Below are 72,089 nucleotides of genomic sequence, written 5' to 3'. Positions count from 1 at the left end.
CGCGTCGCTTTTCTTTGGTATCTGTCACATACGTGGATTTTTGTCTGTGGATGGAGATTTGTGGTGATGTACGTTCTCAGTCTCTCTTTTCTTTTCGAAAAGGAAGCGGGAAAAGAATTAGAAATACCCATGTTTCTCTATTATCTACATATGCCATTATTAAACAATTATCCTCCACAGCCCGTTAAGTAAAAGTTAATAAAAATACACATATACCCTATTTCTCTATTACCTACTGATGCATGCCAAGCCAACCATCTCATGCACTTAAGTGTTTACAGTTGACCTAGAAAATATTCATAGTTGCAATTTATTTATTTGTGTCAAACATAGTCGAAAAATGAAAAATAGCTCAACAAACGTTTGAAAATAAAGATTAAAAAAAGCTTCTTGATCAGACAAGGGTTTGAAGCATTGCAAGGTATGGTTCCAGGATTGCCACCACACACCCGCAGGTTTGCATTGCAAACCAGCTTGCACATCATGTAAACTTTTAATACCAAAATTATTACAGGCACATACATGACAACGGTAACATAATTCTTCAGAGTTCTTAAAAAAACATAAATTCTTCAGAGAACGGATACAATTTGTGTGAAAACAACACTCCAATATATATGTTCCATAAAAAAATAGCGAGAAATGAAACAAAGCAAAGCACATACATACATGGATACATGCGACAACAAGAGATACACTAGTGTCTCGTGCCGAAGCATGCATGGAACAGTGCAAAGGGTTTACCTGTCATAATTTAGTGGCTACATCTCTGGACAAGTGTTCTCAATTTCGGAAAGGAGCGGCCTGACGGTCTTCCTGAGCCCGAAATCAGTCCCAATGAAAAGCATGCAGCTTTCAAGTTCAGACATGGTTTTCGAAGCTTCATAGTGAACTCTTAAATCCCTTGTTTCTAAAGATTTCCGCATACTGTTCGCAGCGCATCACTGATTTAGCAATCTGACTGCAAAGCTTCACAATTCTCAGACTGTATGCTGTTGGATTACGCATTGCCGCACTTGCTGTAACATCACAGATCAGAAAGACACCACACAATATGTGATGCATATAAAGATATACATTCTACACAGCATATGATACATATAAAGATATACATTCTAGCACAATTATATCACAAGCGACAACATAGATTAATATATGTCCATATCCTACACATATATAAAGTACTTAAGTAGTATTATTACATAAATAGAGTTTCTAATGGACTCTCAAACTCTCACATAACGAAGACTACTCTAAACGGATACGAACATGACTCTAGCTGCAGCAACCTTCTCTCCATGGTGTCCAATCTCCATGGAGTCAAAAAAGTTGTTGACCTCTCTCTAATTTATCCCCCTTTGGCATAAAGCACCAAAAAGAGAAGAAAAGAAGAAAGACCAACACTCACTCCTCATCTTCTTGGATGGTGTCCCAATCGACATCATCCCCACCAACAGCTCCACTAGCACCTGCAACGTCCTCCTCTCCACCATTATCATCATCGTCGTCGGAGGAGGAGGAGGAGGAAGAAGACACCACAGCTCTCCCTTGGCGATGAGTGGTCGAAGTGTGGTGCTCACGCCTAGTGCTCCTCCTCATGGACTGCAAGGTGGACCTCAAACTCATGTGAGGATCAAGCTCTGGCTGGTCCTCCTCCTCCTCTGTAAGGAAAATTGACCCTATGTCCATTTACTTTGGATTTTGGCGTTTGATGACCAACAACCAAATTGGACTAATAAATTTGCAAGTGATTATTTTGTAGTTCAATAGGATGCAAGATGTGACTTGGACGAAGGCGATGTGATGATCCGATGATCAACTCCATAAGCAAGACCTCAGAAGCACAAGAGAAGACCCAAGATATCAAGCAAAGTCCAAGCACGAAGACAGAAACCAAGCTGGACGCAAGATCACGAAGAAATGAGCTCACAGAAGTGACCGGACGCTGCACAGGACGCTGCACCGGACGCTCCTATGCACAGGACGCTGCACAGGACGCTCCGATGCACAGGACGCTGCACTGGACGCTCCGATCAAGAGGCTCGGCAACATCAGAGTCAGCAGCAGCAATCGGACGCTGCACCGGACGCTTCACAGGACGCTGCATCGGATGCTTCGATGCATAGGACGCTGCACAGGACGCTGAGTGCCAAAGTCCGGTCAACATCAGTAAGGTTCTAGAGAGCCGTTTTCGTGACCGGACGCGTCTGGTCAGAGTCCGGTCAGTAGCAGAAAAGCGGGATTTCGTCCCCAACGGCTACTTTCTCAGTGGGGCTTATAAATAGACCCTCCAACCGGCCATTTGAGGAGTGTGGAGCTGAGGAAACATATCTAGGGTATTGATACACCATTTTAGTGATCTCCACTTGCATAGTGCTTAGTGTTTCATTAGGTGATTAGCGTAGGTGCTTTGCGAAGTGCTTAGGTTGATTAGACCACCGCTTATGCGCTTGCTCTAGGTTTAGGCCTAGTGTTTAGTGAGATTTGGATACCTCTTACCACTCGATGCTTGGGCGCACCATTGTTGTACATCGAAGGGGCTTGTAGTCTTGCGAGATCATACCAACTGCGTTTGTGGTGTGGCCGCCACCGTGTACCGGAGGGAACAAGGAACGGACGGTGGGGAGCATCCGGGAGAGCCTTGTCGGAAGGCACGTCGGAGACCCACTTGCGCGTGGGGAAGCCCCGAGGCTATCCACGGAGTTACCCGACCGGGAGCTTGGCCCTTGTGAGGGGCTCCAACGAGGACTAGGGGAGAAGCTTGCGCGCTTCTCGATACCTCGGTAAAAATACCGGAGTCATCGATGGAAGTTTGCATATCTCTACCTTGCTCTTTAGCTTCCGCATTTATATTAATTGCATTACTCCTTTTACGGTAGAGATAGCAACACACTAGCAAAACCGCAGTTGCACATTTAGATAGTTTATCTTTTGCATATGTTTTGCTAAGATTAAAAAAGGGCCATAGTTTAGAGTTAGAATTTTAAGTTGCCTAATTCACTCCCCTCTTAGGCGTCACGGTCCTCTTCAATTGGTATCAGAGCCAGTTGGCTCAATTTGGACATTTGGCTTAACCGCCGTTGAGCCGACGCTATTTAGAGTGGTTGGGATGGATACCTCTAGGCCTCCGCACTTTGACGGCACTAACTTCTCTTATTATAAAGCTATAATGGCTTGCTACCTTGAGGCGGTTGATTTGGGTGTTTGGAGAGTCACTCGTGACGGGATGAAACCCATTAAGAATCCCAAAAAACCCACAAAGAGTGATGAAAAAGAAATGCATTTCAATGCTAGAGCTAAGAATTGCTTTGTTTGAAATCTTTTAGTATGGATGTGTTTAACCAAGTGTTCACTTTAAATACGGCACATGAAATTTGGTTAAAAGTCCAAGAGCTCCATGACAGCACAAGTAATGTCCGTGAGCAAAAACATTGTCTAGCTAAGCAAAATTATGATTCCTTTACAATGAATGATGATGAGCTTGTTCGTGATATGTATTCTCGTTTGAATCTAATTATCAATGAGCTCCATTCTATAGGATTAACAAAGCTAGATGATGCAGGACATCGTGAGGAAGATCATCTCTGTGCTACCACAAAAGAAATATACAAGCATCATCACCTATCCTTCACAACATGGAGAACTTGAGCACCATGACCCCGGGCATAGTCATTGGCAAGATAGTGGCATTTGAAATGTCATGTAAGATGGGTCAAGAAGAAGCCTCTTCATCGAGCAAAGGCAAAGCTCTCGCATGTAGCGAGAAAAAGAAGATGAAGGGCAAGCAAGTTGAGACAAGCTCAAGCTCAAGCTCCTCAAGTGAAGATGAAGAAGAAGATGAGGATGATGATGATGATGAAGGTTCAAGTGATGATGATCAATCTTCCTCCTCCACCTCTGACCTTGATGAAGAATCAATCAAACTTATCAACAAGGTGGAGAAGATGATCCAAAGGCTCAATGTCAAGGGTGTGCCCATCCAAATCCAAGATCTCATTTTCACTAATCAAAGAAATGAGCAAAGAAAGAGAGGATGCTATGGATAGCGGCGAGTTGGGGCACTTTGTAGAAGTTTGTCCAAACAAGCCCACACCCAAGACAAAGAAGAAGGCATGCAAGAACCAAGCCCTCACATCAATAAGGTCATGGGACGATTCTTCAAGTGAAGAAGAACACCATCACAAGAGGCGAGGGCGCAAGCACTCATCATCAAGCTCTTCTCGTATGTGCCTTATGGCACGAGGTAACAAAAGCTCATCCTCTAGTGAGAGTGATAGTGATGATGAAATGCTTTCTTATGATGAAATTGTGCAACAAAATCTTAATTATGCTAAAATTTGCACTAGTCAACAAAAGAAGCTCGAAAAATTAAAAGAGAAGCTAGATAGTTCACAAGAAGCATATAAAACCTTACTTGAACAATATGAGAACTTTGCTAATCTCAATGTTGAACTATCTACTAAAATTGAGCAACTTAAGGCTAGTGCAACAACAAATGCATGCGCAATTAATGATGAGCAACTTGTGAAGAAAAATGAAAAATTAAAAGAAAAGTTAGCTAGCTCACAAGATGCTTATAAAAGTTTGCTTGCTAAAATAGAAACCATGTGCAAACATTGTGATGAGCTAACTAACAAAGTTGCTAAGCTTGAAGCCGTTAGTACAACCCCCACCAAGGCATCTAAAAAGAAAAGTTCTATCTTTAACATGTCTAAAAAGGATGCCTCTACTTCTTGTAATGATTTATGTTTAGACTCATCTTTGTGTAACCAAGTTTGTGTTGAGAAAGTTATTGTAGATACATGCACACAAGAGGTTGCAAAGGAGAATGAGCAACTCAAGCAAGAAGTAGCTCGCCTCACCAAGGACTTGACTCAAGTGAAAGGCAAGACGAAGCAAGCCCAACTTCATCAAGATAACACCGTCAAGGGAGTGAAGAAGCTTGATGAAGGACAAACCGTGGTTTGCTACGTGTGCCACAAGGAAGGTCACAAGTCCTATGAGTGCAAGGTGAAGAATGGGGGAGGAGCAAAGAAGAAAGAGAAGAAGCAAACAAGCAAGCTCTCCAACACCTACACCAACAAGGTGGACAAGAAGGCCTCCACACCATACTTGTTAAAGAAGAAGAAAAATGACAAGGTGGTGGCCATCAAGGTGAACAAGCAAGCCAACAATGGAGTCAAACGCTTTTGGGTGCCAAAGGAAATCATTTCCAACATGAAGAGCACCAAGAAGGTTTGGATCCCGAAAGGGAAGTGAGAAGTCTAATGGATTTCAGGGGAATTTGGAGACTTGGCAAAGTATGGGTGCATTTCATGGGGTGCATCATGATGGAAAAAGTCATTGCCATGTGGGTAAGTGAATACTATGGACCCAAATTCCCCTTCCCATGTTAGGTAACTAGATGTTATTACTTTCAAGTGATATTTCTTACAAAATGGTATCCTTAAGCATCTAGTTGTTTTTCATGCCTAGGTTTGCATTTGCATGCTTATATCTTTTGTCATGCATATACTAGGTATATCTTATGGTAGGCTTGCTCGGTTTCATTCTTAACCCTTGGAGCAAACATACATGGTTTAAAATTGTTTAGGAGCACGGCACATAGCTTGTCTTACAATTGTTCATCTAATATGTGCCAAAGTCCAAATTGTAGATAATCTCTCCCGAATATCATCTTCGAAAATGACTCTCACATTCATGTGATGTCATCTTTCAAGTGGTATTTTGATCCTAAAATCAATGTGCATGATTCTTACAAGTATTCCACACTTGTATGCACAAATTTAGGGAGAGGTTACTCTACAAGTTGGATGCCTTGAGACTAACACCTTTTCAAGCTTATCATATGTGTAGTAGTCTCATTGCAAGGAAAATGGAGTCCCCGGAGTTAAGCATCATACTTCAAATATCCACCACCTATTGCAAGTGGTAGAAATCAAATTTTGTTCCACATGTGGTATTTCTAAATCAATATCATCATGTTGATTTCATTTTGATATTTATATGCTTTCTCCATGCATTATATAGATTAAATTCCCTTGAGCAATAATTTATCAATTATGCATATGCTTTGCCTTCTACCATATGTATGCATATATTTAGGGGGAGCTTAATCTATATAATGTGAGAGTCAAATTTGGTGATCTATTCCACTCTACACACAAAGGATCACAAAGTTTGACCATCCCTTGTGCTACTAATGTCTTCCTTTTTGGTGTTTGATTCCAAAGGGGGAGAATTTAGAGGACCAAAAGCAAGCATTAATTTGTAGGACCAAAAGCTAGACTATAATGGTCTACAAGTGGTAATGGTCCGAGAAAGGGAGGAGAGTGGATTATGGATTGCCTATGGAATGGGGAGAATTTATAGAAAGCAAGGTTTAAATCCATAATGCCACATGGGGACATTTGCAAGGGCAAGATAAGTTTTTATGTGATATTCCTTAGTTTTACGAGAAGTATCTTTTAGCATCATATAATCTTGCCCCTTGCATTGCATCCTAGCAAGTAGGTAGTTTTTTAAATTTCAAAATTCTATTATTTGCTTGCTTTGGTCGTGTTGTCATCAATCACCAAAAGGGGGAGATTGTAAGGAAAATGGACCCTAGGCCCATTTACTTTGGATTTTGGCGTTTGATGACCAACACAACCAAATTGGACTAATGAATTTGCAAGTGATTATTTTGTAGTTCAATAGGATGCAAGATGTGACTTGGACGAAGGCGACATGATGATTCGATGATCAACTCCATAAGCAAGACCTCAGAAGCACAAGAGAAGACCCAAGATATCAAGCAAAGTCCAAGCACGAAGACAGAAACCAAGCCGGACGCAAGATCGTAAAGAAATGAGCTCACAGAAGTGACCGGACGCTGCACAGGACGCTGCACCAGACGCCCCGATGCACAGGACGCTGCACCGGACGCTCTGATGTATAGGACGCTGCACCGGACGCTGCATAGGATGCAGCACCGGACGCTCCGATCAAGAGGCTTGGCAACATCAGAGTCAGCAGCAGTGACCGGACGCTGCACCGGATGCTTCGATGCACAGGACGCTGCACCAGACGCTACACAAGACGCTGAGTGCTAGAGTTTGATCAACATCAGTAAGGTTCCAGAGAGCCGTTTTTATGACCGGACGCGTCCGGTCAGTGCTGACCGAACGCTGGTCAGAGTCCGGTCAGTAGCAGAAAAGCGGGATTTCAGTCTCCAACGGCTACTTTCTCAGTGGGGCTTATAAATAGACCCCCAACCGGCCATTTGAGGAGTGTGGAGCTGAGGAAACATATCTAGGGATGTTGATACACCATTTTAGTGATCTCCACTTGTATAGTGCTTAGTGTTTCATTAGGTGATTAGCGTAGGTGCTTTGCGAAGTGCTTAGGTTGATTAGACCACCGCTTATGCGCTTGCTCTAGGTTTAGGCCTAGTGTTTAGTGAGGTTTGCATACCTCTTACCACTCGGTGCTTGTGCGCACCATTGTTGTACATCGGAGGGGCTTGTAGTCTTGCGAGATCATACCAACCGCGTTTGTGGTGTGGCCGCCACCGTGTACCGGAGGGAACAAGGCCCGTGGCAGTTTCGGCCGGAAGCTTGTTAGTGAAGACGGCGGGGAGCATCCGGGAGAGCTTGCCGGAAGGCACGTCGGAGATCCCACTTGCGTGTGGGGAAGGCCCTGAGGCTATCCACGGAGTTACCCGACCAGGAGCTTGGCCCTTGTGAGGGATTCCTTGCGAGGGGCTCCAACAAGGACTAGGGGGAAGCTTGCGCGCTTCTCGATACCTCGATAAAAATACCGGAGTCGTCGACGGGAGTTTGCATATCTCTACCTTGCTCTTTAGCTTCCACATTTACATTGATTACATTACTCCTTTGGCGGTAGAGATAGCAACACATTACCAAAACCGTTGTTGCACATTTAGATAGTTTATCTTTTGCATAGGGTTTGCTAAGGGTAGAAAAATAGGCCATAGTTTAGAGTTAGAATTTTAAGTTGCCTAATTCACCCCCCCCCTCTTAAGCGTTACGGTCCACTCCATCATCCTCCTCATCCTCTGAATCTATCTCAGAAAGGCTAGGGAGGTCATCAAACCTCGGTGGTGACTGAACTGGTGAAAGAGGTGGCAGCCCTACACGCTCTCTAGCCTCTCGGTTGGCTTCACTGTTTTCCAACCGGTCCTCATATGCGGTCCTTGCTGCATAGGTGCAAGTGGTGAAAATGACCTTAATCCATCTCCCAAACTTCTCCATCTCACTGCCCTGCTAGCACCTAAGGCTTGGGTCTTCTCAATCTTGTAGACGGTGTGGAGACCATCTTTATCAAACTTGTAACCGGTGACCCTCTCAATCATAAACATGAGATAGAGAGCATAGGGTATCCCCTTTTTCCCATCCTCCATGGTGTTTCTTAGCTCACACCACATGAAGCGAGGGACATTGAACATGTCACCTACAGGAGCAAATCTAGCAAGCACATTCCTCACATATCTATTAAGATCAGAAGCTGCTCCATCCTTGGGATTGATAGTGTGCCTGATCAAATTGTTCAGAATGTAATAATAGCTCTTCAGGCCACTGACCTTCCCATCTGCACTTCTCCTGTCAATCCACATATAGGCAGATATCATGAATCTCAGCTCTAGCCTCATCATGAATGTAAGTGAAACCCCGCTCCTACTCTCCAAAACCAAGGATCCGGCTAAAAGTCACAAAATCAACTCTATAATGTCGTCCCTTAGTCATCCAGTGAATCTCATTAGTGTAGATGCTATAGAAGAAAGTAGCATGTAACTAGGTTAGCACTTCTTCATTTCAATTATATCTGAAGCTCATAATATCAGTGAGGCCAAACAACTCACAAACCTTGATCACCTTATTGAACTCAGGTTCATTCTTTGCCTTCATCTCCTTCCAATCAACATACTGCATCTTGACAACGTTGGATTTCTTGGAGTTGAAGTTCATATATGCATAGAAGTTGGAATGAAACTTATTTCAAAACATGTAGTAAATCCCCAAATCATTTGGCTGCTCATAGGGATTTGTTTTCCCGTGCTTCTTCCACCATCTTTAGCTTTTCCGCATAATTGAACATGGGATGAGGACGTGTGTCAACTAGACGCTTCATAACTACAACCTCAGAATACTCTCTGAATGTAGCTCCTGTCAAACTCCTCAAGATGATGTGGTGTATCTGGGCAAGCACCTAGAGGAATGGTGCGACCAGCCCTCTCCAGGTTCTCCTCATCCTGAATTATCTGATCTCTCCTCTCCCTGTCTCTAGCAACATCTCTAGCCTGCTGCACTACTGTTGCATCTACTTATCTCGAGGCTCGGTCATCTTCCTCTTCCCCTTCCGATCATCATCACCTCCAGAGGCCATCTATGCAAATAAATATAGGTCTAAATGAGAAATTGTACATAAGGGGTATAGAAGAACACTTATAAAACACTCTAGATAGATGAGATGATTCAAATCTTAGGTTAGGAAAGCACCCTGAACCAATCTGGTCAGAGGGTGCGCGGCACTGCCGCACCCTACGAGCGGCACTGCCGCACCTAGTGCTTCACCTCTCCCACTGATTCATTTCTTCTCAACTATTTAGACTATTTCTCAACCATTCTCCTAAACCACTAGAGAATCTTAGAATGAGTAGACCTAAACAAATACATGGAGTTGTCTACAATGTAGGTAAAGTAGCTACATGTTTAAGATAGAAATACATCTGGTGCACAAATCCAACCAAAACAAGAGAGTCATCGATGGAACAACATATGTATTTACATATTCATTCTGTTGAGTGCGGCACTACCGCACCCAACATGTGGCACTACCGCGGGTATAGATGAGGATCAACCAATGAATCTTTGTTTTGATTCAATTCATTCATCAAACTAGTTTCTACCCTAATCATGCAGTCACTAGAAACCATCATTCAACAAAGATAGAGCTCCATAGCATAGATCGAGACTAGGTTAGGGTTTCACCTTGATTTACGTGGATTGAGGACGAAAGGAAGAGAATGGCTCCATCCAAGATTTTAAAGCACTTGTTTCTTATGATAAATCATTTTGAAGCACAATATTTAAACCTTTCCAATTCATTTCTCCTATCCATACTAGTTCATCAATCAAGGTGTGCTATAGTTCAAACAACATTACGAGAATCAAGTATATTTAGCTCACTACGCAAAGCACAAAATCATGACTCATCTAGAGGCTTAGTGAAGATATCGGCTAGTTGCTTTTCGGTGCTCACATAGGTGAATTTTGATATCTCCTTTGGCTTCGTGGTCTCTCAAGAAATGATGTCGGATGTCTATGTGCTTAGTTCTTGAGTGGCTTACGGGATTGTTGGCTAACTTTATAGGCACTTTTGTTGTCACACAAGAGTGGAATTTTGGTGAAGTGACATCCTGAAATCTTGAAGGATTTGCCTCATCCAAAGTAGTTGAGCACAACATGCACCGACTGCAACATACTCGGCTTTCGGTAGTGGAAAGGGCAACACAATTTTGCTTCTTAGAACTCCAAGACACTTGGGACCGTCCATGGAATTGAACATGTCCCCGAGGTGCTTTTTTATCTAACTTTGCAACCGGCGTAATCGGAATCCAAATACCCAAGTAGATCAAACTTAGAGCCCTTAGGATACCACTAAGCCAAGGTTAGGAGTGTGTACTAAATATCTCAAGATTCTCTTAACGGACACTAAGTGGCACTCTTTCGGGTTAGCTTGAAATCTAGCACACATGCACACACTAAGCATAATATCGGGCCTAGATGCACATAAATAAAGTAGAGAGCCGATCATGGAGTGATATACCTTAGTATCCACAACTTTTCCTTCATCATTGAGATCTAGATGTCCATTGGTTGGCATAGGAGCTTTGATAGGCTTGGCATTCACCATGTCAAACTTCTTGAGCATATCATGGTGTACTTCGTTTGGCTAATAAAAGTTCTATCCTTCACTTGCTTGATTTGAAATCCAAGGAAGAACTTTAATTCACCCATCATGGACATCTCAAATCTCTTGGTCATGATCCTACTAAATTCCTCATAAAAAGAATGATTAGTATTACCTAATATTATGTCATCAACATATATTTGGCACATAAATATATCTTTGCCAACTTTGTGAGTGAAAAGGGTATCATCGGCTTTGCCTATTTCAAAGCCTTGTTTAAGCAAGAATTCCTTAAGGCATTCATACCATGCTCTTGGTGCTTGCTTAAGCCCATAGAGCGCCTTTTGGAGTTTGTAGACATGGTTGGGAAACTTGTGATCTTCAAAGCCCAGTGGTTGCTCAACATAGACAAGTTCTTGAATAGGGCCATTGAGAAATGCACTCTTCACATTCCATTTGATATAGCTTGAAGTCGTAATAGGCAGCATAGGCTAGAAGCATTTGAATTGCTTTAAGCCTTGGCACCGGTGCATATGTTTCTTCAAAGTCTAAACCCTCTACTTGAGTGAAACCTTGAGCAACCAATCTTGCTTTGTTCCTTGTCATCACTCCATTCTCATCTTGCTTGTTGCTGAAGACCCACTTGGTGCCAATGACATTTGTGTTGGGTCTTTCCACCAAGGTCCATACTTGATTTCTTTTGAAGTTGTTGAGCTCTTCTTGCATGGCCATCACCCAATCCGGGTCTCCAAGTGCTTGTTCTACCTTAAGAGGTTCTAAAGAGGAAATAAACAAGTAATACTTGGCAAAAATTTGCTAAATGTGAATGAGTTGTTACCCCCTTTCGAAGACTCCCAAGGATGTTGTCAACGGGATGATCCCGTTATATTATTTGCCTTAGCCTTTGATGCTCAAAGGCCTCTTGTTCATCTTCTGGACCTTCATCATTTTCTTGCTCAAATATGGGTTGTAGGTCGTTCACTGAGCTGGAGTTGAATCAGTTGCTGCTGACTATGTAGGTGCAGCACTGTCGCTCTCAAGTGCAGCACTGCTACGTGTAGGTGTTGCAGCAGGTGTCTGCTGCTGTTTAGCATCAGGTACGTTAGCGGAAATAGGTGCAAGCAGCAACTTGAGGAACCTCCACTTCAGTGACTTCATCTTCTTATGGTCTAATATCACCAATGGCCAATTGCTTGATTGCTTCGCATGGTAGATCCTCCTTTCCTACAACACTTGAATTAACTTGCTCCACTTGAGAGCTAGTAGATTCATCAAATGCCACCTCTACCGCAATCTCAACTCTCCTGGAGGTTTTGTTGAAGACACGGTAGGCATGCTCATTTGATACATAACCAAGAAGAACACCTTCATCAACTTCAGGTGCAAACTTAGAGGTTTTGAGTTTTTTGTTAAGTATGAAACACTTGCACCCAAACACTCTAAAGTAAGGCACCTTAGGCTTGTTACCGGTTAGAAGCTCATATGAAGTTTTCTTCAACTTCTTGTGTAGGTAGAGGCGGTTGATGGCATAGCAAGCGGTGTTGACGGCCTCACACCAAAAGATGTCCGGTGTCTTATACTCATCTAGCATTGTCCTTGCCATGTCAATGAGTGTATGATTCTTTCTCTCTACTACACCATTTTGTTGAGGGGTGTATGGAGTTGAAAACTCATGCTTGATGCCCTCTTCATCAAGAAACTCCTCAACTAGAGTATTCTTGAATTCGGTCCCATTGTCACTTCTTAGTTTCTTGATGGGAAGACCGAACTCCTTTTGAGCTCTTCTAACAAATATCTTCACCTTCTCTTGAACTTGGCACTTGTCATGCAACAAAAATACCCAAGTAAAACATGAATAGTCATCAACAATAACAATATCATATTTGTTACCTCCGATACTTAGGTAGGTGACCGGTCCAAAGAGATCCATATGTATTAGCTCCAAAGGTTGCTAGGTGGTCATGATGCTCTTTGGTGGGTGAGGTACGCCAACTTGCTTTCTGGCTTGACAAGCACTGCAAATCCTATCTTTCTCAAAGTGAACATTTGTTAGTCCAAGGATGTGTTCATCTTTTAGAAGTTTGGCCAAGTTCCTCATCCCAACATGGGCTAGTCGGCTATGCCAAAGCCAACCCATGCTAGATTTTGCCACTAAACAAGTCTCAAGCTTAGCTTTACTTTTGTTGAAATCAACTAAGTAAAGATTATTCTTTAATTGACCCATAAAGATAATAGAGGAATCCTCCCTTCTAAAGACTTCTACGCCCTTATCCATAAGGAGACAATTGTAGCCCATCTCACACAATTGAGAAACGGACAACAAATTATAACTCAACGAATCAACATGTAATACATTTGTAATTGAATGCTCAAGAGTTATAGCAACTTTACCAAGACCAATCACATTCCCCTTTGAGTTGTCTCCAATGACAATATTTTCATTTGAGTTTGTCATCGGGGAATATGATGAGAACATACTCCTTTCTCTGATCATGTGATTTGTACATTCGCTATCAAGCACCCAACTTGATCTACCGGAGGAGTATGCCTACAAAACAAGCTTAGTTACTAGATTTAGGTCCCCAATTTGACTTGGGGCCTTGCATGTTAGTCACAAGGATCTTAGGAACCTAAATAGAAGTATTCCTATATATGTTGGTTTTCTTTCCAACATATTTTACAACCACTTTCCCATTGTTGTTGTTCTTCAAAATAAAGCATGATGTCAAGCTTTGTCGAGGTGCATAAGTCTTGGTTGATAGCCATACTTGTTCTTGGTGGACCACAATGATTCCTTAAACTTCTAGAAAACCTATTTCTGCTGGTACACCTTTTTCTTGGGCTTAGTTTGATCAGGAGCAGAATTGGTAGCCTTCCCATTTTTGCGAGGCGCGGCACTGCCGCCCTTCACTGCGGCACTACCACTCTAGGACGCTGCACTGCCGCAGGTCTGTGCAGGCTGATCTGTACCAATTTTTCTCTTCCTCTCAAACTGCACACACTTATAGCCATTCACTATCCATCTTCCATTTGTCTTGGCTCCTTTTGTGTGTCCGTGCCCATGCTTGATTGAGGGGTGCCTTCCTTGTTTGAATTGTGGCCCTTTTGATTCATCATTCTTCTTGTCATTAGATTGGGTCTCACCCATCCACCCTTTTCCAATGATTTCATTGAGCCTAGCAATCTCCTTTCTCATAGCCTCCATGTTTGCAAGGTTAGTGGAATAGGCATTCAAATCAAGATTAAAACATTTTTCATAACATTGACTAGTGGAAGGAGTAGAGGTTTCCTTTGCCTTAGGGAGATGTGAGTTGCTATCCCAAAGAATGTCATATTGCATCTCAAGTTCTTTGTGCTTTTCATACAAGTCACAATACTTTTTCTTGAGAGCTTTATTTGCTTTCTTTGTGATAGCATGGTCCTCTTGCTCTTTGGCCAAAGCTTTGCGTAAGGATTCCACCTCACTTCTTTCTAATGCAAGAGCTTCTTTGCTAGCAATGTAGAGATCCTCTTGTTGGATAAGAGTCTCTTCTATAGATTCTAGCTCGGCTTGAACACTCTCTAAATCCTCCATTAACTTAGTGATGAATAATTTGGTCTTTCTATCTAAATTTTTAGTTATTTGATTAATTTCTTCATCACTAGATTCATCATCACTAGAGCTATCACTAATATCACTACTAGAGATATCACTAGAAGGTGGAGGAGATTTGGCCTTTGATTTGGATTTTACCTTCTCACGCTTTGCCATGAGACAAATGTGAGGGGAGTAGTAGTCATCATCGGACATGTTGTTGAAGAGCCTTGGTGTAGGGGATGACTTGTGAATGGCAACGGTTGCAATGTTCTCATCCTCTTCACTTATGCTCTCTTTAGTTGAGTCCCATTTATGCCCAATGTGAGCCTTTCCCATGTTCTTCTTGCTCTTTCTCTAGTCGGCCTTGTCCTCTTTCTTGTATTTGTTGTCCTTGATCTCATATGGATACTTGGCAATGAAGTGATCGGTGCTACCATAATTGTAGCATGTCCTCTTTTTCTTGTTTGGAAAGTTTCTCTTCACTACCTTGTAGCATTGCTTCTTTAGCCCCTTGTGAAATCTTTTCATAAAGAGAGCAACATCATCAATCTTCTCATATTGATCATCATCATTTTCACTTTCACTTGAATATGATGTGGTCTCTACTCTTTTTTGAACTTGCTTGCTTGCTTTGGGCTTGCTAGTTGAAGCTTGTTGTTTGATCTTGGATTTGCTTGTAGAGCCTTGCTTGCTTGATTTGTTGGCCTTGAGAGCTACATCTTTGATCTTGATGCCCTCTAGCTTTGCTTGCAATTCTCTAAGTTTCTTCCTCTTATTTGCTTCTTCTCTTTGCATGTCAAAGGTCAAGATCCTCCCAAGTACATCATTTGGTGTGAAGTACTCTAACTTTTTTCTTGTCTCTAATCAGAGTGACTACGGTCTCATTTCTAGGTGAATAAGCTTCCAACATAATCTTGACAACTTTGTGATCATCTAGCTCATCACAACCATAGCCTCTAATCTTGCCCACCATTGTCATCAACCTATCAAACATCTCTTGTGGCCCCTCTCCATCCAAGATTACAAGCCGGTTGAGCTTTGACATCAACAAATCAATCATTACCTTTCTCACTTTGTCAACCCCTTCATGCTGCTAGGTGCAAAGTGTCCCATATTTTCTTGGCAACATCAACTCTAATCACTCTATTGTACTCATCACCATCCAAGGCACTAAGCAACACACTTGTGGCTTGACCATTGAGGTGAATGATTCTCATCTCTTCTAGTGTTGGGTTCTTGGGATCAACCGGAGACTCAAATCCATTGCAAACAATCTCTCAAATGCCAGGGTGAAGACCTATAAGATAGGCCCTCATCAAGTGCTTCCACTTGGCAAAGTTAGTCCCATTACAATGAGGCAACTTGCCCACGGACACATTGATGAAAGACCTCCGATCATGGTTAGTCATAGGAATAGAAGAGTAGTTAAAGGATACGACGGCATATCTGTTGTTGTTGGCCTTGCCCTTTTCTTTCTTCTCCTTCTTGTTCCCCTTCGACACTTGGTATGACTCATCATCATCTCCATCTTCGGAACTACTTGATATACTTGATGATGCACTTGTTGCCTTCTCTTCTTCTTCATTCTTCTTCCTAGCTTCTCTTCTTTTTCTTGTTGCTTCTCTCTTGAGCCTTCTTTCTTCTTTCCTTTGCTTCTTCTCCTCTAACCGTTGCTCCTCCTCCTTCTTCTCTCTTGCTTCTCTTTTTATCTTTCTTGCCTCCTTCCTTCTTCTTTTCTCATTATCATTGAGAGCTCTTTCGGCATTGGTAGCCTCAAGATGTGGTAGTGTGGTGTTGCTTGCTATCGACGCGCTCAGCTCGCTACTGTCCATGTCGACATCCACCTGCTTCACACCACTAACTCCTCCTCCGGGCTGGATAACTCAAGCGGTGAAGCGTATATAAGGTAACCTGCTCTGATACCACTTGTAGGATTTCTGGTTGGCCTAGAGGGGGGTGAATAGGCATGTCAAAACAAACACTCAAACTTTTATCAATTTCACCTTGCAGCACTGCTGCTCTAACAAGCGGTACTACCGGACTACAACACTGCCGAGCCAGAATAGCGGCACTGCCACACCTCCAGGCAACTGTAAGTCACAGTTCAAAATCAATGAACGGAAACTTAGATCAGAGAAATTTCTCAGCTCACTGCAGGTATGATAGTCACAGATCGAGAGCTAGAAGTAGTAGAAACACCACACACAAGTAGATCGACTAGAAACCCTAGAAATCACCTCAACAACAATATGACAATCAAGTAATGTAAATCAAGCACAAGAGACAATGATTTATCCCATGGTTCAGCTCACCACCAAGGCTTGCCTATGTCCACGTTGTTGAGGTTAGCCACTAAGGCTTAGGGCTTTCCAACCCTTCCTCATTCTCAAGTCAAGAGAGTTAACTCTTGAGATGAGGGGTGAGTTTACTAGCTTCAAGAGCTGGTTACAAACCTCCCGAGGCTACCACACAAGTTGACAAGCTCCATGGGCGACACTCTAACCGGCTAGGAGCAAAGCTCCAAGTGTAATAAACACAACCGCTGGCCAAAACTTGAACCAAGTGCTCTTTTGAGTTGAGGAATCAATGGAGCTGCTCTCTAATCGAGTTTTGGACCCTTTTCTCTTAAGGATTAATGAAGAAATCAATGGATTTGCTTGACGGCTCAAGGTCACTAATGGAGGGAGAGAGAGAGCTCTTTTTCTGTTTTGGATAAGCTGGAATGAGCAGAAAGAAGAAGATGGCCGTTGGGTAGGAAGAGGATGGGTATAAATACCCCCTCAGCCACAACGGTCACTTAAGTCGTGGTAGTGCATGTTAGCTTAAGCATTGTGTCTCTCTTTATAGTATGGCTTTTCCTATACTCAAATTCAAAATATAATAGAATTTAAACCTCCTTTGAGTTTGAAGCCATCAACATTTATAATTGAGGGCTCCTCCGTTTCATGTAGCATCCTCAAATATAAATTCCCTACTTGTTATCTCGATAAATCTCATTAGTTCTCGAATTGCATGGTCATTATCACAAAAACCCACAATTAGGGCTTGATTGCACTTTCATAACACCTCAAGTCGACCTCCACCGTAACATCCCTCGAAGTTGTATTGCCATTTTTGTGGCCCGAGCAAGGGTCAGACCAAAAATAGTGTGTTTGCTTCGCCAAAGGGAAAGAATATCAGGAATCCCAGCAAGTAACCGCCACTGCAAAACCAGTCAACCATACAAGAAGGCAACCAACCCAAGCACCCACTCCCTCCTACCAATATACTCCGATCAACTACGACATACCTTTGCAACAACCACCCCATCAATACACAAACTTCACAAATTACCACCACCCATATCAGACCCACTACATCTACGACAATAACCACCACAAGTATAAACCTGCACACCTCGCAAAAATATATACAGTAACCCACCCACCGACACCATCGCAAGTGAAAAACCCTCACTCAGCTCTACCTCCTCCACCACCATCGCCGACTCAACCGCCGTAGTAGCAACACCACGTCAAAATAGGGCAAAATAGCTAGCCAACTCAAACAACAATCAATAACCCCACCTCCACCTTCGGGGTCATTATTGCAATCACAGGCAGGTCCAACGAAGATCATGGCAACAAAAGACAGTGCAAAAGAGCGCATGAGATGGGTGCACCATGTGCCCAGTGCGGGTCCACACCAAAATTCACAGTGGTCCCATCTCCCGACAACCTTCGACAGCTCTGACCTCAAGCTTCATGACTACCCGCATACCGATGCGATGGTGATAGAAACAAATGTGGCAGGATGGACCATCACAAAAAAATCCTCGTAGACACGGTCAGCTCTGCCGACTTTCTGTTCGTGTCAACCTTCGACAACATGAAGCTTGATAGAAATCAACTCCAACCTCCCCCTATATGGTTTTGGAGGAATGCAAGTCAAAGCAATCGGTAAAATTTCCTTGCGTGTAACGTTCAGCGACCAAAACAACTGTTAAAAGGTAACTATGTGAACATACTAAAACACATCAAATGTTTTTCATGGAACATATAGAAAATAAAATGTAAAATATGAACATGGAAAAATTAAAATTATAACAATGAAATACAAAATAAATAGCAAATGCTATGAAATATATATAAAATAAAACCAATGAATAACTAAAATAGAATTAACAAAAGATAAAAAAACCCTAAGATAAAACAAAAAAATAAAATTGAGAAAACCACAAAATAGAGGAAAGTAAGCAAGAATGAATACTCCGCTACTATGTGAATAAAAGAGATAAAAAGGAATAAAAAGGCACTTCAACAAAGAAATATGGATGGAACGTCTCACGAGTCATGAATACAAAATTTCATTGAAACAAAAAATTAAAATAATAATTGAACATCCAATCATAAAAACTTCATATGTATACTGCACGGACATGACACGTATGTCTAGAAATATAGGGAAAAAGTAGAGCATGAAAAATAGAACAAATAAATAAAATAATTTATTATAGTAAAATAATGAAGAAGAAAAAGGATAAAGAAAATAAAATGAACAAAAAGTCCAACGAAAAGAGAAATAAAAATAAAAATAAAAAAGTAAACACAAAACAAATAAGAAACATAATTAGAAAAAAGAAATAAAAGAAAGATTAAAAAAATAAAGAAGAATAAAAAAACATACATACATGAACGGAGTCGGAAGGAAAACAAACATTAACTAGTAGAAAGAAAGAAAAACGAGAAACATACATAAAAGGCAAAAGAAAGAAAAGAGATAAAACGTACCTGATGCCGTGTTGGAGTGCGAATCGAAACAAAAAAAACGTACATAGAATAGAAGGGAAAATATATATATATAAGAAAGAAAGAAGAAAAGGAAAACATACATAAAACATACGTAACTCGTTTTTTTTTGTTGTTGAGGAAAACGTATCTAGGTACTTTTTTTTTTTAAATGCTCTCGTAGTCGGAAATCAGCAGATGGGCTGCGCTCTCTCGTGCATGTGGGCCTCGCTGCAGCGCTCGTGCAAGCCAGCAGCGCGCGTGTGCTCCGGTCGGCTAGCAAGCCAGCGCCCTGGAATATCCGCCGACGCACCCGCTCCCCGCACGCAGCGCGCGTCACTCCCCCTCGGATTCCCCTCATGTACGCATGCTTCTGTGCACGGGACCCACCTGCCAGCTAGAGGCACCAGCTTGGAGATCACGCTCCCACCAATTCGGAGACCCGACGTCGTTTGCTTTTCCGTCGGCAACCCGTCTCCTGCTTTCTTCTTTCCGTTGCTTTCCCTCGCTGCTTTCCGTCCGCCCGCTCCCAGCAAGGACAAGCGACCCGGGTCCCTCGGACGACCGCACCGCACCCCGGGGAGGCGCGGACTCGTCCAATGCCGCGACAACGCTCCCCTTCTCGAAGCTTCTGCCCGCCGCCTCAGGTCCGACTGGGTACCTTTCGTGTGATTGGCACGAAATCACGTCACTATGGGAGTGATTGGTTGCTAAAGGGTCAGCTAGCCGGGATGGAGTGGCTGTCTAGGCTCTTTCCAGCCATGATAAGGCTATGCACTTTGCTGTGTTTGGTTATCTTTATTGTTGGTCCAGTAAAAAACGAGATCGTGTTTGGTTGTACGCATGCATCAAAGTTTTGAGTAACCAATCACCCCATAGTGACGCGTTTTAAAGCCTCACAAACGTAATTTGGCAAAAAATCGCGTCACTATAATACCCGCACTGTTATAGCCGTCCATTTTTCTTAGGACACAAGAGAGAGAAGCCCCACCCCACATCAGTTATCTAGAGAAAGAGCGAGAAAAAGCTGGACGAGGAGAGATGGAGGCCCCGGCAGCGGCCTCCACGAGCACCCGGAGCACATCGTCGTGAAGGTGGATTCAGCGGAGGCGCGCCACGCTCCGGCTCTTCTGCAGCTCCTCCACAAGAGTACGGCTGGGATCTGCGCTCCATCGTACAAGTGGAGCAGCTGCAGAAGGTGAAGATCTGCCTCGACACCGTGGAGCTCGCCGTGTTGCTGCTTCTGGAGGGGAACGGGATGGATGTCTGGGAGATCCACCACCATGCCAGGAAGGTCGATGGCAGGCACGGCGTCTTCAACCACGCCGCTTACGACGTCTCAAGGATCCTCATCAGCGCCAACAATGAGCTCGTGAAGCAAAAGGAGCCGATCGGGGCGGGAAAGATCGCAGCCATGCGTGAGGCGATGGAGCGCCTCAAGCCGCTCATCGTGCTCCTCTCCGACAACGAGCCCGACAGCGGCAGAGCCGGCGGCGGCAGGTCCGGTGGCACACATTAGGCGCCCATGGGGAGGACCATCGCGAGCCTTCACGAGGGCCTTCTCCTCCTCGAGGAGCACCCCTCCACATCGTCCTCAAGGTCACTTTCGTGGAGACTCGCCACTCTCCAGCTCTTCTCCAGCTCCTCCTCAAGGGAGGGGAGAAGTGCCGCTGGAATCTGAGCTCCTTCGGGAGAGTCAACCACTTGGCGAAGGTTTGCATCTCCGTGCATACTGTGGAACTCGCTGTCCTTCCGCTTTTGGAGGGGAACGGGATGGACCTCACCGCCGGCCGTCAGACATCTGCCACCATGCCAGGAAGGTCGATGGTAGGCATGGCGTCTTCAACCAGGCCGCCTACGACGTCTTGAGGATCCTTATCGACGCCAACGATTTCTCCTCGCCTTCATTCTACATTGTTAACATATCATCATAGACTTCCAAAATATCTCTAGACATTCCTGATACTTTTTCATCCTGTCTGTGAACGAATCGTTTCTAATTAGTTAAGTCTCATCGCGTTCTACAACTTCTGTTTTGGTCATTTCTCCATCCGAGTTAATTTGAACAGTTCAAAAATATTTGAATTGTGAGATTACGATTTTTAATTAATGACAACCACATTTGATTACTAATGTGGTACTGTTTTTAGCGACAGACCCCATGACGATATAAGGTTTTAGTGACAGACTACATGACGATAAATATACCTATCTATACCGACAGATAGTGAATTGGTAAACAAGGAAATAGCGATAGAAGATCTATGAGTTATCTTTAGCGACGGATCATTCATCAATAAATATTATTTTTAGCGTCAGATGTCTGATGCTAATGCGGTGTTGTGGTGTAGTGAGAGTGTAGAGAGGAGAGAGCCCCTTGCCCTCATGCTCATGGCACCATATATAGGCAACAACAATTTACAAGTGGCCCCTTGGTGGGAGTGGGTTTTACATGCTCTAATAGCACTAGTTGGGCCCCTTCTAGGAGGACTTAGCTCATATTCCATATGCCCCCCCAACAAATAAGAGGCTATGGCATCATGCCATGTTTTATTTGTGAAGTTGTTCTGCACTCTTTTCTTATGACTTGAGAAGTGTGTACTCTGTTTATGAATTTATCATTATGTTCTCTTTGTTTGTAAAACTTATTGTTTGGTAGATGTTGACACCAAAAAATGTGCTAACATGGAAATTGGGCCATGCTATCAAGTTTCTAACATCAAAGGGTGTTGGGAAATATTTGGCGCGACAAACGACAAAGAAACAAGCAAAGAAGAAGGAGGATGGCGCTTGGTGACTTGGCTCAACGAAGTTGGTCAGGCCAACTCACCAAGACGGCAAGGCCGGCTCCCCTACCCTAGGTCGACTTAGCCGACTCTCCTAGTCGGCTAAGCCGATTGCCCCTAAGCCAGCCTGGCCACAGTACCTAGGTGTCGCGAGTTTAGAACCATGTATGGCAAGCATCCGGATTGTTCATCGGAAGTCGATGTGTGGGTCGTCTCTAGTGACTTGGACTCTCAAAATACGCTAGCGACATAGATCGGTTCATCCTAGTTTGGTATTTTTAGCCCTACGTCTAGCAGTATAGTGTTCTTCATGTTAAGAATGTCTAATCTGGGGTTTACAACAAAGAAATCGAGAGAGTTTGGCAGGGGATTGCGCGGTGCTATCCTAGGGTTCCTGGCTATTGAGTCTACTTGAGCGGTCGAGGACCCGATCCCCTTCTAAGGAGCCCATGCCTCCCCTTATATCTTAAGGAGGACATGGGGTACAAGTCAGTTTTGGTTCTAGCCTAAGGATTCTCCACCGGATGCTTACAGTTCCTTCGTCTTTGCGCCGCCTGGTACTTCCCTGTTGTTTAGGAGGGGGCCAACAATGTCGCAACGACTCCCTGACGCTGCTACCATAGTCTGACTCTTGATCGTTAGGGGCTACCTACCGTGTTGCGGCCTCCCCTAGGGGAGGCTTCTCGAGGCTTCCTTGGCGTGCAAGGTGCCGTTGGCCTAGCGCAGAAGACTCGAGGGGAGCACGGATTTTCTTTCTGGACCAAACTTTGCTCATTTCAAATGACCCCATTTTGGCTTTTTCTTTGGCTTTTGGCCATTTGAGTGAGTTTTGCCTTTTTTCTTCTTCTTTAATCTATCTCTATGTGTTGGTATGGACAATGCACTCATCAAGGGGGAGATTGCAAAACAAAGGTTGATATGTGTCCTTGTGTGTCAATTTATGATTAGTGATTGTCAGGAGATGACCAAGGCTTTGGTTGAGTTCGGAGACTAACCATCGCGTGAGTGCATGTGCAACATATCTTTTGGCTGTGTTGGTGTGTAGGTGTGGATCACAGAGATGGTTGATGGACATAGAGAAGGGCAAGTAGAGACATGCCGTGCCAATGGACTAGAAGTAGTGAAGGATGGACGTGACGCTTGGACCCAAGGACCAAGATGGCCACAAGATTGACCGCGGGTGGCTGACACTTGGGTACATCGACGAGCAAGAGTACATGCGGAGGAGTAGACTATGTTGACCAAGATAAGACGATGGTTGACCAAGTGAAGTGGAGGCGCAAGAGGACTTGGTGATCGGTCGGTCAAGGACGATGGTGACACATGTCAAGATTATAGAGGAGTTGTCGCAGATACGCTTCTCCACGCAGTTTGGTGGTTTGGGCCTTGAAACCACCTGTTGACGGTTTTTTGAGTTTGTGCCTCAAAACCCGGTTGGAATTCCAGCGGGAACGGGAGGAGGCACGTGGCATCTATGTGTAAGACCAGACCTTGTTGATCTTGGCAATAAAGCAATCATGTCCTCTGAATATCTTGTCCATGATCTTTCTTGAATCTCGTTTGTTTCGATTGGATTTGGTTTTTCTCCTCCCGGTTCCCCCTCTCTTGAGCTTTTGATGGATTTCAGCTTACTGCGGGTTTGAGGGTGATTTGAGTGGATGGATTCGTGCTAGAACCTCTAAGGAACATGTTTACCAAGTGGTTTGGGCAGATTCCTCACGATCACTTAGATCCATCACTTTTACGAAATATTGTAAAAACCCTAACTCTTTTAATGGATTTTTCGATCTGCATTGATTCATTGACTTCTGGGTGATGATCTTTGGGAAAAAGCTTCTAAGCACCCAAGGGAACCTCTCTGCAAAATTTCAGATTTTATAGAGTACGTTTGAATTTATTTCGATTTTTTCTTGGAGAGATTTTAGCTGAAATCTGCAAAAACCAGCCGAGGCCGGTTTTTCAACTTGCTCCGATTGAGCTCATTTTTATTGGAGATCTTCTCCTTGGTGTTTTAAGGTCCCCCACCAAGTTCAAGTCTATTCAAATTCGTTTGATCGATTATTGACGTTTTCTCCTTTTGGCTCAAATCTGAAAATCAGTCTGAGCCAGATTTGGAAGCTGGCCTAGGCCAGTTTTTCAACCTTCTCCAATTGAGCTATTTTTGGTGAAGATGTTTTTCACAATGTTTTAAGCCTCTCCACAAAATTTCATGTCTTTTGGAGGACGGTTGGTTAGTGTTTTGTGTTTTGAGCACTTGGTTGGACGGAAGAAAAATTGGATTAGGCTACCATATTCATCCCCAGTCTAGTCGCCTTGCTCGGTCCTTCGTATATACAAAATATAGTCAAGATAAGTCATATACAAAATATGGTCAAGGTAAGTTGTATTTGGTTGAGAAATCGTTCCGTCGATCAGCATACACAATACACACATAGCACAAGGGGAATGAGACCTCTTTCTTTATTTTTCTTGTAGTATACAATGTACATCTATGATTACAGGCCGGGGCGTCTCCCCATTCTTCTTATAGCCGAAGAGGCTGCTCGATATAAGAGCTCCTTTGACTTCTCCCATTGACTTTGCCCCTATCCTCTGCATGCCTCATGTACCTGGGTGAGCGCATGGTCATTTTTGTGACCACATGATTCGCCCACAAGTAATTTTTCACAACAGAATCCATAATGATGTCAAGTAATGTGGCGGGCGCCCTGGGGCAGACCCCAAAAGTCTATAGCCTTTGCGTACTTTTCCAGTTCTAGAATATTAATTTTTAATGTACGCTCATTCACATATGGGTATTTAACGTTAGATTTATTTCCAAAAGTATCTTAGTTATCGACTTTGCTTCTATTAGTGCTTGATGTGTCTCTAAATTTGGTATTAGTTGTTATATGTTCACCCAGGCTCTAGCAATTCTCTAGGTCCGCCACTGGGTGTGCCTATAATACGCTGTGTTGTACCGAATTGAATTGCTTTGCTTCTCTAAACTAAAGTGGAGGAAACCTTTTACTCTAAAGAAATTCCTATCCACAATCACTGGAGACCTCATATTGGATAGATAAATGGTCTATCATTATGTATTAATATAAGTCAAGATGTGTGAGCGTGGTGCTATGTAGCGGGGACCATAATGTCCCCATGTCGCTCTAGCCACACAGATTATTTGCACTATGTTATCTTAATATATTATCTATATAAACAGAGAACAGAGTTCCTAGTTCTGCAATTGTCCAGTCCAGCACTCTGCCCAGCCCTCCTAAATTAGTACCTTGGCTTTGTTCAGCTCTGATGGTCTGTTCTATTTCTTAGGTATACTCACACACCAGCATAAATAGTGGGCTCTAAGCAAGCCCATGGGCTAATTACAATTTACAACATTAGGCAGCCCAACACTCCCCCATGTGTGAGCTCTTCACTTTGCAGATTCTTGGCATATGTGCAATGTGTAATGCAATATACCATGTGCACTCATGTGGAGGATTACCTAGGGTAGAATATTACCTCCATGGTCTGCTGTTTTCCTTTCTCTTATAACTTTATAAGTAACCATTTGGGTTTACAATCCCAATGTTTGACTTTTATCCCATGTGTGTGCATGCAGGACATTTTGCACCATATATATTCCCTGTTGCCACTGCGTGATGCTGCCCGTGCTGCTTGCTCGTCTCATGCCTTTCTACGTTTCTGGAGATGTCATCCCAATCTAACCTTAAACTGGCATATCCTTGGCTCAAATGCAAATGCATCTCAAGGGAATTTCAGCTGCATAATTGACAACATCCTGAGGAACCACTCAGGCATCAACATTAAGATACTCAAGCTTCAGTTATATGGCATTTATTATGCCTGCCAGTATCTGGACAGTTGGCTTCAGGTTGCTGTTAAACCTGGGATTGAAGAACTCACCATTGAGCTATGTTACCGTCGGGGTCCGCCGACCCCGACGACTTGGCCACGGCGTCATGTATCCTACGATATTTTACCGGTCTAGACCCCGGCAAATAATACGTTTTGACCCCGGCGCAAATCTCCAACCTATACCGTCTGCCAGAAGCACAACAGACCTAGTACGCGGCCTTTCATCTTATAGGTGAAGCACACCAATGGTACATGCACGCAACGAAGGATACACCCATGATAGAGTGGGCGTACTTCACCGAGAGCATCATCCGCAACTTCGGCACCGACCGCAACACCACCAGCGACCTCTCACCTCCCCGTCATACCGGCTACATGAACGACTACATCGACAACTTCATCGCCTACGCTCTGCGCACTGGCATCTCCAGCGAACAACATCAAGTCAGCCTCTTTGTCAACGGGTTTCAGCATGCGCTCCGAGAGGTGGTTGTGTGGCACCACCCTCGCTCCATGGAGACAGCCATCGACCTCGTCCGTACCCGGGAGGTGGAGGCCCCGGCGCCTACGGCCACCAAGACGAGGCACTCAACCCCGACTGACGGCGACCGCCACGACATCACACCACAAGGAAACACCGACAGCTCCAATATTGGATCGTCTGCGGATCCACTACACCCACCTTCAGCGGAAGCTGCGACATCGATAGGCACCCTAGCCTGCATCCATTCGTCGGCACCAACACCAGAGCAGCAACCTGTGTTGAGCCAGATCCGGAGATCCTCGCTCAACTCCGCATTGCCGCACCAGATGAGAGCGAACTCCAGATCATCTCCGCCACCATTGAAGTTCAGGCGGCGACATCAGCCTGGTCCCTCCAACATGGGATCATCCGCTACAACGAACGATACTACATTCCGGTAACTTCACCTCTGTTACATGACTTGCTCGAGTCATTCGGAACCTCAGCTCCGCACCTCCTGGAGATCGACCTTCACACAGTGACATCTTCACCGACAACACAAGCTTTCCCCTCAAGTATTCTACTCCTTGAGGCATGGCCACAGCGCATACTCCCATCGGCAACGATTGTCCTCATCGACAACAATGGCCAACAGTTCCTCTCCATCGACGACACCTACATCGGCAGGCAGCACGCCGATGGCCCTCTACTAATCTCTCCGGCAAATGACAACACCGGCGATCTCCTCTTCGACACGCTAAAGCACTTCACCATGACACCACCGACCATCATCGCTACAGCGTTATGTCGGCGCATAAGGAGTCAGGTCGATGCCATATAGGTGCACTCACTTCCACGACCTTCATGGGTGATGCAGACACTACACTTTCTGGGAACGCTTCCCGACGCCGCCATCCACGCAGCCCGTTGCATCCATGAACCACTGGATGGCTCGGGAACCAACAACTACTACATCTCCGGCTACTTCGGCTCCTGTAGCTACTACTTCAAGTTCGCCGACTACCACATCAGCACCAATCCCTTCAACGACACCTTGGGCTACTTCACCGATCAGATTGCGGAGCTACCAGCAGACACCAACCCACCACCAAAGCCTGTCAAAGTCTGGACAATGATTCAGCGCGAGGACGCGCTGATCGGAGAAGGGGGGAGTGATGTCATATGTCTAATGGGGCCTACAGGCCCATTTGGCCCAGCTGGTCCGGGCGCCAGCAGCAGCGGCACCGCCGCCACCGCATGGGGCAGCAGCAGCGCCGACGCCTAGGGGAGGCGCACAAGCGAGGGCGGATCCCCAGCCGCTCCACTATCCATATCCGGAGGATCTCCAATAGGAATATGATTAGTTAAGATAGGAATGAGTCCATATCTATAAGGACTTCCCTCGTTAGATAAAAATCTACCCAGGATTACAAGTAGAGGGGCTATGTAATTATGGGAATCAAGAAAGGATTGCCTCAAGGCCTATCTCTCCTTCCCCTTCCTCTCCCTGCGCCGACCTCCCCTGCTCCCTCTGCCCTAGCTGCCCCCCCCCCCCCCTCCCTGCCTGTCTCCCCTACCTCCCTCTGCCCTAGCCGCCGCCACCTAGGAGCCCCCTCCCTGCCGGGCTCTTACAGATACCTTGCGTCCTGCTGCAGCTCCATAGCCTGAAGGTTTCTTGTTGCCTGAAGCTGCGAGTGATAGAGAGCAAAGCTCGAAATCTCTCCTGTTTTGTATCCTTGAAGTAGGGAGTGTAAAAGTCTCACTTGGAGAAACACTGCAAATGAAGAACCTGTGCATGGGCCGTTCCAACCTAGTCTGTTACGCCCGTGTTAAATTTTCATCCAGTATGCCAAACCTCAAGACTCTTTCCATCAACTCACATTATGAGGTACGCATTTCCTAAAACATTAGTTTTTGTAGACTAGGGGATGTATATATGAATATAACTGTAGTCATACTTTTTTTTGTATATCTAATCTGAAACATCTTTATCTTGCAGAGGGTTAATACACCAATGCTTCGTACCAAATTCCTATTCCTCAAGTGGCTGTCTATTTATCTGAGATTGACCTCTTGCCCATCCTATGACTATTTTTCTCTGGTTTCTTTCCTTGACGCTTCTCCCTCCTTGGAGACTTGGTTGTTGGATGTAAGACGCTGTTCATTCCATCCTGCAAAATATTTAGTAACTGCTGGATCCATTTTAACTCTATTTTATTTATGATGTCTTTTCCACCCCACACAGGTAGCTGAGGAAAGTATGCATCATGAATCAATTTTCGGAGACGGCTCCTTGCAGTTGAGGCAGATGCCTGAGCAGCACCATGGCCGCCTTAAGACTGAGGTTCAAAGGCTTCAACTCAGCCAAGAGCTTGGTTGAGCTAACGTGTTATATTCTCAGGAACGCAAAGTCACTTGGCCGGCTCACACTGGATACCACTTATGGTGATCCTAAGTGTGATAGCGCAATGTCCGGTGGCAGGTGCACTCCCATGAGTAAAGATTTTCTCATGGAAGCGCGTAGAGGGGTTGCGGCAATTAGAACGTACATTGAAGATGAGGCTGTGTTTAGTTCGTGAATTTTGAGAATTTGGCTACTGTAGTACTTTTATTTTTATTTGGTAATTAGTGTTCAATCATGGACTAATTAGGCTCAAAACGTTCGTCTCGCAATTTCCAAACAAACTGTGCAATTAGTTTTTTTTCGTCTACATTTAATGCTCCGTGCACGTATCGGAAGATTCGCTGTGATGGCACTGTAGCATTTTTTTGGAAAACTTTTTGGGAACTAAACAAGCACTGAAGTTCCATCTACTGTTAGGCTGACGGTGGTTGAGCACTGTACTCGGTGCCATGCTGACAACTTATCTGAATAGGTCAGATTAGATTTGGATGAAGCTTGCTTTTTTTTTTCTTGGATTAGGTTGCAAGGACTGTTCAATGTTTATCACAGAATCAGAGCAGGTGTGTAATATTTGTAGGCATGGATAGACCATGCTTTGTATCTTGTCTTATTGGACCCGCACCCCTTCAATTCAGATCAGTGTCGCTTTTCTTTGGTATATCAGTCATATACGTGGATTTTTGTTTGTGGATGGAGATGAGCTGGATTCGTTTGTGGAATGTACGTTCTCAATCGCTCTTTTCTTTTTGAAAACGGCAGCGTCCACACGCCTGTGTCCGTCCGGACACCCGCGGCTGCTCCGTCCGCTCGGATTCGCGTGCCGCTCGCGCCGGCTCCGTTTCCCACGCTCGCATCCGAACTGTCCGCTTCAGATCCGCTGCCCACGCTGTTCGGATGACTCGCCCCCGCCTCTTCCACACCGGTACGACGCCCGTCTCTTCCGGGCCGCCAGGAAGACTCGCCCCGCCTCTTCCACAACAGCACCACGCGGCCTGTGCCTCCTCCCCACACCGCCGCTTGACGACCTGCGCCTCTTCCACGCGTCGGTGACCACGGCTTGGCCCTGCCCGTCCTCATGGGCACCAACACCGGCGGTCTGCACTTGCAACATGAAACACTCGAATGCAACATACATTTGAAACAGATGAAACATTTGGGACATACACTTTGCAACATGTGGTTGAAACATATGCAACATCTTGATAAAAAATTGCAACATAAAAAAACACTTACTGCAACATAAGACTAAAAGAGCTGAAACATTTGGAACATGCTGTTGTAACATATGTGTGAAAACATATGCAACATCTAGATAAAAAACGATTGCAACATACGTTCGGAAACAGATGAAACATTTTGAACAAACGCTTGAAACATGCTTCTGAAATACTTGCAACATATGTAACATCCCCTGATCTACTTTTGCAACATCCATAAGAAATAATTGCAACATATCTTTGAAACGACTGAAACACCAGAAACATACATTTACAACATAGGGTAGGGGAAGCCTAGGCCGGTCGATTCCAGCCATTGGGGTCGGAGCCGGCAGCGAGCGGTGGCACACGAGCACCCGCCACCAATGCCACCAGTACCGAGCTTGGCTCGGTGATGGTGGGGTATGGGGGGCGAGGAGCTGAGCGCCATGGCTGCTGGGGTAGGGGGAGCTCGGTCACTGGGGTGAGAGAGGGCGCCGCCGGGGGTGGGGAGGGCGCCGCCGGGGGTGGAGGAGAGCTACCCACTCCTTTGCAACACGGTCGCGTCACCTCCATGGATCTCGCCGGAGGTGAGTGGATCTCGCTCCCACTCCATGGATCTCGCCAGGGGTATGGGAGAGGGCCACCGGATCTGCGGGCGTTGGGGGTTCCCGATGGGGAAGGACGCCGGGCGTTGTTGCGTTGCGGCAGGGGATGAGGAGCACGGAAGGGGTAAGGGCGGGAGCGGAGCGATGCGTGCGGGAGTTGATTTTATTTTTTTAGGCAAGCAGTGCATGCGGCAGTGAGTGGAGCGAGGCGTCCGGCCTTCGGGACATCTTAATGGTAGCATTACCGTATTGAAAAGGAAGCGGAAAAAGAACTAGAAATACTCTGATACATGTTTCTCTATTATCTACACATGCCATTATTAAACAACTATCCTCCACAGCCCGTTAGGTAAAAGCTAATAAAAATACACATATACCGTATTTCTCTACTCATGCATGCCATTATTAGAGTAAGTCAGGCCAACCATCTCATGCACTTAAGTATTTAAAGTTGACTTAGAAAATATTCATAGTTGCAATTTATTTATTTATTTATTTTGTGTCAAACATAGTGGAAAAATGAAAAATATATAGCTCAACAAATGTTTAAAAATAAAGATAAAAAAAGCTTGTTAATCAGAAGAGTTTGAAGCGTTGCGAGGTATGGTTCCAGGATTGCCACCACACCCACAGGTTTGGGAACCAGCATGCACATCAATATTGTTCGCTTCGCTGAAAAGCCATGCTGAAAATACTGTTTGCTGATTTGTCGTGAGAGAAAACACTGTACCATGGCTGACACGTGAACTTTTAATACCAAAGTAATTATTCCAGGCACATACAGGAAAACGGTAGCACAATTGTTCAGAGAACAGATACAATTAGTGTGAAAACAACACTCCAATATATATGTTCCATAAAAAATAGCGAGAAATGAAACAAAGCAAAGCACATACATACATTGATACATGTGACAACTAGAGATACACTAGTGTCCTGTGACGGAGCAAGGAATAGTGCAAAGGGTTTACCGGTCACAAGTTGCTGGCTACATCTCTGACCAAGTCTACTCAATTTTAGAAAAGAGGGGCTTGACGGTCTTCCTGAGCCCGAAATCAGTCCCAGTGAAGAGCATGCAGCTTTCAAGTTCAGACATGGTTTTCGAAGCTTCCGAAAGTGAACTCTTAAATCCCTTGTTTCTGAAGATTTCCACATACTGTTCGCACAGCATCACTGATTTAGCAATCTGACCGCAAAGCTTCACAATTCTCAGACAATCTGCTGTTGCATGACGGTTGTCGTCTATTACGGTCTTGAGCTTTTCCACAAATGCTTCACGTCGTTGCTCCTCACTTCCTGCATTGTTCTCATTCTGAACGGCAATCTGAATTGCACCATCCAAATCTGCGCTGTCCAGCTTATCACATATGACCTGTGCAAGGGACAAAAACGCTTCTTCCTCCTCTCTTTCTTGATCAGAAATTTCCTCTGTTTCTGTGTGGTCGCCGTCTGTAGAAATGCTTTGCCTTTCTTCATTATTTGTGGATACAGAATTTCCCTGGTTCTCCTCGTCTCCTAATGCAGCAGGATTGTTCTCGCCCAATGAAATTTTTCTTTCTTGCGATTTTGTTTTAATTGACATTATTTTTCCGAGGACCTGCAATGACAAAATTACTTATTAGTTCTCGCTGTTTTTCTTTTGTAATGGCTTCTTAGTGCATTAGCATTTTCTGGGTGCCAAGCCCAGAACAGTATTTTTTTTCTTGAAACGAAGTCTCCTGTAAAATGAATGGGAATGGAATTCAAATCAATGCGCACATGGTGCTTGTAATTAAATGAGAAGAGAAAAAAACTTTTATGTTAACAACTTAACATGCTTCAAAGTATACTTATTATTTTCAGAAAAATTAAAACGAAAGTGTTGTGCTACTGATGTATTTTGATTAGATTAATATATTTGCACACTAAAAATCTATAATATACTTGCACACTCACCTTTGGCAGTATTTCCTTCATAGTACTGTCCACATTACAGTGAGCATACAGGTTCGCCATTATCTCTGCTGCTATTGTTCTCCGTGTGATGTTGTATCCATCAAGTATTCCAGTGAGACAACCAATAATGCCGTCTTGTGTGGTCATGATGAGGGCAGAGTTACTTTTCCTGTTAGCTGACAGGGATACCAGTGTCCTCCCAGCCATGGCGGCACCATCTCCATTAGCAAGGAAGAAGAGCTGCAGCTGCTTTGTGACGAGCACCTCTTTTATTTCCTCGGTGAGGTTGATAGACAAATCCAGTGCCAGTTCTGTGAGGATCTCCATGGCTACCAGCTTCAGTTCTTGGTGATGAGCTTCATTGTTGCCCAGTTCAAGAATGCTCTTTAGGTTGCTCAGTGCCTGAACATTATTTGAGAAGATTTCATGGCTGCCGTCTGGAGCGCGGATGAGCTGGTACAGCACCTTGAGGCATCTGGTTACAATGTCAGCCCATGCCTTATTTTTGACAGCTTCAATTAAGGTCGCTGAGTAGACGGGTGCCGTGATCTTGGGAAGGAGGCCGGGTGTGCTGCATATGATCCTGCGGTTGTCGTCGTTGTTGGACGCCAGCCTCTCGAGGATGGTCAAGCCTTGCTGAACCAGCTGGTTGCTTCTACCTCCTTCCCTCTTGTTCCGATGACGGTGTTCTCTTATCGCCATTCTCTGCTGGTCCATCATCAGTTTCCTGCGCTCCAGCCAGTCTGGTCCTATGTCTTCGTCTTGCTGATGCAGGGGCGGGTCATCAGGGACAGGGTCTTGGAACAGGGAGGATATGCACCGCATGGCCCCAGGGTAATTGGATAGATCATCTATGTGGGCAGCAACATCGGCCACGATCGTCGCCGCGAGCTCTCTAATCTCCTTTTTATCTTCTAGGCTGCCGGTCACTGCATAGCATCTACCGCGGCAGAATTGAACACAGGCTTCATCTAGGCGGCAGCGGCGGCGGCGGCTGCTGCTGCTGCTTATCATAAGTGAATCTATCAGTCTCTGAATCCTGTGTCTCGAGGGAAGCAGCACCCGGCTCACATCTTCCCCCTTGTTAACGAAGGCACTGAGTAGCCTTGCACCATACAGGTAGTCCTCCTGGGATTCAGAATCCAGCAACACAGCGCCGTACTTGATCAAGTCCATGCCCTTGATGGATAGAGGATCCTTCCTGCATTTCGCGCTGATATCAGAAATGTACCTGCCGATGGCATCCTCGCCCCACTTCTCTGACAGTTGCTCCAGTGATTGGAGGCATCTGACCACATTTGCCTCGTAGATGTACATAGGTAGCACCAATACCAAGAACATGGCGCCTTGGAAAATAATAAGTGAATAGAATATGTTCAGTGTTGCCATCATGTCTGCCATGCTGTCAGTCCCATCCATGTGATAACCGTGATTCAGCTTCGCTATGCGCCATGACGAGATCCCTGCACAGGCCAATGGCCCGAGCACGTAGAACAGCCAGACGCACAAAAACAGGACCGTCAATGGCCATAGCAATACTATTAGTACTACTAGTAGTGCAGGAATACGAGCGATAAGGAAGTCCCCGGTACTGAATAGTATTATCCAAAATTCCACGAAATATTGTACATTGGCCTCCCAGTCCTGGAAAATCCTGCGGGCAACAAGCATGCATAGTCCGTCAGTGTCCTACCCATCTCATGTGCGCACCTCCCAAAGTCATTAGTGGAAGAGTTCATTACTTTAGTCATTGCAACTTCGCAATACATGCATGTCCCCCTTGTTCCTTTTCTCCCCCCCCCCCCCCCCCTCCTCTTTTTTTCTTTGTTAGCTACCGACACTACGTCAAAAACAGTGTGTAGCAATAGGGCTTTTTTTAGGGGTGGCTGGCATTGGAGCAGCCTCTACAGTGATATGCTCGGGCTCCAGTACAACAGCCGCTCCTACAAATGGCACAGTAAGGACAGCTGGTAATACGAGCCGCCCCTACAAATACGTCGATTTGTAGAGGCGGCTAGTATGTAGAGGCGGCTATTACCAGCCGCCCCTGCTGTGTCAATTGGTAGGGAAGGCTAAATCACCAGCCACCCCTACAAATGCCTGATGTATATATAGTAGCCATCTTCTTCCACCTCGGGTCACTGTCTCCAACCCGAGCAAAAAAGGTTGGGAGCCCTTGAGCTCCTCCAAAAAATTGCTCTACTAAGGGGGAGGTTTTGATCTCAAATACTTTGATGAAGAGGTTGTACTAGGTAAGAAAATGCTATTCCAAGTCTTTATTTAAAGTTTTAATGGTTGGTTAGTGATCGTAATTAGAGTTTTGCTTTTCTCTCTCTTCTATAGTGCTTGAGCTTTATATGAAGCAAATTAGACTCTAGTTTTGAAGCTATTAGTGTAAATTAGTTAGATAAATGAGATTACACCATTTATTAGTCGATCTTGCTTGATTTTAGTTGAGATTACACCCTATTTCATGTACATGTAGATTTAGATCTAGATCTAGGGTTTGTTTTTTATTTTAATTTTGTAAATTTATGTTTCATGAAATTGGAATAGGGTTTGCATGAAGGTAGTGGGTAAAATATTAATTGTTGTAAATGTTGTCTTTGAAATTATTTATTTTAATTAATAAATATATATTTTTAATTATTTATTGATAAATAGGCCATTAATTAATTACCCTTTACCATGGTGTGCGTTTGATATGCTTCATGTAATTTATTTTATATTTATATTTATATATATCTGAAGTATATAGAATTATTATCAAGTAATTAATTATTAATTTGATTCATTTACATATATATCTGAATTAGTAGTCTTTTAATGTATTTTCTTTGATTGTTGTGTTTTAAAAGATGGAATACAGGAAGTCTGGGATGTATGGTTCGTTAAGGTTCAAGGAAGGTTTCCGTGAAAAGGTGGACAAATTTATTGAAGCCGCAGAGAAGCATGCAGCGACGTTGACAGAGAATAAGGATACAATTATTTGTCCCTGCAAAGATTGCAAGAACCTTATGGCATGGACAGATGTGAGTATCATCAGAGAACATTTGATTGTGCGAGGATTTGTTGAGGACTGCACAGTGTGGATCCATCATGGTGAAACAACGGTTGTTGATAATGATGACGATGATGAAGACGACGACGTTGAAACCCTAGAATACCTGTCCCAATACTCAGAAGAGCTTGATGTACAAATGGATCCTGAGTTTGGCAATGAACAAGGTGGTGATGCTGGTGGTTGGGATGGTAATGACGAAGGTGGTGACAATAATGATGGGGGAGCACGTGTTGGTGATGAAGATGATTTTGATGATTTGGAGGAAATAATTCGGGTCCTTGGACCAGAGATTTTACTAAAGAGCCCGAAAGGTCTAGAAAATTTAGAAAGAGTTACAAAAGCATCGAAGAAGACTGTGTATGGTGTTGAAAAGGGCTGTCCGACACATTGAACATTGCTATGTTTTGTGCTTGAGCTACTCATCCTGAAGGCTAAGTACGGCTGGTCAGACTGTAGTTTCAATGATCTATTGCGTCTCCTATCATGGGTGCTACCACAATCAAACTCAGTTCCCGCCAACACATACCAAGCGAAGAAGGTCATAAGTCCATTGATAATGAGGGTTGAAAAAATCCATGCATTCTCCAACCATTGTATCTTTTTTTGTGGCAAAACGTTCAAGTCACTGGATAAATGTCCTCGGTGTGGGGCCAGCCGATACAAGAGCAATGACCTTTACAGTGGGGACAAAACCTCCACGGGGAAAAAGAGGAATAAGAAGGGTATGAAAAAAGGTGGTACAAGAATCTCAGCCCCCAGAGGACACTCCATTAGGCAACGATGCAAAGCAGAGAAGAATTCCTGCCTTGGTAATTTGGTACCTACCAGTGACCCACCGCTTGAGACGTATCTTCCTAAACCCTAAAGAAGCCGCACTCATGACATGGTGGGATGATGAGTGCAAGGTGGATGATGATAAGATTGCACACCCGGCTGATTGTAGCTAGTGGCAAAGGATCGATGAGAAGCACAAAGAATTCAGCGATGACCCAAGGAATGTACGGATTGGCTTGAGCACCGATGGAATGAATCCCTTCAATGAGAGGATGAGTGACCACAACACTTGGCCAGTGATCTTGACCATGTACAATATCCCAACGTGGTTGTGTCAGAAGAGAAAGTACCTTCTCCTCACTACTCTTATTTCTGGCCCTAAACAACCAGGCATTGATATAGACATGTTCCTCGAGCCTTTGATGCAAGAAATGGAGAGGCTATGGAGACATGGGGAGCCGATGTACGATGCATTCCAAAAGGAGGACTTCATATGTAGAGCAATAATATTTGTTACTACCAATGATTACCCTGCGCTGTTTGCTTTGTCTAGATAGATAAAAGGGAAGACGGGATGCTTAGTTTGCTTGGATGGTACTACATGGGTGTTCGTGGATGCATCCAAGAAGATAGTTTACCTAAGGAACTGGCGCTTCTTAAAGATAAGTCACAAGTACCGCAACAAATTGTTCTCTAGATTTTATGACAACACCCTAGGGATTGAACCCCCTCCGGAGAGACATCATAATGGAGAACATGTGTATAGAATGGTGAAAAACATATGTGTCGTCTATGAAAAGAAGAATCTGGATGGGACGAATAGAGATAGAAGCACACCTCCTGTCGAAGGCATACCTTTCAAGAAACAATCGATCTTCTTTCAGTATCTGCATTATTGGCCAGACTTGGAGGTCCCCTATGCCATTGATGCTATGCACATGTAGAAGAATGTCTTTGAGAGTCTCATTGCTACCTTGATGGACACATGCAAGTCAAAGGATGATCTGAAATCATGGAAAGACATGGTGTAGCTAAACATGATGCCACAGCTTCACCCGGTACCTGAGGCTAATGGAAAATATACTCTGCCCGTGGCGTGCTTCAACCTAACACTAGAAGAGAAGAGAGCTATATGCACTTTCCTGAGGGGGGTCAAAGTCCCAACTGGGTTTTCAGCGAATGTGAAGAAGCTAGTGTCGATGAAGGACTTGTCAATAACACACTGCAAGGCTCACGATTGTCATGTGATGCTGACAGTGTTTCTACCTATTGCAATCAGGGCTATAAAGCTAGAGTTCTTGAAAATGGCCATCACCCGCATGTGCTACTTCTTTTTGAAGATCTCACAGAAGACAATTGGCAAGAAAGAGCAGAGTGACCTACATGAATTTGTGGTGGAGACACAAAACCAACTAGAGACGTGTTTACCTCTTGCTTTTTTATATAATGCCACATCTCATGATTCACATGGTTCATCAGATACATGTGCTGGGCCCTTGCTACTTGCATGAAATGTGGTCCTACGAGCGGTTCGTGTCGGTTCTAAGCCGATACGTGCATAATCGAGCATACCCAGAGGGCTCCATGATAGAGGGTTACAGTACTAAAGAAGTTGTCGAGTGTTGTCAAGAGTACCTAAAAGTATAGAAAGGGATTGGTAAACCCGATTCTCATCACAAGGGTAGGCTAGCTAGGAAGGGCACCAGTGGTAGAAAAGTGTTCATCGACCATGATTATAAAGGAGTCGGGCGCATTATAGTGTCTTGCAGAGTACACAATTGATGCAACCGTACATTGATGAAAACTTGGCTATCATTATGGAGGAGAGAAATGGTTGTTCAGATGATTGGGTCATGAAACAACACAAGCAAGGTTGAAGGATCAAAACATACCGCCTGGAGAAACCATAGACTCTATTACCATTAGTAGGTTGGCGGAGGGGCCATCGAGACAAGTGACATCTTGGAAAGCTTATGACATCAATGGGTACACGTTCTATACCCACGCAAAGGATAGTAAATATGTGAACCAAAACAATGACGTTCGAATAGAAGCTCTCAATGGAGTGGGGTGAAAGATCCAATACTTTGGCATCATTGAAGAGATATGGAAACTTGACTATGGAAGGGATATAACGGTGGCCCAGTTTTGATGTCGCTGGATCAAATAACATCAACTAAACGAGATTGGATTGAGAGTCCTGGACCTTGAGAATCTAGGTGTTGGTGTTTCGAGTAAGCACCGGCTAGTAAATTTATATATTGCATCTCTGACCCGGATGGTGTGCTAAGAGGACACAAGGATTATACTGGTTCAGGCCAAATGTCCCTACATCCAGTTTTGAGCTGCTCGTGTTACTAGCACTGAGTTTGTAGTAGGGGGTTACAAACTGGCGAGAGAGGGAGATAGCTCCCAAGTCTCTGGTGTGATGCGGTGTGTTTGTTCGATGAATCGATCCCCTAAGTGGGATGCTTGGCTTTCCCTTTATAGGTCAAGGGGAAGTAGGGTTTTTACCACCAAATGGGGGAGGAAAAAGGAAAGAGAAATAAGGCTTCCGGAGGTGCGCCGTTCTCCGCTTCGTGCGGGTCCCGCTGACCCTGTAGATCGTGGTGGCAACGGTGTCGTACCGGGGGTCCTATTGGTCGCTGCAGCTTATGTGCGAGCGTCGTGCGTCATTCATGTCTTTCGTCCTATCCGAGTGGATGGAATGGTTAGAGGGTCCCCTAATAGAAAGCCATGCGGGGGGCTAGTGGTATAGTGCCAGTCAACTAACGCCAATTTGATTGATGTTGGATGGTGGTCTGGCAGGGAGTTGGAAGCACAGTGACCACGTGTCCGTCACTGTGGGCGATGTGAGTTCCCTAGAATGACATGTCGTGGGGACGAGTCATGCTGAGATGTGACCGCTCCCTGCATGATGCCAGAAGTTTGACCTTGAGTGGTACTCTCTGGCCCATAGTGGTTGGTGACGACGTGAGCTTCTGTTAGGAACTGTATTCGAGGGATCAGGCGAGGTAGAGCTAGCCCATAGGGTTTGGCCGAGGCAGAGCCTACCCTTGGGAGTCAGCTAAGGTGGAGCCTACCCCTAGGAGTTAGCCGAAGCGGAGCCAGCCCTCAGACATCGTGCGAGACGGAGTTGGTCCTCAGACATCAGCCAAGGTGCAGCCGACCCTCAGGGGTTGGCCAAGGTGGAGCCTACCCTCGGGAGTCAGCTGAGGTGGAGCCGACCCTAGGGGGTTCGGTGAGGTGGAGCCTGTGGCCTTAGTGTCCACTGAGGTGGAGCCAACCCTCGGGGGTCAGACGAGGTAGAGCCCCTAGCCTCAATGGTCAGACAAGGTGGTGCCTAGCAAGAGGTGTAGTCGTGCTCCTAACCGCTCGGATGAATCAACCGTTGATGATTATTATCTCCTCCTCTTTGGGTACCCTAGTATTGGTCCCTGACAGTAGCCCTCGAGCCCTCGGGCGATTCGGGTAGAATCACCTGGGGGTTTTTTCTACTTGCTAGTGGGGGCGAGCGAGCGCACCCGGTGGGTGTAGCCCCTGAGCCTACGGAGGAGTAGAATACTCCTTCGAAGGGTTTGTGTAAGGGAGGACCCTAAGGGCCCTGGCCTTCCTTTGTCGCCCATGGCATGTTCTGGGAATGGTGATTCCTTCTTACCAAGGTCAGATGCTTCGCGGGTAAGGCCGTGAGTTTTGGTGGTTCGTTAGCCAGATAGCTCGATTGGGGTCCAGGCATCCCATTCATGGGGATCAGGCTAAGGTTAGCCTAGATGAGGCCCAATCATGGGCTGAGATGTCCATGGCGCTCGTGCACCTGGGTACTGGCTGCTTGCGGGGCCCATCTCCCTCCATCCCCAATCGTAAGGGTGCTTGGCGTGGCTGTCAAACCTACTGATGAGCCAACCGTCGAACCCATGGGCTCGAATGGGCCATAAAGGCGTTTTTTGATCCGTATTCCTCTTACTCATAATGAGTCATGGCCCGCCCAGGGAGGTGAAACATCTAGCGCATCTTTTGAGGGAAAGGATAGGGATTGTGTGCGCATATCCCACGGCGTGACATTATAGCAGATCATGGTGGGTGCAGAGACCTAGGCAGAGGGTTGGTTTCCTCGTGTCCATCGCCCCTATAAAACAAGAGGGTTCACCCCTAGGGTTTCTTACCTTGCCTTTTAGCCTTTGCATCTACAACCTCCGCCGCTAATCGCCTAGGCTTCCTGCATTTGTGTCTTCAGCCATCGTCGAGCTCGTGTTCACTCGCTTCCATCTTCCAATGGATCTGTGGTGCCGCTCTGACATCATGTTCCAGCGTATGGAGGGCCTCATCTCTGTGCGTGGACCGTGGACGAGTGGCTACTACCTGGTGAGGAGGATGTGCCATTGCCGCTTGCTGGCTATGTGGTGTCGTTCACGCACTTCCATGAGCGAGGGTTCGCTACCCCTCCTCATGGATTTCTTGGGGAGTTGTTGTACTACTACAAGATTAAGCTACAGCACCTTAATCCCAATGGAATCCAGCACATGGCGGCATTCATCGCCCTGCATTAGGGATTCTTAGGGATTAGTCCCCACTTTGATCTGTGGCAGCACTTATTTGCCGTTACCCTCTAGAAGAAGAGGGAGAAGAAGCAGGAGTTGAATACATCGATGGGATGTGCCGGCATCCACCTTCAGAACAACCGAGTCAGCGAGTACCTGTCGATGTGGCTATCAACCTCCAACAAAGGGTGGCATTCGCATTGGTTCTATCTCAAGAACGACACTACTGCCACCCTGCCGGAGTTCTTCAGGTGCTTAATCGAAGAGGCCCTAGATTTGTGGAAGTGGGGTGTCCCAGAGAAGGACAAGAAGAAAATCTAGGACCACCTTGTCGCCATCCGTATCCTAAAGGAGAGGGGCCTAAAAGGGTCGGGCATCATTGGAGCCTACCATGCGAGGAGGGTGGCACCACTGATGAGGCGTACGCTTCCACTGTATGCAATGGTGCCTGAGGTGTCATTCGTTGAGATGGTGCTGGCCGAGGGAGTGCTCTCCCCCTCTGAAGTCACATAGCGCATCAAGGAGGCGATGGAGCCATCTCGGGATGATGCAGGCGTCCCTCTTGATTTTGTGTACCCGGTGCCAGGACACCCTTCGATGGGGCCGAAACTGGGCTAAATCATCTTTGTAAGTTTCCTTTCCTCATGCCTCCTCTTTAATTGATCTCTCGACCTCTTGAAACTAACATTGAGATGGGGGGACTAGCCGAGGGCCCTCATCCTTATGGATCTCCTAGCTCTACTGCCGAGGGATCCATCCATGAGGGCGGCGAATTGCGTCGAGGCCGAGCAGTAGAGGAAGGCGACGGAGGACGAGAGGAAGAAAAGGTAGCAGAAATTGCGAGCACGGGAGCGAGGGGAGGACACTAATAGTGACGATGACAATGATGAGGAGGACGATGATGAGGTTGTTAGCGACACCAAGTGTGATGACCTAGAGAGCGAGGATGTGCTGATAGGTATCTGCTCGTCCTTGCAGGGGTCAGGGCCCTTCCCATTCCATGTAGGGGAGGTCATGTTCGAGAGGCCGACGGAGATAGGCCGGATAATCAGCCTGCCCTAGGAGCCAATAGGGGCGAGCGGGCCTACCACCATGCCCGAGGTGCTAGCGGAGGAGGGTGGCTCCGTCGCTGTGCCCCAAGATGCAAGCAAGGCGAGCCCCTCTGCCAAGGAGTAGGGGGCGTGCTCGAAGTAGCCCCGCCCCCCTAAGGAGGAGCAGGGATCTAGGGGTTCACCCCCCAAACGTATCCACCGCCCAGTAGTGCTGATGTAAGTCACCAACTCCTCTGTTTTTCTCTATTTTCATCATGACTCATGCTTTTCTTTCTTGCAGTGTCTTGAGGCGAAGCAATCTTTTGGGGCTGGAGCCAAAAAGAGCGTCACCATTCAAGTGAGGCGGTAGCCGTCGGTTGATGTCGCACCCATTTTGGGCGAGAGCGGCGTTGGTGTGACTGCGTCGTCGGCTGGTCATGCGGTGCCCATGGTGGCGCCTGTGCCCTCTGCGGGACAAGCAGGAGCCAAGGCTCGAGGGATGCCCTCAGAAGTCGCTAAGCAGCCAGCGATGGAGGTGATTCCGCTTCTGGCGACGGGGCGGATAGAGCTACCGACCACACTTGTGGCGTCGACCATGGTGGGCGTGATGCCACCGATCGAGGCCCTACCGATGTAGGTAGAGATGGTAGTAGCTGTGATAGGTGAGACATAGCTAGATGCAATCATGGCGATGCACGAGGCAGCGGCATGATCTGCGCCACTAGTAGCCCAAGTGACGGCGCCCGACGTGGGCCGGACAGAGGGGGATGTGGCTGAGGGGTCCTTAGACATCGCGGTGGTGGTAGAGAGGACCGGCGGGGAATCATCCCTAGCTCTGACATCGGGGGGTAGCCACTCGCCCGTGCGGGATGAGCCCCTGCTCTAGTGGGGGAATCCACGGGACCCAACATCGACACTCTTCACCCTCGATGATGCCACTGAGAGCATGGAGTGGGAGAGTCTCCATGATGGGATTGCAGCCACGCTAAAAGCCTTGGACCATGCTAGGGGCGCCCTGCGCGAAGTCGTCGTTCCCACTGGCTGGGTATTCACTTGATCTTGCCTTCTCGCCTTCTTCTTTCTTCATGTATTTTTGTGTTCTGACCATCATGTTTTTTCAGTCTCTTATCGCTCGCAGCCAGGAGAAATCCTGGTTCCTTTGTGAGCAGAAGGAGAACTAGGACCGCCTTGTCGAAGAGGCGTGGCTACATAGGGATGTGACTGCCCAGCTCATTGCAGCCCAATAGAGGGTGTCCTAGCTGACTCCCCTTGCCGAGGAGGTGGACAGTCTCTGACTATGGGAGGCCAAGGCCCATCGACATGAGGAGGAGACCGAGAGGGTGTTCGAGGCCCTATCGGCAAGGGCACGGCAAGATGACGAGGAGGCCGCTAGAGTCAGGAGGGAGCGAGATGAGCTGCTTTAGAGGGATGCCGAGACACATCGACAAATCCTCAACCTTCTGGCCGAGGCTAAGAAGAGGCGGATCCTCTACCTTTTGGCCGAGGAGAAACTCACAGACCTAGAGCGGAGGGCGAGTCTAGATGCCGAGGTGGTCGCTCGACTACATAAGGAGCAAGACAAGCTACTCCAAACCATGGGGAGGCTCCGCTCGGAGTGTGGCGTGGCCCACGAGGAGCGTGACTAGACTGTCCGAGAGCATGACGAGGCGCAGTAGAGGATCAGCTCCCTCTATGCTGAGCTCAGAACCACGACAACTTAGAGGCTAGAGGTCGAGGGCGTCTCTGCCGGGCTAGCCACGGAGCTCGCCAAGGTGAGGAGGAACCTTCAGACGGAGAGAGACGAGCTCGGTATCTTGAGCGCCGCCCTTAGAGTGGTCTATGATGACCTGGAGGTGGTGTGGTCGGAGGGGACCAGTTCGCTTGTGGCCTGTGCCATCGAGATCATGGCGTGGGTGCGCCAGCTTGAGAGGGACGCCCTTTGCACTGGGGTCCATCAATCCTTCATGATTGCTCATTCTCATTATGGGGATAGCATCAACCTAGAGACGATGAGCCTTGGCTTCACGCCTGGCTACACTAACGCCAAGCTAGATGAGATAGAGGCGGTGTTGGCTCCTCTTTCGCGGGACCTGGCAGATAAAATGGAAGACACAGTTCTACCCCAGAGGGGTTAGTTAGTCAGATAGGTCGAGTAATCATTCATGTAACAAGCAGACAAACTTTGGCCCTTCTGCACTATTGCACGAACTTATCATTTTATTTTGTTTGTCTAAGTTTGTTTTTCCTCCCTTTTTATGTGTGGAAAGGGGTTCATGAGTTCCGACCCTTCCTTTTGTTAAAACCATAGGGCCCGAGATGTAGGAGGGAAATTTTGATCGTGCTGGTCAGTAAGAGTGCCATAGCCACAGTGGCATAGGTTTCCCATAGTCCAACCAATGATGCTCAATCACTTGTTTCCACAGACCTTGCCACTATATTTATCGTGAGGAAGAGGTCGAGTACGGTGACTGTTTTAGAAAGGGTGTATTTATACCCTTATTAGCCCCCGAGTGAGATCCGACCCCTTACCGTTGCTCGGGTCAGGTGTCACTAAAGATCGTGGAGAGGATAGCGAGATTAGTAAGAGAAATCATCTCTTGTTGTCGTACATACCCCCTCCCTAGGATTCGAGCTATCGTTCTGTGACCACGCGTTCAGTCTCCTTGCGAGTCCAACTTTCATCAAGCCCCCTCACATAGCTAGGGTTCGATCAAGGGTTGGCTCAACTTTGTGATTGTTGCCCCATCCGTGGTTTCCATAGCCGGAGGTGACTTGTCATCTATCTGCAACCACGTATTCGGTCTCTTTGTGATGTCGAGCCCCCGAGCCCCCACGCATAGCAGGGGTCCATCCGAGGGTCGGTTCGTCTTGTGATCGTCGTCCCTCATGTGTCCATTCACTAGAACAAAGGGGCTTAGCCGTGCCATGCTTTCCTCGTTGGACGGAGCACAGTGTTCGATGAGTTGTTAATGGGCTTTTTCGAATGGAGCCCCGGCATCCCCTTCTTTGGGGGCCCAGTTCGAGGTCAGCTGGTGATAGACTCTAGATTCTTGGTGGTCAGTCCATATAGTTTTCGGATCCGTTCGACCGGTCTGAGGGCTCGATGCCTTTCTTCGAGGAAAAACCATGGACCTTGCATCATCCAAGACTCGAAACGAGGGTCAGGACGCCCGAGGTGCTCCGCGCGCTTCGGGTATTGGCCACTAGCAGGCCTGTCCTTAACCTCTCCTCACTCTAGGGTGCCCTAGAGCGACTGTGAACCCACTAGTGAGCGAGCCTTCAAACTCCTGGGCGTTAATGGGCCGTAGGAGCATTTTCAGCTCCATATCCCACTTACTTGCGGTGGCCCGTAGTCTTTGAAAGCAAACCATTGCTCGGTGGATCCTTCATGGGGAAGATTTGGATAGGCATGTGCTCGTCTTTCGAAAGCTTCCTGGAGCCATTTGATCGACCTAGGCATAGGTTTTACCTTGATGATAAGAATGATGGGTTTGGGAAGCTCTTACCGGATATGATTGAGCGGGATTCGGGTCTGTTGTTCATGACGGGGTTGGCATGATCTGCATGGGGCATCCTACTGCTCCCTACCCGTTTCACGGCGTCGGTCAAGCCATCCAATTGACTTGCGTTACCTACTGGGACAAGGTTTTCATGCAGAGATAGAGGATGAGAACATCCCACGTGAGAATTTAGTTTAGGTACATAAACCAGGCAGGGAACTCATGATAAATGGACAAGCTCTTAAATTTTGTTATAGCAAACAAATTTTTAGTTCTTCTCCCCTTTTTGTATAAAAGGTTAGTGCATTCCGACCCTTTTTGTCGTTAAGGCCATAAAACCTTGGGATGCGGGTGAGCCAGTTCTGATCACGCTGGTGAATAGAGGCGTCGTAGCCACTGGGCCATAGGTTTCCCAATGCTCGACCAGTTATACTCAGAGCCTGTTCTCGTAAACCTAGCTGCTCAGTTTTAATGTGAAAGGGGGTCGGGCGCTGAGAATGTTTGCTAGGCGGATAGATTTTTAAAGTGTACCGGCCCTTTCAATGCCTAAGGCCCAAAAAGCCCAGGGCGCAGAAAAGAAACTCCAATTATGCTAGTGAGCAAAGACGTCGTAGCCGCTGGGGCATAGGTTTTTCACGGTCCGACCTATTTTACTCATGGTTTATTTCTGTAAACTTTGCTTTTGGGTCTTAATTGTGGAAAAGGGGTGTATGTAGAGATTATCTACTTGATAGATCTGTCCTTACTAGCACCCGAGTGAGGCCCGACCCCCTATTGTTTGCTAGGGTCAGGTGTCACAAAAGATCGGGGAGTTCGATAGCGAAACTAATAATAAGAAGAAGTATGCGATTATTAGGGGTAAAAGTGTCATAGCTGCACAATGTTTCAGGCATCAACGAAGATCTCGCCATTGAGTTTGTAGGCGCCTGGCCGCAGTATCTCCATGATGACATGCAGTCCCTCCTATGGTGTGGAGAGCTTATGGCGGTCCTTGCATACTTGGCCAAGGGAAGGGGGGCGATGTCGTGTGCTTTGTCTAGCTAGGCTCTGTCCTATGCTCCCCCTTGTTAGAGCTTCCGGACAAGAACTGCTTCAAGAGAACGCAGTCCTTGTATAGGGGCTTGATGGGGAAAGCATGGTTTGGGCATGGCCCATCAAGTAGCTTCTCGAAGTGGCTCAGGGTGCCCTCCACAGGCTTTTGGCCCCCCATGCGGTCGGCGTCGGCTGCTAGCGAGCTCCCACACCGCCGCTTTATTCTTCCTTTTGTTGGGAGGCTTGGAGGCGCCTTTGTTGGCATCCTCGTCCCGATTTGCCTTGCCCTTGAGGGTGTGTCAGTCAAAGGCCTGAGGTCCCATCAAGTAGGGGCTCGGCTTTGGTCCTCACTGCTGTCATAGCGTCCGCCATGACATGGATGGTAGCCACGGCTAGCCCCTTCCTTTGCATCACCACAGGCACGCCTGCGGGCATCAAGGGTGTCGCAGGCAAGACACTCATGCACTGGAACTGCGGTGCGTGGCTCACCGCCCTATTGGGCCTGCTAGACCGGTACGTCCTCATCAGGTTGTTTTGAGGGCACTTTGCATTTGCAAGCATCAGGGGTGTCACGTGTGTCACGGTGGAGCTCAAGATGCTCGTGCACCGAACCTACGATGCATGGCCTTCCGTAGTCGACGTTGAGGGGCTAGTTGCTTTTGGGGGCATGGACCTCCGTTGTAGGTAGCTATAACTCCTCAGGCGCCTCGGTGATTGTGTCAAGGCCAGTGAAGAGGAGAGATTGTGTGGCAGCGAAAGACCGCACCAACTCTCCCACTGTCGTAATGACGAAGTCCAGGTTCCCAAAATGCACGCACGCGCCTAGGACCCAGCTGATGTTGTGATTAGCCATCCAAGGCCTGGTGTTGATGTCGAGACACGCAAAAACGCCCCTATCTGGCATGCCAACTATCGGTGTTTCGAGTAAGCACCGGCTACTAAATTTGTATATTGCGTGTCTGGCCCAGATGGTGTGCTAAGAGGACACAAGGATTGTACTGGTTCAAGCCGAATGTCCCTATGTCTAGTTTCGAGCTGCTCATGTTACTAGCACTGAGTTTATAGTAGGGGGTTACAAACTGGCGAGAGGGGGAGATAGCTCCCAAGTCTCTGGTGTGATGCGATGTGTTTGTTGATGAATCAATCCCCTCAGTGGGACGCCCTTCTTTCCCTTTTATAGGTCAAGGGGAAGTAGGGTTTTTACCACCAAAGGGAGGAGGAAAAAGGAAAGAGAAATAAAGCTTTTGGAGGTGCACGGTTCTCCTCTTCACGTGGGTCTCGCTGACCCTGTAGATCGTGGTGACAGCGACGGCGTACCGTGGGTCCTATTGGCCGCTGTAGCTTACATGCGGGTGTCGTGCGTTATTCATGTCTTCTAGCCCATCTGAGCGAACGGAATGGTCAGAGGGTCCCTTGACAGAAAGCCATGCAGGGGGCTAGTGGTACAGTGCTAGTCAACTGATGCCGGTTTGACTGATGTTGGACTGTGGTCAGGTAGGGAGTTGGCAACACAGTGACCACGCGTCCGTCACTATGGGCGATGTGAGTTCTCTGGAATGACATATCGTGGGGATGGGTCATGCTGAGATGTGACCGCTCCCTGCATGATGGCAGAAGTTTGACCTTGAGTGGTACTCTCTGGCCCGTAGTGGTTGGCGACGACGTGAACTTATGTTAGGAACTGTATTTGAGGGATCGAGCAAGGCAGAGCCAGCCCTTAGGGGTTAGCCAAGGTGGAGCCTACCCTCGGGTGTCAACTAAGGCAGAGCCTGCCCCTAGGAGTCAGCCAAAGCGGAGCCAACCCTCGGACGTCGGGGGAGGCAGAGTTGGTCCTCAGACATCAGTCTAGGCAGAGCCGGCCCTCAGGGGTTGACCGAGGTGGAGACTACCCTCGATAGTCAGCTGAGGCGGAGCCAACCCTAGGGGCCAGGCGAGGCAGAGCCTGCAACCTTAGTGTCCACTGAGGCAGAGCCAACCCTCGGGGGTCGAACGAGGCAGAGCCCCTGGCCTTGGTGGTCAGATGAGGTGGAGCCCAGCAAGAGGTGTAGTCGCGCTCCTGACCACTTAGATGAATCAACCGTTGATTGTTATTAGCTCCTCCTCTTTGGGTACCTTAGTATTGGTCCCTGACACTAGGCTACCAAGATGACCCTTGGGTGCTCGCTTCACGTGTCGCACAAGTTTTCTATATGCCTGAGCCACAAAGTAACCTCCCCTCGAAGAAGAAGACAAAGCACATGGTTGTCTCCCAGAAACAACACATTATTGGAGTTGATGGCATAGACTATGTTGAAGCTTATAATAACTACGATGAGATGCCGTTATTCATAGACTTTTCTAAGAAGATCAGTGTTGTGGAAAAAAACCTGCCTAAAGACATATTGCCATAGGAACGAAAAGGTGTCAAGAGAAAAGTCGTTACAGTGGGCTTGCTAGTTGTTGAATGTGGAGTGTTTGTGTAAGTGTGTGTGTTTGTAAGACTTTATTTATGTATGTGTGTGAGACTATATATTTATGTATGTGTGTGAGACTATATATTTATGTATGTGTGTGAGACTGTATTTATGCATGTGTGTGAGATTACCCTTTACAACATCCAGAAGAACCTATTGCAACATCCACTCTATTACTACTAAAACAGCTCTAACACGCAAACACTTGAAACAGGCACTTATTACTACTGCAACATGTTCGGATTACTATTGAAACACTTAAAACAAGCACTTAACACTTTATAAAAAGAAGAAATGATCAAAATAAAAGTTGAAGATCTTGACGAGTTATACAACTTTTATATTGATCATCTTTACAGCTAAAATTATTTAGTGGTTGAAAATCAGGTTTGAAGTTGTTATTTTCTGAAATTCAAAATTTGAATTATCCAAAATTAGTGACAAAGATAGATGATCAGACTAAAATGATATAGCATGATTTTAGAAAATTTTAGGAAAACCCCATCATATTTGGAGTTAGTATGAGGGAGAAAAATTAGTTACAAGTTTTAGCCACATATTAAAAAGAGAAATCATACTTGTTCATCATTGATCATCATGAACAGTAGTGATTTTTCTTTTTAATCTCTGGGTAAAATTTGCAACTAGTCTTTCTCCCTCATACTAACTCTAAATGTGATGATTTTTTCCTAAAATTTTCTAAAATCATGCCCTATCAAGTTACTGTGTTGATTTGGTTATTCTTTTCGTTTGACAAAGTTTGAGCAATTCAAAATTTCAAATTTAAAAAATAACAAGTTCTAACAAGATTTTGAAACACCAAATGATTTCAGCTAAAAAATTGATGAATACCAAAGTTATATAACTTATCAAGATCTACAACTTTTATTTTGGTCATTTCTTTATCTAACAAAGTGATAGTAAACATTGTTCATAAATCAACAAGTCTCTCGTATAGTTTATGAAACTATGAGTGATATGTGGATTTATGAACAATGTTTACTAACACTTTGTTAAATGAAGAAATGATCAAAATAAAAGTTGTAGATGATGATGAGTTCTACAACATTTATATTTATAACCTTTTTAGCTGAAATCATTTAGTATTTCAAAATCTTGTTTGAAGTTGTCATTTCTTGAAATTCAAATTTTGAATTATTCAAATTTCGTCACATGAAAAGATGACCAAAACAAAAGTTGTATATCTAGATGAGTTCTACAATTTTAAAGTTTACAACATTTTCATGTTAGATCATTTACTGTCCTAAAATTCTATTCAAAGTTTTGAATTTCAAATTTTCAATTTTTTAAATATATTTTTTATTTTTTATAAAGAAGAAAATATAGAATTAAATATATATCAACAAATTATTTATATATATATTTATACATATATATAATAATCAAATTATTATTATATAAATTTACATTGTGTTATTTTGTATATGAAATACATATTTATTAATTTAGATAAATTGAAAAATATTTGTTGGGGCAGCTTAATCACGAACCGCCCCTTCAAATGCCTGCGGTATATATAGGCGAGCGCACAGGGAGGCCAAAATTTGGCTAAGTCTTGGGCACTCATTTCCTCTTTGACCCCGGTAGGCTGCAGAAATTTCCCACGGCCGCCACCATCCCCATGCCCTTCCTCCGCCGTCCTCCCCCAACCCCCTCTGTGCCCTAACCACCGGCATTCTTGAGCCGCCACAGCAGCTAGGGTTTGCGAGCTTGTGCTCGGTCGGCCAGTCCATTGGCGCCCCATCTCCGACCTTGACCTCAAACACTACGGCCGCACGCTACCTCTCTCGATAGTCACGCGCTTCCTCTCCCGGCGGTCGCGCACTACCTCCCTCGACGGGTGGCACGCCTTTCCAGAGCATCCACGCCCCCTCCCCTAGCGGTCCTGCCCTAGTGGCCGATCCCTTCAGCATCCGCAGTCCCTCCCTCGGCAGCCGGTGCGCCTTTCCCTGGTTGGTGTGCCCCTACCCTGGCGAGCCTGCAACGGTGGCTGTGCACCTTGGCCCCCACGCACCGCCGGTGGCATCCCTCTCTGCCCGGTCTTCTGTAGGTACGCCCAACCCCTTCTCCTCCATTCCCCGGCCCTATCAGTCTTGTGTGATGGATTGGCAACTGTATTTCTCAAGTTTGAAGTGATTGGCAGCTATATTTCTCAAGTTTCCATTGATTGGCTAATCTGAATTGTTGATTTTGTTTGTGTTGCTGACAACTAGTTGTATTAATTAGCTTGTAAAGTTGGGAAATGCATGTCTAGTTCCATTTAGGGTATCCCTATGATCCCCTAAGCATGTTTGGGCCTTTAGTTACCTATAATGATGTGCTATCATGCATCCATCTACACATTTGGTGGTGGTAGTCCTAATTTTTGCTAAAAATGATGAAGTGTGTGTGGGGGGGGGGGGGCTATCAATGTTTGGTTTGGATCTTGATTATATGCCGGTCTAGATTAGTACGATGAAAATAATGAAGTGTGTGTGGGGCTGGTTATGGTGAGATGTTTTTTGTATATCATGTGGTGATGGCAGTGGTTCCATCTCCCTCTCTCTCTATTTATCGGTGCATCCAGCAATCCAGCCATTAATGGCATTGTTTTTATTGGGAGACATTGTTGCATTGTATTATGAAAACTGTAGTTTATGCAGTTTATGTTAGGATATAAATGTCATGTTAAAAATGTCATTTTCTAGGAAACTTATTGATACAGAAGTTGTAGGAGATTTAGTCATCTGTGTTGTCCAAAAAATCATGATTCTATCTCATCAGGTTTAGGAGACATGAAATTTTGAAGTTTGCTGTCAGGTTTTGACTGCGTGCTATATAGTTCTGGAATTTTGTGTATTTTGAGCTTGATAACTACTTAACCTGATCATGTTGATAACTACAAAGTCATAGAGAATTATTTAAGCTTTCCATGTTGCTAAAGAACATGAATTTTGGTTGTTTGTAACTCCAGTTTTGAATTTTGGCAGGCAGTAGCTTTCCATGTTTGTAACTCCTCTCTCCTCTCCTCTCCTCTCATGTCCTCTACTTCTAGTATTTCCCTACTACTACTATCTACTACTTCTATCTTCTATCAACAACTTCTACTTCTGTCTACTACTTCTACTACTTCCCTACTAATACTATCTACTACTTCTACTACTTTTGTCTTTTGTCAATTACTTCAACTTATGTCTACTACTTCTACTACTTCCTACTACTACTTCTATCTTCTGTCAGCTACTTGTACTTTTGTCTACTACTTCTACTACTTCTCTACTACTACTGTCTACTACTTCTGTTATCTGTCAACTACTTCTACTTCTGTCTACTACTTCTACTACTTTCCTACTACTACTGTCTACTACTTCTATCTTCTACTTCTACTTCTATTTCTATCTACTACTTCTACTTCTATCTACTACTTCTTTACTACTACTTCTGGTCTTCTGTCTACTACTTCTACTACTTCTAGGTTTGACAGCAGATGCTCTATTTTTTAGCAACCAGCAGCTGCTTTATTTTTTTTGGCAAACTCTCATTTCCTCTCCCCTCTTTTGCCTATGATGAAATTGTCCAACTCCATATGTTATCTAGAATATGAGCTGATGATCAAGAACTTGGAGGAACTATGCATCATTACTAGCCGCCCTTATTGTGTTTTTCTAAATGCTCACTATTTTTATATATGATCCCCTGTGTTTATGATGCCTTGTTGCTCTAAGTTCATGATCAAATGATGATTGACATGTTTCTGAGACCTCAACCACTACTACTACTTGTTTTATGATCTATTGTTGTTTCATCGGATTAATTTATGGCTCGATGATACAAAAGGGTGTTGTGAGACAACATGACAGAAGTAGTAGGAAAGACAGAAGTAGTACAGGCATGTCAAGGTTAAGGCATTTGGTGTTGGCTGTCCTGATTTTTGCTAAAAATGATGAAGTGTATGTGGGGCTGTCAATATTTGGTTTGGATCTTGATTGTATGCTGGTCTAGATTAGTACGATGAAAATGATGAAGTGTGTGTGGGGCTGGTTATGGTGAGACGTTTTTTGTATATCATGTGGTGGTGGCAGTGGTTCCATCTCCCTCTCTCTCTATTTATCGGTGCATCCAGCCATCTAGCCATCAATGGCATTGTTTTTTGTTGGAAAACATTATTGCATTGTATTATGAAAACTGTAGCATGTGCAGTTTATGTTGGGATATTAATTTTGTGTTAAAAATATCATTTTCTAAGAAACTTGTTGATATAGAAGTTGTAGGAGATTTAGTCATCTATGCTGTCCAAAAAAAATCATGATTTTATCTCCTCGGGTTTGGGAGATATTAAATTTTGAAGTCCACTGTCAGGTTTTGACTGCGTGCTGTACAGTTCTGGAATTTTGTGTATTTCGACCTTGATAACTACTTAACTTGCTCATGTTGATAACTACATAGTTGTAGATAATTATTTAAGCTTTCCATGCTGCTAAAGAACATCAATTTTGGTTGTTTGTAACTCTAGCTTTCAATTTTGGCAGGCAACAGCTTTCCATGTTTGTAACTCCTCTCTCCTGTCCTCTCCTCTCCTGTACTCTACTTCTACTACTTCCCTACTACTACTGTCTCCTACTTCTACTACTTCTGTCTTCTGTCAACTACTTCTACTTCTATCTACTCTACTTCTACTACTTCACTACTACTACTGTTACTACCCTCCACTACTTCTGTCTTCTATCAACTACTTCTACTTCTGTCTACTACTTCTACTACTTCCCTACTACTACTGTCTACTACTTCTACTTCTGTCTTCTGTCAACTACTTCTACTACTTCCCTACTACTACTGTCTACTACTTCTGTCTTCTGTCAACTACTTCTACTTCTGTCTACTACTTCTACTACTTCCCAACTACTACTTTCTACTACTTCTATCTTCTGTCAACTACTTCTACTACTTCATTACTACTATTGTCTACTACTTACTTCTACTTCTGTCTACTACTACTACTTCCCTACTACTACTGTCTAATACTTCTATTACTTCTATCTTCCCTACTACTTCTGTCTACTACTTCTACTTCCCTACTACTACTTCTGGTCTTCTGTCTACTACTTCTACTACTTCTATGTTGGCAGCAGCTGCTCTATTTTTTTTGCAACCATCAACTGCTTTTTTTTGCAAACTCTCACCTCCTCTCCCCTCTTTTGCCTATGATGAAATTGTCCAACTCCATATGTTATTTGGAATATGAGCTGATGATCAATAACTTGTGAGGAACTATGCATCATTACTAGCTGCCCCTACTGTGTTTTTCTATATGCTCACTATTTTTATATATGGTCCCATGTGTTTATGATGCCTTGATGCTCCAAGTTCATGATCAAATGATGATTGACATGTTTCTAAGGCCTCTACCACTACTACTTGTAATTTATGTTGCATACTAGTTATGATCGTAAATCATTCAGGAGCTGCTGGTAATGTGGAAGTCGTTGTAGAAGCATGTCCTTTGCTATGTTCTCTCAATTCTATTGTCTTGCATGTTCAATTTTCATCCTCACTCCAGTACTAGGCCCTTCAGTCTTCTTTTTGAGTAAGCTAAACCAGGGCTAGATTTTTCCATATATTTGTGTAGTTGCATCCTCTACGTCGGCCCATGCGCGCCCGGCTGTGCACTCTGGCAGTCCTCCCCACTCTTCCTCTTCGTCCTCTGTGCCTTGGAGCTCCGCGAGGTCCTACTGCTAACCCTAGCGCCGCCACCATTCATGGGGGCGAGAAGCTCTGCCGCCACCATTCGGGTTTTTGGTGTTTAGCTTGATGTGCCTAATCAACATTTGTGTTTAGCTCGATGTGCCTAATAAACATTTGTGTTCTATCCTTTATTTTATTCTTTTAACCTTGGATAGCAAGGTTAATCTAATATTTTGTGATAATCTAGGGTGCATGGTTTCTGCTAATAATGAGACCAATGCTGTTGTTTTTTGGCTATTTTTGCCATCAGCTGCTGCTCTATGTTTGCTAAGCAGCTGTTGCTTTTTTTTGCCAAATCTCCCCTCTCCTCTCCTTTGTTTTGTCGATGATGAAATTGTCCAAGTCCATACATTATATGGAATATCAGCTGATGATCAAGAACTTGTGAGGAATTTGGCATCATTATTAGCCACCCCTACATTGCCTTCTCCTCTCTTCTCTGTTATGATGCCTTAATGCTCCAAGTTCATGATCAAATGATGATTGACAGGTTTCTGAGGCCTCTACTGCCGCTACTACTCTTTTTTTGATATATTGTTGTTTTATAGGACTAATTTGTTTTCTAGGCCTTTTTTATTTCTTATACCTTCTCACGTACCTAAAGCACACTTTCTTGCATCTAGTAGAACAAAGCACGAAATAATGTCGCGGATAGTAGACAGTGCAGCCCGATGCCTCGAGCATGATGAGCAGCCAACCTATGAAGAGCAAGCACTAGAGGACCAGCTTACTCAGGAGCAGTTCGATAATGAGTTAGAAAATGATCTAGAAGTGATACTTACTCAGGAGTAGTGTGACGTGGAGGAAGGGGGATCAGAGGGAAGAGTAGGAGAGGCTGCTGAAGGCAAAGAAGAAGAGGATGATGATGATGAAGACGACGACGATGAGGACTTAGAAGATGGATATGTAAGTCCCGAGGATCCTTTCCCACGTGAAGCCAAAAGGAGGCCAATAGAGGAAGATTTGGACAAGGATTTTGACCCAAATGAGGAGGTAGGGATACAACCTTAGCTTGTAAATTTTGCTAAAGCTTTGGCTGTATTACCTCTGCTAACACTTTGACTTGTTGTATATACAGGTCCCTCCTAAAACTTAGAAAAAACAACGTTGACGACCACGACATCTCACCGGACAAGATGGAGTAGAGGAAAGGAGAGCAGAGGCAACAGCCATAGAGACGGACAATGAGGCCTCTGCTCCACAACCTCAAGACACAACCACAAACATGACTACCAAGCCAAAGAGGAAATCAGGGGATAGAAAAGCAAACCAATATTTAGATAAGGCATGCTATGTGATAACAGAGGTCGGGCCAGCAGGAGAGATCCTTGAGCCGAATGAATTCAGAGGATGATTCTATAATGCGATCGGGGCCCTAGTAAGAGATAAATTGAACCCAACAATCCCTAACTGGAAAGAGGTACCAGAGAAGAAAAAGGATGAACTATGGGATAAGCAGTTGAAGCTTAATTTTAGATTTTCAAAGGGTAAGCAAGAACTGGTAAAAAATGCTTTCAAGATCATGGGAGAGTCATTCTGTCGTTAAAGGTCAAAGCTCAACAAGAAGTATATCCAAAAGGGGTTAACTCCCTTCAACGAGTTCGGCAACATAACTCCTAGTCAATGGGAGGAGCTCGTGGCTCAGAAGACTTCACCGAAGGCATTGGAGCTCAGTGCCCGTAACACCGAGCTGGCGAAGAGAAACAAACACCACCATCATCTCGGCCCTGGTGGCTACTATGCTAAGGAAGAGCAGTTTAGGAAGATGGACAAAGAGGCCGCAGCTTCTAGGAATATCGATGTGAAGAATTGAAGGTACGCTCAAGGAATTGGATATATCCAAGGAGTGCAGAATCATCCGGTGGTAATCTTAAGTTTGATAAGCCGGAGACCCAAGAGGCAGTATTAATGATACTGAAATATGCTAAAGACAAGGAGAAGGGCTCATTCAATCCTTCTAGAGAGAGGGATGAGCTTAGCCTTGGCTTGGGAAACAACGAGCACACAGGCCACACCAGGGGGCTAGGAAAAAGGATGACATGGAAGCATGGATTTGAAGAGGATAGGCACATGTACAAGAAACATGGCAGAGACTGGGAGGATAATCTTGAGCTCCAAGAGAAGGTTCTAGATGCGAATGCGCTGGAGGAGCAAGGACTATCTATGGAGCCACAGACATTAATGGCGTCGTCGAGAGAACTAGCATTAGTTGGCAGCCCTTTGGAAGTTCCTAGCAGCCAAGGTTCCACTATAGCCACAACCCCCGTCGATCACATACGGGAGCCAACTAGTTGCACCTTGGTGTTTCTCAGCCGCCGGTAGAACATTGTGATGGAGGTGGCAACGGGTGTGGCACATCCTCCCAATGGCTTACACCACAATAATAAGATTCCGCCAAACTACACTAGGGTCAAGGTGCATACCATGAAGCCCGAGTTCATGCAGAGGAGGATAGACTACGCAACTCCCGAGAGGCTAGTGTTACTCGGAGACGTAATGGGACAGTTCATCCTCTGGCACAAACGGGACATTATATTGAATGCTTCTTCGCCGCCTCCCCCTCTCTCAAATTTGGAGCGAGTTGTTGAGGACGGGGAGATATTTTCACCATCTCGTGACCACCACATTCCTGAGATGCCACATTCTTCCCCGCCTCCTAGTGAGCATGTGCCTGATAAGCCACAACCTTCTCCAGCTTGTACCGAGCAAGTGCATGATGAGATGCCACAGTCTTCTCAACAAGTGCAGCCAATACATGAACAACGAGTGCCTCCTAAAGAAGGTGACGCACAAGAAGATGAGGACGTGCCTGAATGGGAACTTCGAAAGAAGCATCCAATCACCATAAGGCCAATTTATGTTCTGATGAAAGACGTCTCGTTGGTGCACAAGTGGTATGCCCATGACCAGTTCAAGCCTGAGAACCAAGTTAAAAAAGTCCCAACACAGGCTTCTGAGGAGGCCATCACTAGCAAAGTCCACCAAACAGCAAAGAAGTATCCAAATGTTGATGCCATCAAATGGTCAAAGGATTGCAGAAAACATATAAAAGAGGCAAGCCATTCCTATCAAACCGGGACATCCAGCGCCTACCACTTGGAATGAGAAGGTTCCATGATTATTACTTGTGTGTTCTCCTAAAGAGCATAGACCTCGTACAAACATGCTTCCCTGCCGGCATATTTGGAAGCCCAGCCGGAAAAAATTATCTTTGACTTCAATGACATGCAGACATGCTTTCACCACGGAGCAATGGAAATAAATCTAATTTGCATGTGATGCCTGTAAGTCCTTGCCCTCCCGATATGATATGAATGTAATATTTGTATTTTGTTGTAACTAACCCACGTCGTGATTTGTAGAATGCAAGTGTATATTGTAAAACAAATGCCAAGTGTGAAAGCCGGGTATATAGACCCTCAAGCTATAGCACAAACAAATTTTAATTACCCTAGACAGTGAAAACTAGATACTAAAGAGCTAGCTGCTGGAAAGACCCTTTGGGAGAAAGAGAACATCCGTGCGAAGAAACTAAGGCAAGAGTCTCTTAAGGTTTCGGTATACATTGCCCTGGCTTTTAAAAATCTCCAACAGCACTCTACTATATGGCTACCATACAACTTCGAGTAAGTTCAACTCTATACTTAAAGCTTTGTTCGATATATTTTATTCGATGCAAAAGAGCTTATCTAGTTCTATGATTAAATCCATGCAGCAACCACTGGATTTGTATAGGCATCGATGTCAGGAGGAGCATGGCATGTGTCTTTGATTCAATAGATAGGGACCCGGTGACATACAAAGACTTCATATCGATTCTCAAGACGTATACATATCGACAATTCTCATTAGCTTATATGTTTGTATACATACTTGTAACGTTCACTTTTGGATACTAACAATTTGTATTTGCTAAAATAATTCGAATATGACATTCAGGTTCTATGTCAATGAATATCATGGAAGGCATGATCCAGTAAGAAAGGAAAGGCTGGCTATAAAAATACTATATGTGGTAAGTGTAACTTACTTTAGTACTCCATTACATGACTGTCAAAAGCATTACTTAACATTTCCATATGCAAAACACACAGTGCCCCAAGCAGAAGCCTGGGAGTGTACATTGTGGATACTATGTATGTTCTACGATAAGTAACACCGGTGCTTACAGAAGACACCCCTTAATGGTAAGTTTGAATCTCTTCACACGTAGTATAAAAACTTCGCACATGATATAAAATACTAAACCAAAACTTATTCTCTTGTAGTGGAAAGAAGAGAAAGAAATGAAAAGAGACCCATACAAGGATGACCAACTCTTAGAGCTCGTCGACGACCTTTGCAACTTTATATTGGATCAGATTGTACACGTCAAAGACACCTACCATGATCGAGATTCTAACTTAGATAGAAATCCTCAGTACCAACACCTTCGTGAGACTGAAAGGCTAGCTCTAGGCCGTTGATAACAATGTGTATGGAATTTGATATTGGTCTTACCTTGTGAGACGGTTTAGACTTGTGTAACGAATTAGACTTATGAATTATGTCTATTTAACGATGGATTGTATATATTCTTGTGAATTAGACTTGTAATGATAGTTTATATAATGCTCTTGTGCTTGTGGTCGGATTTAAATTTTATATATATATATATGTTCTGGTTGAATTTGAATTTTTTTACGAAAAAATATACTGTAGGGGTGATTCTAGACTGAACCGCCCTTACAAACAGGTATTATAGGGACGGCTGATACTATAGTCGCTTCTACAAATCGATTTTATAGGGGTGACCGATAACTCCAGCCGCCCCTACAAAATCGATTTGTAAGGGCGGTCTTGGAACCGTCCCTATAAATATATGATTTTTAGAGACGGTATGGTAGGGGCAGCTGGTCGAGCCGCCTCTACAAAGTCTCACCAGCCGCCCTAGAAACCATTCCTGCAGTAGTGCGGTTTTGGTCAACGTGTTTAGGTGACACTATATGATTTATTTTATATAAATAAAATATCGTACCAGTTGCCTCAACCTAGATTACACGGCCTATTCTCTTCTTAAGAAGTTATCGCTGAGGGCTTGTTTGGATACACTAGCTGGGTTAAGCCTATTTCAACCCAGCTAAAGCCAGCTAAAATTTAGCTGAGTCTATTAGCTGGAGCATCTAAATATCCTAGCTAAAGTTTAGCCGAAAAACTTTTAGCTAACTAAAGTTTTACTTTGAAATTTTAGATAGCTAAAATTTAGTTGGGTGCATCCAATCTAGCCCTAAGTTAGGTATACCTAGACGCAGGTAACATTGTCATGTTCGTTGGTCTGAATCTTAGTTGAAACTGGCTCTGGCTGAATTATTGTGAAAGAAAAATACTATTCCAGTTAAAAAAACAAGTCAAACAAATCGAATATGGGATAAGCAGAACATGGCCTATGGAAGCGAGTCAAGTGATTCATTCGGCCTCACCAACTCTGGATGCGAATCTTTTTTCAAAAGTCAACTCTGGATGCAAATGGAGTTGTTCAGGAACTGAGACCGCAAGAACAATCTGGTCGATCAGACAAAAGTGAATGCTCTGCTAACAAAGTGATTAGGAGTAATTCCAAAACAACATGTCCTTCGTTTTTTCTCTTCTCTCAGTTTTGAAGTTTTTTTTTGGATGGACTCGTCCCTAATTGGACCAAGTGGTGAAGTTGTGACGTGTGTTTTTTTATTGTTCTCTTGTCGAATAAGAAATATGGTAAATCTCTCGCTGTCTTTTTTTTTAAAAAAAAACATCGCAGCACACGCGGCCATACAAATATGTAGTCTTGTGAATCTTGTATTGGAAATAAATACGTACAACGTACTTACAGAGAGAAGGGAGAAAAATAGATCGAGGAGATTACTCACCCGGCTGTCTGTATCACGGCAATTGCCATGATGCAGAAGAAATCCTCCTTCTTCAGCGACTGGACGTAGCCACCAAGGACAACCGTGGCCAACAAGAGAGCCACGAGGCCTGAGCCCTTCATAGCCAGTAGTGAAACGTACGCCCGAACGTGTGCGTACGTCAGAGCATAGTCGTAGGCCCGAGTGTGGGCGTTCGCCGCCCCAGCGAGGAAGTACGGCGACCGACGAGCCCGAGCCTCAGCCTGACGAGCCATAGCGCGGCTGAACGCCGCTCGAAAGACGCCGCGCGTGGTAACAGAAGGCCGCCGCTCCTGCTCGCCGGATGCACCGCCGTTACTCCCCTCTCCTTCGACGACACTATCAGCCGTCATATCCCACTAGCTATTGACTGGAAGCCTAGCGAGCAAGCGCACGCGCTTGGGACTGAAAACTAGAGTACTTGTTGCTTCCTGCTAGAAATATATGGAACGAAGCAGTGGCGGAGCGTGCCCCAAACGCAAGGGGGGGCCAAATTGTCCATTCAACAAAGTTACCTCTGTTTTTTTAGTGATGTTTTTTTAGTGAGAGCCATTTCAACAAAGTTACCTCTGTTTTCTTCTTCTTCTTCTTCTTCTTCTTCTTTGACTGAGGTTTCTCATCGTGACCTCTAAAAGCACATGGCTGACATATTAGCCACTTAACAGAATAACAGCAGCTATTGATCTCCACATCTGATTCAATTTCTCAAACGTAGACGATTTTCTTCCTCTTCCCCAACACACATGTCTGACATATTAGCCACTTAACAGAATAACAGCAGCTACTGATCTCAACATCTGATTCAATTTCTCAAACGTAGACGATTTTCTTCCTCTTCCCCAACACACATGTCTGACTTATTAGCCGCTTAACAGAATAACAGCATCTACTGATCTCAACATCTGATTCAATTTCTCAAACGTAGACGATTTTCTTCCTCTTCCCCAACATCTGATTCATCTTGATCTCGAAGGAGTTTTCAGACGAACCATTGTTTTGCTACCTAATTAACAAATTACATCTATTCAATTTCAATCTGAATCTAGCAAAACTAAACATGAAAAGAAATAGAGCAAAAGATTGGAGATTGAAGAAATAACCTGTAGGCTAGCAGTGCTCCTGCTGTCATTCAGAGTGCAGTCCTGCTACTGCTAGTGCTAGCGTTGCTGGCTTGCTGCAGGGTACGGGCTGCGCCGTTGCGGCCTGTGCCGGCGTGGTGGGGAGAGCAGAGAACGGGAGAAGTGTGGTGAGTGGCGACGATGCGGCGACCGGCAACCAACGCTGCAAGAATGCAGGAGCAGGACGACGGCGTCACGGTGAGTCGCCAGCAGGGCGGCTGCGGTCTCTGCTCTGCTGGCGGAGGCGCGGCGCCATGGCGAAGGCGAACTAGCATAGACGCGGTCGAGCGTGAGTGCGTGACTGCGGCCTCCGGCCTCCGCTCACCTGTAGTCTGGGCTATTGCCTATTGGGCTTTCTTAGTTTCCTTGCGTGTGGTCAGGAGGACGTCTCGGACGGACGCGGGGGGGGGGGGGGGGGGGGGGGGGGGGGGGGGGGGGGGGGGGGGGGGGTGTGGAGCCAAGTTTGACCTTCACTCGGCTCCGCCCATGGAACGAAGCTTCAGGAGTGAAGAAGATCCATGCGAATAGAGGATAAATAAAAAGGCAAACCCGGAGTCTCTCTGGAGCCGGCTTTTACGCCAAGGCTCGACCCAAGAGTCTAAAATGACAGGTCGGAAGGATGGCCCAGTCATCGACCGGAAGGTCTGGCCAAAGAGGAACAGTGCCCGCTCATTGCGTTCGCTTCGACTCCATCAGAAGGTCGGAAGGTCTGGCTACTTCGGCCCACCTCTCCGACCGGAGCGTTCGCTTCGACTTTCGACTCCAACCGCCTCCGGACGGCCTCTCCAATCAGAAGGCCTGGCTTAAAACACCACTTCCGACTCCGACCCGGGTTCGCAGGAACCCTGCTCACCGCTCTTCTCCGACCAGCACACTCAGAGCCGACTGGAGCCATCCGACCGAGGACGCCCGCTCGGTGGGAACCATAAGACATGCGGAGAAAAGCAAGGCAAGGCTCACAAGTCAAAACCACTGTATCAGGGACCATACCCTGCACGGAACAGTACTCTGCAGCCAACCTAACACAAACAATATTGATAGGCGCCGACATCTCCCTCTACAGTATTGTAGGGGCCGCTAAAACTCCCATACGGTAAGGCCCCCATGTGCCTCTGGGCATCGATAGCGGCATGGGCGCCAGGATTTATCGTATTGGGTGAACATAGCGAGACTCCTCACATGCCTCTAGACATCAAACAGTATTGGCAGGCACCATCGTCCACCATCCCTGAAAAAGGCAGCACGACCTCCCGCATGCATCTGACATTCTACAGTGACATCAACAGTGTTGTAGGCGCCCACCATTATCTTGTACCCGTCGGCGTGGGCAACAAGGCTCGGTAGATGTAGGCAACAAGGCTCGGTAGCATACGTACCCTCACCCTCTCACTTGCAAGACCATCCCCTTTATCTATAAAAGGGGACGCGCCCCCTCCAACAAAAAGGAGAGCCATTCTTGAAGATAACCAACATCGATCGAGTTCATCAGCTCACAACCACAGAACCGCTGGGTTTATATCCCAAGCACACGCTTGAACAATTAGCTTATAGCGTAGCTCCTATCGCTCTTGGCCCTTCCGACCGGACCTCTTGTACACCCCATCTTTCTCCTACTTGTTTGTAACCCCACTGCAAACGTCAAGCACCTGGGCTCAGGAATAAAGTCACTGACCGACCCAAACTGGACATAGGGCACGTTGCCGGAACCAGTATAAACCCTGTGTCATTAAGTGCTAGGCCACGTCCGATCACAATGTACGGTAAAACTATAAATATTTACTAGTTGGTCACATTCTGTACCGACAGTTGGCGCCGTCCGTGGGGAAGACGTTGTACGGTCAACACTTTTTAGTCATTGGATGACCCACTTTTCCACCACCCTCGCCGTGGCGGGCTTGGGCGATACGATTCGCTTCGGCTCGCTGGAGTTTCCCGCACTCTCACCCGCTGGGATGCGCGTTCCACCCGTCTTCGAGCCATCCCAGGCCTTCCTCTTCGGAAGCCTAGACTTTGTCGCCGACCGGCTCAGCGTGCTACACCTCCGTGAGGAGGCTCACGTCTTGGTACCCGTCGGAGGAGCACCCTCCATCAACTCCGGGACGCATGGCTTCGACGACGCGGCATCTACGCTTCTTTCCGAGCAAACTCTCTAATCAAACCCCGCTGTGAGTAATGTACGCGCTGTTATTTACTTACTATTCTCTATCTTCGGCCGATTACCTGGAGGAACCCCGTTGTCCCCGACACAACCGTCGTACGACCAGTACCCCTACGGCCTCGCGTCTTCCATGGACACATACGCCCAGGGGCTCCAAAGGATGCCAGCGCCGCCCCCTCTCGCATCGGAATTTGTGGGAATGGCGAACTATGCTCACACTTGTTTCCTCGACCTCATGGATGACGATGGTGAGAGTGACAGCTCCAGCATCGGCGACATGGTGCCTAGCCACCGTCCGTCCCCGGAGTGCGTCATGGCGGACGCTCCGGGACACCCGCCGGCGGAAGCAGAGTCCTCACAAACTCACACCTCACCGCGCTCTCGTACGAAGACCCCCCGAGCTCACACAGGAGCACGGTGAGGCACTACGACAACAGTGGCTGCACTAGCCACCAACTGCGCCGGCACGCCCGGCGCACCACACTGCGCCCCACGCGCATAGACCGGCGAGCGGCGCCCGGGGGCGCACCCGTCAGGTCCAGCACAACACCATGGACAGGGGACCGATCCCCCACAGTTTGCTCAGGCCGGTTAGAACATCGCCGCCACAGCAATGCTTCTGCGTGGCCTGTCCAAGCCAAATGACCCTCATGAACAGACGATCCACCGGAACCTCCGGGCACTAGTGGAGACCGCCGCCGTTCAACAAACGAAGTGCTCCATATCACGACACCGACTCGCGTCCTCACACTCCGCCAGGTGAACGAGGACGCGGCAGATGGGTCGCTCCACCCGATCGCCGCTACAATCGCCGAGTGCGGCACAGGAGGCTGCACTAGCACCTCGTCTTGACTCAGCGATCGCTCCATACCGATCGCCTGTATTCGTGTGGCTTGGACCAAACCGAGACACATGCAGCAGCAACCAAAGTCCCAGCCCTGATGGCCCGAGACCGCGGACCTTTGTCCAAAACCCCCAACAAACGCCGCTCCCGCCGCGCTCCGACGGAGGCCGGGGCAAGGGCAAGGCCAAGCGCCAGGATCAGGACGAAGGCCCCTCCAGGTAGAGGGGGAAAAGAATAGAAAGAATCGCCGCCATCTGGCCAACTCCGCGTTGGTCGCCATGGCTGATCATGCGGGCACGCAGCCCTGGCAGGACCCTCCGGGCCGCTTCCATGAGCTCATAGAGATCCCGTGCACCAACCACGACTACCCCGTAATACACAAGGCCTGCCAGCTCCTCAAGCGCCTTCTATGACAGACCGACAGGCCAAAGAAAGAGAAAGGCGAAGAAGCAACAACCTTGAAAGGGGGCATGGCTGGCAATGATCCAGACGATTGAAGAATGAAGTGATCCGACCAGACGCCTATCGACCGAAGGACAACAACGATGCCCTTCTCTCCAAATGCCTAGAACAGCTATGTCACTTTTTCCCTAAGCTTCAATCTTACCATTGTTTACTTAGTATATGCTCCTGTAAAAGCACCCTGACCCGAACACTTTTTGGCCCGGGGCACTCGGGGGCTCCACTAGGGTACACTACTATCATTATGCTTAATGACTACCTTCCTATTTTGTTTACATATGGTGAAATTCCTTCCTACCCAACCAACGGGATAGTTTGTTCCTTAGTTTTGCTTTACGTGCTTTGCTTTAAAAACAATCCAACCAATCGCACCCCGCCTTTTCCTACGGTTACGAGCAGCTGAGCCTCGCGGGCCATGCCTCGGGCTCCCAAGATCGCAGCCTACGGGACAAACGGGTAGGTACGAGAAAGAAAGAATAAAAAACAAAATTATGCTAAGGGAAAACTGAGGAACGAAAGGGAACAGGCTCTCCCGAACGGAGCAATTCCATCACAGAAAACAAAACCGACAGTAGTCATTAAGCACACAGTAATATTTACACGGGGGCTCCCCCACAAACTTAAACTTCTACCTTCACTAAATTACTTATATTTTGCAAGCTATTGGACCGGCCCGGCGGCATCTGCTGTCGGAGCGACCGATGAGGGCGCGGGCAGCTCACTCCCCGGTGGCACGACATTCGGCTCGGTCAGGGCCGGGGCGACGTTCACCTCCGACCTAGGTTCCACGCCGTCTGCAGACTGGGCAGCGTCCTCCCCATGCATGCTTCTGGCCATGTCTTCACGACGGACGTCCATCACCCACTGGGCAGAGACTTGCTCCGCCACCGACCTTGCGTACGGCAGCAAGCTCTCCTCGATCGATTGGATGTCCTCCATGCTCAAGACTTCGGCATACCCACTGTAGATGGCAGCGAAATCCAGGTTTGGATGGTGCATCGCCACTGAAGTTAGCACCCCCGACGCTCTGTAGAACAGCCCGCTCCTGATAAGGTCCCGAACTGCATCCAGGACCTCCGCTAGCTAGACCGTGGGCGCGCTAGTGCTGGGTGCCGACCCAAAGATGTCCGAGACGACAAGCTGGGCAACGTTGCGGATCTGGTCAAGATCCCACTCGAGAGCACGTCGCTCTTCATGGGACTTGGCCAGTTCTTCCACATTCTTGCTGAGGGTTGCCTTGATCGTCTCTAGGTCCCACTCCAGCGTCTTCACCTTTCCACCCAGCTCTAAGAGAAGAGCGGCAAGCTCAGAAACAGGCTGAAGGAAAAAACCAACGACGAAGAATAGAAAAGGCACGTACCGACGTGGAAGTTCTCAAGGATAGAGAGATCCTCTACCTGTCGGGCTGCCTACTCACGCAGTCGAGCACTCACATCCTCCGTCCCCATCACCCGGCCTCAGAGCGTGAGCACCTCCTGGTCCGCCTCCGACCGAGCCTTTCGCTCCGCCTCCAGGGCCTTCCGTGCTGACTCTAGGGCGTTTTGCGCCGACACCAAAGCGGCCCGCTCTGGCTCAAGGGCCGCCAAGGACTCTCGCAATGCCACCTCGGTGTTCGCCAGGGATGTCCGCAACCCTACCTCGGTCTCCGCCTGACAGGCCTTCGTTGCCTCGAGCCCTTGCTCGGCTGCACGCTGCCCCTCTGCCCGCGTCGTGGTTGCCTCGGCCACCTGGTCCTAAGACTCACGATGGGCAAACTCTAGCTGACGCTCGAGCTTGGCCATCTGGGCGTGCTCTATTCGGAGAAAGCAGGACTTGCGGGACGACGTCCCCTTCATTCTCTACGAAAAACAAACATTCTAAGGCAACCAACAAAAGATTCAGAGGTCAAAGACAAGTTCGCGAAACTCACCTCCGCAGTAAGCTGCAGGTCAACCTCAATCAATTGTTGAGTAGACTTAACCTACTCCTGGGCGTCTCCAAGCATCATGGATAGATTAGCGAGTTCAGACACCGCGGCGTGCCCCTGCTCCCCGAGGATGTCCTAGAGCTGACACTCCTGGGAATCTCGGAGGACAAACCGCACCTTCGCCGGGTCCTCAGGGTAGGGCCACTCTAGGTCACCCTCTGGCAGCCCACCGGAGGGCCCAGTCTCCGACCGGACCACCGTCAGCTCCCGCGATGACACCGGCGGCTCCGCCGTATCATCCGCCTCATCATCATACGGGATATCCACCACCTTGGTTGCGTGGACCGCCATCGGACATTTCAACTCTGTCTCGACCATGCTCTCCCCCAGCGCCTTCGGCTCTGACCACGTGGGTGAGCCATGCGACCCTCCGCTCGGCAAGGCAGGGAGCTCGATCTCCCTCTCCTCTTCTGCCACGACCGGTGGAGGAGGGGCCGTGAGGGTTACTTCTGATGCAGCCCCCACCGTCGGCACCAGAATCACCACCAACATCGCCACCACCGCCGTCACTGTGGCAGCAACCGCCCCCGAAAGGGAAGGGCTCGTCGCCGCCATCCTGCTCCCCCCGCCGCTTGTCGCAACACCCTGTAGGGTGGGCCTCCATGCCTCCCACACGGGAGTTGGGGCGATGCTCAACCCCATCATCCCCTGGCCACTGATAGAGGACGCAGGTAAATCACACTCCAGAGAAAAACTCAACAGCAAAAGATTAGAAAGAAACAAAGTAAAAACATACCAAGAGGCGAACGACACGACTCTAAAACTAGGACCCGGCGTCGACGGGCCTGCAGCTCATGGGACGCTCCTGGGCTACGACCCGCGCCCCCTCACTTTGGTGGGGAATGGAGTCATCCCATCTGGCTCCTGCCCGACCTGCCGGTCGCTGCGACTCTCGGCTCATGACTCTCCGACCGAAGCAACGGGTGGGACCTCCTCCGGCTGCAAGTCATGCAACATGCGGGCGCCAGTCAGCTCCTCAAATCGCCTAGCTTGCTTGACTGCATCCGCGGCAGGCAGGGCCTCCCCTGGCTGTGAGTCATGCGTTGGCACCGGTCTTGGTGACGCGCAGGTGCCAGCTTGCTCCACGGACCACCCGACTTGCTCAGCTGCGTCCCCCACAAGCGGCGATGGGACCGACAACGCCGCCAAAGGGCACGATGACCACGTCCGCTTTGCCACCCGTTCGCCGATGGCATCCGTGCTCACCACGCGCTTCCTCGACGCGGACGCCACCGCGCGCCGCGTGGCCTCTTGCTCATCACCGGTGAACGTTGCCGTAGGGTCGCGATGCTCTACCGAGGTCACAATGACCTCCTGACTTCCCTCCTCCTCAGAGAAAACCATGTCGTCCATATCCGTGGGGTCCTCCGACTCGAGCTCGACTAGACGTTGCTCTTCCTCTCCCTGGCCTTCACGCGCCGGGCAACCTCCTTCTCCTTCTTGTGCTTCCGGTGGGTGACCTCGGCCTTCTTGTTCTTCCTGGCGTCCGCTGCCTCCTTCTGAGCGGCCTGCTTGGCCACGCCCTCTGGACCCTTGGGAAAGTGCGGCCGGGACTTGTAATTTCCAAGCCCCTATGGAACGTGTGACTCCTAATCAAAAGAGAAAAATACACATAGGAAAAGCAGAGGAAGACATGCGGGCTAAAGGGAAGGGAACATACCAGGGTGGACACGATCGAGGAGTTGAAAGGCGTGGGCCTCCCTTTGACCCTCTCTCTGGGCTTTAGCTGTAGCACCCGGCCAAGGTGACTCTAGACCTCGTCGTCTGGCAGATCCTCCGGTGATGCGCGGTCTAGGTCCGATGAGCCGCTGTACAGCCACATCAGTCGCATCCTCTCCGCCAATGGTGCGACCTAGCGATGGTACAGGGTGTGGAACACCCACACCCCATTAAGGCCATGCTTTACGAGCTTCTGGAGCTCCTCCTCGATGACCCCCACCTTATGCTTCTCCTTTTTTGGCACAACCCCACGTCCAACTATCCTGCTTCTCTGGCCTCCCACTAGTGAACGCCGGGAACGCCGCCGCCGCTGGATTCCTGATGTAGAACCACTCCCCACGCCACCCCCGGTTGAAGTCATAGGGGAGGTACGTGGGATACGAGTCTCCCATGCCCGGTTTTCTCTACAGGGCGAAACCCCCCATCGGCGCGACCTCAGTCGGGTCCCCCACCGTAAAGGCTCTTGGGGAGAAGAGCCGCCGAAAGAAATCCGCATGTGGCTCCATCCCGAGGAAAGCCTCGCAAACGGTGATGAAACCGGCGATGTGCAGCACCCCCGTCGGATTAAGATGTTGTAGCTCTAGACCCCACTCGTTGAGGAGGCCATGCAGGAACCAGTGCGTGGGGTATCCCAGCCCACACTCATGGAAGGTGAGGAAGGAAACCACCTCATCGGGCCGAGGTTGTGGGGACTCCTCCCACCCGGGAACCCTCTAGTGCGCCACCTCCTTCGGCGGTAGAAATCCCTTCGCAATAAAGGCCTTCAACACCGACTCTCTCACGGTGGATGACTTCTAGTCTGACATTGCGCCCTGAGGATTGGTGAGTTCTTCTCTCCTCGCTCTCTCCCCTTTCTTTCCTAGAAACCACCATGGCTCTCAGGAACGTTCACGACAAGAAGGAAGAGGAAAGACGACCGCAGATGAGGAACAGGCAAAAGAACGGGCCGAAAACCCTTTCCCCTCTCCTACTTAAGGAAAAGGGAACAATAGTTAGGGAAGGGCGCGCCGATCAGGAGAAGACAAAATGGCGGAGCGAGGAACTCTCTCTTTTCCATTTAATGTAGATGAGACGCACCCTGACCGATGAGACGTGCCCTGCCCGACAAAACGGCTCCTGATCAGACAGGACATGGCCTGGGCCGGGCCCACCACTACCGCATGACCAACCACTACCGCACATCGGGCACGAAAACCGAAGCGCCACCACACGCGGGTGGCACCCTGCTTCCCCAGGCCAGGCCTCGAGAAACCCAAACAAGATCTCCGCTGGGGGAGATCACCGGCCCCCTAAGTCAATCGAATCACTCAAGATAGACACCAAGAGATAGGTAAGGAAGCAAAGGGGTGCCCCATGTAGGCCATGCTGACTTCATCACGAACGATGAGCACGGGTCCCGGTCGGACATTTTTTACTGAAGCTCTCCGAACCCTGTCACTCAAGCCATCAAGGTGAGCATGTGTTCACTAATACAAAAGTTGTTCACACAAGGGCTCACCCATGAACGATGAGCGTAGGTCCCGGTCGGACATTTCCGACTGAAGCTGTCCGAACCCCGTCACTCAAGCCATCAAGGTGTGCACTACCAACCCCCTCTATTTCCATACAATCATTTCATACATCCATATGTGCATTCATTCCATACGCCCGAACCTCCCGGACGATTCGGGCCCTGAACCGCTCGGGGGCTCGGGAACTAAGCATCGCACGTGCAGCGAAATGCATCACAACGTTTCGTGTTGTGTCACGAAGCGACGGTTGCCTCATTCGACATGAGCAACCAACAGAGCCAGGGGAAAAAACATAGATGAGACCCGTGTGACCCTCACCCGGTCTGGCAGACTGGGTCATCTCAACCTTCTCATTCGATCCTGAACATCTCACCAAACCCACAGAATCTCCATCGTGGGGAGGCCGTTAGGCCACCCGGGTCAGTCTTCGGAATGACCCAGGCATCTACTGGGTTGCAGGTAAAGGAGTAGTGGAATGTCACAAGAGGGCTATGCCAACCTCGTCACAAACGACGGACCTGGATTCCACTCGATCACACCCGTTAGCGATCTCACCGAGCGCGTCACTCAAGCCCGAGCGATCGGGACAAGCGACAAAACTCAGCCCCTTTGGTTGTGAGGAACCGAGGATGGGGTAACGCACACAACTCACACCGACCCCTACTAAGGCCCAACAGGGCTCGGGGGCTCAAGACAAAAAGCCTGGGACTGTGACCCCGAACTCGCCCCTTCCGACTGCGCTCCAAAAACCTGGGTTTACGACCCCGATCTCTCCCCATCCAGCTATGCTTCCGACTACGCTCCAAAAACCTGGGTTTGCGACCTTGATCTTGCCCCATCCAGCTACGCTTCCAATTGCGCTCCAAACACCCGGGTCTGCGACCCCGATCTCGCCCCATGACTCCGACTCACCCGATCCCACGGCACGCATCGACGCTTGGATTAGTGAGCTCTGTCTCGTCCAAGACTGACTCCCTCGCTCAATCCCACGGCGCGCATCGACGCCAGAATCAGTGAGCTCTGTCTTGTCCAAATCCCTTGACTGACTCCCTCGCTCGATCCCACAGCGCGCATCGACGCCAGGATCAGTGAGCTCTATCCCGTCTAAGACTGACTCCCTCGCTCGATCCCATGGCGTGCATCGATGCCAGGATCAGTGAGCTCTGTCTTGTCCAAAACTAACTGCCTCATCCGATCCCACGACGCGCATCGACATTAGGATCAGTGAGCTATGTCTCGACCAAAACTAACTGCCTCACCCGATCCCACGATGCGCATGTCTTATCCAAAACCCTTGACTGACTCCCATGCTTGATCCACGGCGCACCGATGCTAGGATCCACAAGCTCCCTCTCACCTAATCTCTCAAAACAACTAAAAACCACCTCGACTGCACAACGACGCCTTGGTCGACAAAACTCCGTCTCAAAATGAAAAAACTCCCCCACTGACAACACAGGAAACCCCCCAGACGGTTCTACCTGAACCGCCCGGGGGCTCGGAGGCTACACCCGCGGGTAAGCTTGCATGCACCCACCGGCAAGACAAAAATCCCCCGGACGATTCTACCCGAATCACCCGGGGGCTCGGGGGCTCCTATCGGGTTCATAAACCTGGGGTCCCTCGGGGACCGGCTTCCATGCCAAGGCTCGACCCAAGAGTCTAAAACGACAGGCCAGAAGGGTGGCCTAGTCATCGACCGGAAGGTCCGGCCGAAGAGGAACAACGCCCGCTCATCGGCTACTTCGGCCCACCTCTTCGACCGGA

At 46.9% G+C, this 72,089-nt stretch overlaps 2 protein-coding genes across 2 annotated transcripts in view; one reads left to right on the top strand and one right to left on the bottom strand.

Moving 5' to 3' along the window:
• The window catches only part of LOC136501776 (putative FBD-associated F-box protein At5g53635), a 7,676-nt gene extending 7,675 nt beyond the window's left edge, over position 1 (top strand). Inside the window, exon 5 of the mRNA XM_066497311.1 lies at position 1. This exon is cut by the window's left edge and continues 571 nt beyond it. The gene's annotated coding sequence lies outside the window, so the exon portion shown is untranslated.
• Positions 2-31,358: 31,357 nt separating this feature from the next.
• LOC136501518 (uncharacterized) lies at positions 31,359-61,991 on the bottom strand. Its single transcript, XM_066497045.1, has 4 exons — positions 61,645-61,991; positions 60,527-61,547; positions 32,508-34,161; positions 31,359-32,169 (listed from the first exon to the last, which is right to left on the bottom strand). Exons 2-4 carry the CDS (start codon positions 60,895-60,897, stop codon positions 31,579-31,581), a joined length of 2,616 nt encoding a protein of 871 aa, XP_066353142.1. The 5' UTR covers positions 60,898-61,547; positions 61,645-61,991; the 3' UTR covers positions 31,359-31,578.
• Between the last annotated feature and the right edge of the window lie 10,098 nt (positions 61,992-72,089).

Source organism: Miscanthus floridulus, chromosome 13 (genome assembly GCF_019320115.1).
Source record: "Miscanthus floridulus cultivar M001 chromosome 13, ASM1932011v1, whole genome shotgun sequence".
In the NCBI taxonomy this organism is placed as follows: Eukaryota; Viridiplantae; Streptophyta; class Magnoliopsida; order Poales; family Poaceae; genus Miscanthus; species Miscanthus floridulus.
Note: the sequence above shows the minus strand (reverse complement) of the source record. Positions and strands in the feature narration are given on the sequence as shown.

What these genes read in the sequence shown, in the direction of transcription:
- LOC136501518 (XM_066497045.1), bottom strand. Translation starts at nt 60,897, where the DNA reads ATGACGGCTGATAGTGTCGTCGAAGGAGAGGGGAGTAACGGCGGTGCA. An exon ending in GCCGTGATACAGACAGCCGG is followed by an intron (nt 34,162 to 60,526) that starts GTGAGTAATCTC and finishes TGTTGCCCGCAG; the next exon opens with GATTTTCCAGGACTGGGAGG. An exon ending in TGAAGGAAATACTGCCAAAG is followed by an intron (nt 32,170 to 32,507) that starts GTGAGTGTGCAA and finishes TTGTCATTGCAG; the next exon opens with GTCCTCGGAAAAATAATGTC.